The sequence below is a fragment of the Nicotiana tabacum genome, chromosome 24, assembly GCF_000715075.1.
Source record: "Nicotiana tabacum cultivar K326 chromosome 24, ASM71507v2, whole genome shotgun sequence".
Classification (NCBI taxonomy): Eukaryota; Viridiplantae; Streptophyta; class Magnoliopsida; order Solanales; family Solanaceae; genus Nicotiana; species Nicotiana tabacum.
In genome coordinates, this window is record NC_134103.1 from 28,032,504 (window position 1) to 28,104,592 (window position 72,089).

The window sequence follows — 72,089 nt, forward strand, 5'->3', positions numbered from 1 at the left end:
TTCAAACGAACCCCGGGAAGTGCTCGCACCAAGAAAAGTTGAAAAACTCGAATTCCGGTGGCTTTGGCTTTCAGCCGGCCAAGGGCCAAAGTAGAGAATGAGAGAATAATAGAGTAATAGCTTTGAGTTTTAGTAAAATCAGTGGTAAAAAAGTCTCTCTGTTAAAGGGGAATGGGGAGGGTTTATATAGCAGTAGAAATCAAGCAAACGAATCAAGAAAACACTGTAAAATCAACCCAAATAAGGAAATAATAACATGCAGAATCAATAAAAAAACGGATTGGGGAAAAATTAGGTAAACCCTAATTGACAGAAATCGAAAATTGGTCAAAGATCTTGGCTAAACGGACCCATATAGCCTAGCCATGATGCACATGGACGAGATATCGTCCAGATTCAAGCGATTAAAGTTGAACGACCAGATTCTGAGAGATAGTACTTGCCATTTTTTGGCAAGTACTAAGTGATACCATAATCTTGCAGGTAATACTGAAATAATATATAAAAGGCAAGAAAATCATGGAAGAACGAGAGGCGGCTAGGGTTTTTCTGGGGGATGGAGGAGTGTTTGAGGGCGGTTTCTGAACAGAGAATGGGGATTAGGGTTTGGGTGAGGGGATATAAGGAAAGTAGGGGGAAATGTTGTGAGCCGTTGATTAAAACAGGTTGGGATTAAAACAGGTTGGGGTTAGTTTTTGGATTGGGTTGGGGAATTGGATCGTTTGGGCTTATGAGGTTATTGGGCCAGGTGTTTATTTGGACCTTAATGGTCCGAAATTAATCCTAATTTTGGGCCAGATTTAAAATAGGGAATTAAGGAGAAATAATTTAATAAAAAATAGTTAAATAAAAATATAAAATGACGAATGCAATAAAATTATAAAATATAGGCTATTATTGCAAGATTGTGCAAATAGCTTAAAAATACTAATGTAATTATATAAAACAAAGTAAAAAAATCTGAACCATGCATTAAGGGAGCAAATAATAATTTTAGGTAACTAAGTCATCACAAAATAATTTGAAGGAGTAATTAATAGATATTCAAGTAATTTAAATGTAAGAAAAGTCAATTTTGAAGCTCTAAAATTATGGAAAATTATAAAAACAATGCTTGTAAACTAAATAATTATGCAAAAAATGATATTTTGAAAGTATATATATTATTTCAAAAAATATGAGGGTAAAATTGGGTATCAACACCGCATGATTTAGAAGTGCGGCCACAGTGGTGATTCTGCGGTCCGCACAATTGAAATGCGATCCACACAATTTTGAGTGCGGCCGCACAATGAAAGCTCAAAAATCATAACTGTCTGAAGACAGAGAATTGCTCGATCTGCGGTCGCACGCTGCGATCGTGGTTCAATTTCTACGGACCGCACAATTTCAAGTGTGGTCCGCACAATCATTTCACACCATATGCCCTAGCCTACTGATCTGCGGACCTCACAATTCAAAAACAATCGGCAGTAAACTTAGGGTTTCTAATTAACGCATAATTTAGACATGGTAGTAGCAATTTAGACATGATACATAGTTTACCCATCCCCCAAATACTAAATAGGAAGTTACCCACACAAATATAAGCTCACATGATGATGAATTTGATATTAGGCCTAAAAATAACTAAACTAATTATAAACAAAATTAGGAAAATTGAAAAATTTAAAGATGAATTGAACATACCAGTAATGTAGTGATGCTAAGGAAGAATCAAAGATGATGAAATGAGTGTTAGATGCGTGAATCAGTTGAGTGCATTGTGTTTGACTTTGTGTTAATTGTTCAGAGTTCGTAAAGTCTCAACAGTAGTGAGAAGGCTACTATTTATACTTGACCGGTTAGGGCAGGAGTTCAAGAGATGAGTGTGGCCACACAATTTCATGTGCGGTCCGCACTCTTTTACCTGTTACACATTTACCCTTTGTTGATCTGCGGTCCGCACATTTTTGAGTGCGGCCGCAGATTTTGGTGCGGACCACTCATTTCCTTGTGCGGACGCACTTTGGCCATTTCTCTGACAGGCAAGCTTCAGAGAGTTTGCAATTTTTTGATCTCCAGTTGTGCGGCCGCAGATCTCTTTCTGTTGTGGCATTCAAAATTGTACGGTCTGCACAATACATGTGCAGTCCGCACTTTTTCCATGCTTAGTCAATTTTTCTGAGCACAGTCCTTGTAAAGCACAATCATTCCTGCAACACACTTCAAAACCAGTTACCACAAAAGAAGACTTATCATAAGAAGAATAAAAAGAACAAGAAAAAGAAACACGGGTTGCCTCCCAAGAAGTGCCTGATTTAACGTCGTGGCACGGCGCAGATTACTGTCACTTCAAATGAATCACTGCCACCACGTGGCCATCATCAGCTTGTCCCAAATAATGCTTTACCCGGTGACCATTGACTCGGAATACCTCATCATTTTTGTTCTTCAAGTCCAATGCACCAAAAGGTGTTATATCCACAATTTCAAAGGGACCACTCCATTTCGATTTCAACTTTCCCGGAAACATCTTCAATCGTGAGTTGAACAAGAAAAGAGGGTCACCCACCTTGAATTCCCTATTTCAGATGTATTTGTCATGGAGGTACTTCATTCTTTCTTTGTACAAGGATGAACTTGCATATGCATGGTACCGGAATTCATTTAATTCATTCAAATGTGCAACCCGCAAGGTGGAAGCTGCATCCCAATAAAGATTTAACTTCTTTAAAGCCCACATGGCCTTGTGCTCAAGTTCCACCGGAAGATGACAAGCTTTATCAAACACCAACAGGTATAGAGACATCCCGATAGGAGTTTTAAAAGCAGTCTAATAAGCCCATAGTGCATCATCAAGCTTCTTTGACCAATCTGTCCGATTAGCATTCACTGTTTTGGACAAAATACTCTTTATCTCTCGGTTGGAGACTTCCACTTGACCGTTTTCTTGAGGGTGATAGGGAGTCGTAACTTTATGAGTGACACCATACTTGCTAAGCAAGGTGTCAAAAGCTTTGTTACAAAAATGCGACCCCCCATCACTTATGATAACCCGCGGAGTACCAAACCTTGTGAAAATGTTCTTCTTCAAAAATGCCACCACACTTCTTGCTTCATTGTTGGGTAGAGCAACGGCCTCAACCCATTTTGACACATAATCAACATCTACCAAGATGTAGGTGTTTCCACAAGAACTCACAAAGGGACCCATGAATTCAATACCCCACACATCGAAAATATCAATCTCCAACATGGTGGTGAGGGGCTTTTTATTTTTCTTTGAGATTCCACCGGCCCTTTGACATTCATTACAACGGTTGACAAGATCACTTGCAACCTTGTAAAGAGTTGTCCAATAGAAACTGCAACTTAACATTTGGCCGTCGTTCTTGCTCCACCATGGTGACCACCATATGGCGAAGAATGACAAGCTCCAAGAATTTCACATTGTTCCTTCTCCGGTACACATCTTCTAATCACTCCACCCGTACAAATCCGAAAAAGGTATGTTTCATCCCAATAATAGTCTTGACAATCCCGTTTGAGCTTCTTCCTTTGGTTTAAAGAGAACTCATCCGGGATGATACCACTCACAAGAAACTTTACTAGATCCACGAACCATGGAACCTCTTTCATTGAAATGGATAAGAGTTTCTCATCGGGGAATGAGTCATTGATTTCAAGTCCATCATGCGGCCTCCCCTCCTCCTCCAAACGAGACAAGTGGTCCGCCACTTGATTTTCACTTCCTTTTTGGACTTGGATGTCTATGTCAAACTCTTGCAACAAAATCACACATCTCATCAAAAGGCTTTGGAATATTTCTTTCTCAAAAGGTAACAAAGTGCCGCATGATCCATGTGGACAATCACGTTTGCACCCATCAAGTATGGACGGAACTTCTCAATAGCAAACACAATGGAAAGGAGCTCTTTTTCGGTCACAATATAATTTACTTGGGCATCATTCATTGTCTTACTAGCATAGTAGACCGGGTGAAAGATCTTGTTGATACGTTGCCCAAAATTGCTCCGACCGCCACATCACTAGCATCACACATGAGTTCAAAAGGAATGCTCTAATTCAGGGAGGTGATAATGGGAGTAGTTGTCAACTTGAACTTGAGCAATTCGAATGCTCTCATGCAATCATCATTGAAGTGAAATTTAGCATCTTTCTCCAAAATCTTGCACAAGAGGTTCACCACCTTGGAAAAATCCTTTATGAAACACCGGTAGAACCCCGCGTGACCCAAGAAACTTCTCACGCCCATCACGGATGTTGGAGGTGGAAGTTTAGAAATCACCTCTATTTTCGCCTTGTCGACCTCTATTCCCTTCTTTGAAATTTTGTGGCCAAGGACAATACCCTCCTCGACCATGAAATGGCATTTCTCTCACTTCAACACCAAGTTCGTTTCTTCACACCTTGCCAAAACCTTATCCAAATTTGCCAAGCAATCATCAAAGGAATCCCCGACTACCGAAAAGTCATCCATGAAGACTTTAAGGTAGTCCTCTACCATATCCGTAAAGATCGCCATCATACAGCGTTGAAAAGTTACCGGTGCATTGCATAAGACAAATGGAATCCGCTTGAAAGCGAAAGTGCCATAGGGACAAGTGAAGGTTATTTTCTCTTGATCTTCCGGGGCAATAAAAATTTAATTGTAGCCTGAATATCCATCTAGAAAGCAATAGAACGCCCGACCGGCCAACCTATCAAGCATTTGGTCAAGAAAGGGTAATGGGAAATGGTCTTTCCTTGTGATGTTGTTTAGCTTCCGATAGTCCATACACACTCTCCACCCGGTCACCGTTCCTGTTGGAATCAACTCATTCTTATCATTGGTGACCATATTTATGCCCCCTTCCTCAGAACGAATTGCACCAGAGAAGTCCACGAACTGTCAGAAATGGGGTAGACAACCCCGGCATCCAACCACTTTATGATCTCCTTTTTGACCACCTCTTGCATTGCTTCATTGAGTCTCCTTTAAAGTTCAATGGAGGGTTTGGCATCTTCCTCCAAATTAATATTGTGCATGCAAAATGCGGGGCTTATTCCCCGAATATCCGCCAAAGTCCATCCAATAGCTTTCTTCTTCTTGTTGAGCACCGCCAATGCAGAGTCAAAATGCACATTAGTCTAACAAGAGGAAAGAACAACCGGTAAAGTAGAATAAGGGCCAAGAAATTCATACCTGAGATATGGAGGCAATGGCTTCAACTCCAAGATATGAGGCTCTTCAATTGAAGGCTTTGTAGGAGGAGTTTTCCTATTTTGGAGATCCAAGGAAAGTTTTTGAGGTGCATAATTGTATGACCCCATCCCTTGCAAAGAATTTACACATTCCATGAAGCCATCCATTTCCCCATCATCAAAATTTAGCAAAACGGCCTCCAACATGTCACCCACATTAATCGTGGCACTTGTATCATCAATAATAACATCGGTCACCAAGTCCACGAACGAACATACCTCATTGTTATTCGGTTGCCTCATAGATTTTCACATGTGGAACACCGCCTTTTCATCACCCACCCGGAAAGTGAGTTCACCGGCTTCCACATCAAGAAGAGCCTTTCCCGTAGCAAGGAAAGGTCTATAAAAAATAATCGGCACCTCATATTTCACTTCACAATCAAGAATAACAAAATCAGCCGGGAGAATGAATTTATCAACACAAACCAACACATTATCAATTATACCCAACGGTCTCTTCATGGTACGATCTGCTATTTGTAATCTCATAGATGTGGGTCTTGGTTGCCCAATTCCCAAAGTCTTGAAAACCGAATAGGGCATCAAATTGATACTTGCCCCAAGATCACAAAGAGCTTTAGCAAAGTCGGCACTTCTAATGGTACAAGGGATTGTGAAAGCGTCGATATCTTCCAATTCATCTACCGCTTCTTTGTCACCAAGTCCTTTATGAACTTTGAATTACCGGTCATTTGCTCCAAAGCCTCAACCAATGGCACAGTAATAGATATATTCTTCATCATGTCAATGAACTTTATGAACTGATTCTCGCCATTTTGCTTGGCAAGCCTTTGAGGATATGGAGGAGGAGGCCTTAGAATTGGTGCCTTAGCCTTTGGCACTACCGGTTCCGGTATGTCAACAATGTGCTCCCTAGACGGGTTCACTTCCTCTTGAGTCTCCTCCACATTGTCATCAATAGCAATTCTTACTTCATTATTTGCTTTTGCACCACATTGTTCGGGATCTCATCTTCTTGTACCACTTGCTCATCATCCACAATTTTCCTTTGACTTGAGGTGGGTGCATCCCCACATTTTCCACTCCTTATAGTAACAGCCATGGCATATCCCGTGTTGTTCCCACCCTTTGGGTTCACCACAGTGTCACTTGGTAGTACCCCCTTAGGATGAGTGTTTAAAGCTTGCGAGATTTGCCCCAATTGAACTTCCAAATTGCGAATTGAAGTGTTGTGAGAGGCTAGTTGGGCATCGGAGTCGGCATTCTTCTCCATCATTTGTTTGAACATGTTCTCAATTCATCCCATCTCATTATTGGAAGAACTTGGACCATGGGAAGGATAAGGAAGCGGGTTTCTCGGTTGTTGATACATCGGGGGCCTTTGAAACCCGACCCTCGATTTCCTTGGTTATTGTTCCATCCCCCTGGTTGTTGCCTACCCAATATCCTTGACTATTTCTACTCCAATTGCCTTGGTTATTTTGACCGTTCCAATTTCCTGGATTGTTTTGATTGTTCCAATTCCCTTGGTTGTTACCACCATTCCAATTACCTTGGTTGCTAGAATTTCAATTCCCTTGATTACCATGAGGTCGCTATTGTTGTTGATTCGGGCCTTGGGAGTTTTTTCTTTGCCCTTGGAAGTTGTTCACATATTGTACTTCCTCCTCTTGTTCATTGTAAGATTCATTTTGATCAAACCCACTATCTTTTTGCACATAATGTTCCGTACATTTTTGCACTCCAGGACCCTTTTGCCTTCTCTTGTTTACCATCATATTAACTCCCTCCATTGCATTGCTTGCTTAGGACCTTGCACTTGTTGAAGTTGAGCCTTGGCTAATTGATTTATTGTGGTGGTCAACTCGGCAATTCCTTGCCCATGATCATGCAATTCTTTATGTAGGTGAATCACGTTTGGATCACCTTGAGGAACATTTGCTCTACTTTGCCATGCCGATGAAGTATCCACCATTTCATCTAAGATCTCACAAGCTTCCGCATATGGCGTTGTCATGAAATTTCTACCGGCAAGTTGGTTGACCACGCATTGATTGGTAGTATTGATCCCCCTGTAGAAAGTTTGTTGAATCATAGCCTCCGTCATGTCATTATTTGGGCACTCTTTCACCATAGTTCGGTACCTCTCCCATATTTCATGCAACAGTTCATTGGGTTATTTGTTTGAATGCTAGAATCTCGTCTCTAAGAGTAGACATATGCCCAGGAGAAAAGAACTTGGAAATAAATTTCTCCGCCAATTCATCCCATGTATAGATTGAATGGTTTGGCAACCTTTCTAACCAATCCAAGGCCTTCACCCATAGAGAGAAAGGAAATAGTGTCAACCTTAAAACATCCTCAGAGACGTTTGTCTATTTACTCCCCAGCAGGTGTCCACAAACCCCTTCAAGTATTTGTACGCATTTTGATTCGGAGCCCCGGTGAAGAATCCCTGTTGCTCTAGCAATGTGAGCATAACATTTGTGATTTGAAAGTTGCCCACCCTAATGCGGGGCGGGACTATGGCACTTGCATACCCTTCATTTGGTAACACCCGGTGGGAGCCGCTCTTGGTGGAGGTGGGGGTGGAACGGGAACGTTGTCTTGAGGCGGTCGGCCTCATCTATTTGCTTGAGGTTCAAGAGGAACCTCTTCAACTTGGTCATCTTTCATGTCCACATCCCCCAAAGGCATGTTTCCGAGAGGATCATTGTTGTTGAGAGCCATTGTTTCACCTACAATTGTTTCATCAAAAAGATTAGTAACACGGAATAAAAAGAAGACAATTCACACAAAAAACCAAATATATAGCTAAATCCGTTTTTAGCTCCCCGGCAACGGCGCCAAAAATTGATCTCGTCCAAGTCATACCTCTATTTGAGGTTATGAAACGGTCGATGCAATAGTAATACCCAACAGAGAGTCGGGGTCGAATTCCACAGGGAGCTATATGAATCAGATTTAGAGGTATATATTGTGGTGAATGAGCTTAAACTATCTTAAATTACACTTCCACAAGGTTTGGTTGATTCTAGGTCTAGTTTAAACAAAGATTGCAAGATAAATAATTAAAACTAAGAAATTGTTTTTGTTGTTGTTTTCAAATAATGTAAAAGGCCTAGGGCTATGACCTTTACCAAGGTGTTTGCCTAATGGGTTGTAAACTGTAAAGCTTGTTTCTTTGGTATTATAGCTATCAATACTCAAGTACACACTCAATACCTCTCGGTAAGAGAGTGATTTTGCCTAATTTGGCTTTCTCAAGTCCAAATGGGTATTGACCAAAACATTTGATAAAATGCTCAAGTCGGGTTTTACTATCTCTAGGTTCAACCCTTTAATTGCGACTATCAATCTCTTGATGTTATCCCAAATTCTTGTTAGCCAAGTTTTCCTAGACTAAGTCTCTCTTTATCAAGAAGAGACCAAGTCAAATGTTTGCAACCATTAGTTCTTCAATTAAAAGCAAGAACAAGGGTAAAATAATAAACACCCAACCATAAAGAAGCCATAAATAAAACACTCATTAGGTTTATACACTAGGGTTGGGTCACAACCCTAGTTAGAAATCTAGCTATTCATAATCGGTATAGAAGAAAAGAAGATAAAACTCATATTGCAAGATTAAAAGATAAAAATCCAATATTAAATCACCAAAGTAAGCTAAAGTTGCCTAAAGAGGCAAATAAAAACGGCTACACGACTTTCAAAATTCCAAACTTAACCTAATTTCGTGAAACTAGTCTATTTATACAAAGTTGGAATTTTCGAATAAAAATGCCCTTTCGGAGGTTTTGCGGCCGCACAATTCCATGTGCGGTCCGCACTTCTCTTCAGTCTTGACAGGAGTTGACTCTGCGTCCGCACAATTCTGGATTGCGGCTGCATCTCTCATATTCTGTGGTCCACACAAATCTTGGTGCGGCCGCACAAGGCTCTTCTACGGACCGCACATTTCTGAGTGCGGCCGCATAGCTGATTTCTGCGGCCACACAATTATTGTGTGGTCCGCATTTCTTTTTGAGCTTGAAATGAGACTCTCTAAACTTTAGCTCTTGCATAGCTTCTGCGGCCGCACAATAATTGTGCAGTCTGCACTTTGCACTTGGACTCCGTTAAATTTCCTTCACATTCTGCGGCCGCAGATGAAAATCTGAGGTCTGCACTTGAGCTTATGTGCCTGATTTTTGTCCTTGAGTTCAGATCACTCCTTCTTGAGTTGGCTTTCATCTTAGTGGCTTATTTTCCAATACTCCTGCATTAAGCATATTTCATCAGTTTTCGGGAATATAATTAAGCACTTTTGGATTACAATGAAAGCTAAAAGGCGTTAATAAGTAGTCAAAATCCCCACTTATCAGGTGGGCATGGCCATCTGCCTTCATTGCCTGGTGACCGAGGAGGACCAGGCAAAGATGAATAAAGTAGGCACGACGAGCCTCTTTAACGAGGCGCAATAAGTACTAAACCGGGTAAGGTGTTTATCCTTTATATCTTTTGTAGATTTTTGCCTAGCATATTCTAATGACCCCATTATTTTCCAGGCTTCGGTGCTTCATCATGAAATCTTTCTCCGGTCTCGCTTGAAAATCAGCCAGCTTGAGTTTGAGCTCAAAGAGTAAATCCAGAAGAAAGAGATGTATATGGCTCTTAGTGAGCAAAAAGACGATGCTCTAAAGGATCTCCCAACTCTTCGAGCCGAGCTGGAAAAAGACTCAGAACAAGGCTTCGTCCGTGAAATATGAGCATGCCGATCTAGTCGAGAAGGTAAGAATCCTTGAGGCTAAAAGCGAAAATCTACTCGTGATGACTAACAACACAACTTCACAGGTCCAAGAGACGATAGGCTTGATCGACCAGCTTCGGGCTGAGATGGATGAGGTCAAGGCCACAGCCGAAGCGTTGAGGGGCAGGATGGACCTGATGGCTTTGGAAAAGGAGGCTACAAAAGAGGAGATGACATCGGTCAAGGACAAGGCCGGCAAGTTGTCTCGGCTAAATGATGATCTCTGGGCGTAGCTGAACTCGACTGTCATGGAACGGGATCCCCTCAGCCAAGAATACACTGTGCTGAGGTCCAAATAGGAGGCAATTTCGATCGATTCCTCCGATGTTGAGGAGATGTTGGCCCAGAAAAAGGCTGATGTGGAGATATCCAAGGACCGCTTGAAGACGAAGACCGAGTTTATGAAGTGGCTATCCCGGAGAGAGACCCTCGAGGAGATTCATGCCCGAGGTTTTGGCTTGTTGGACGAGATCGAATAAGCCAAGAGACTCGATGCCGAGGAAAAGGAACTCTATGACCCTGCGAATCCTGAAGGCTCCAAGGGTTCGGGCGGTTCTGGTGACCAATCGAGCCCCGGTAAAGACCACGCATAGATGCCTTAGTTCTTTTTTAGTTTTCTCTTGTATATTTTCTTTTTGTTTAGTTTGGGGCCGTTTAATCGTGCCTTTGTAAATAGTTTTTGAAATATATAAAATTTCCCCCTTTAGTAATACCGTATCTTTACTTTTCAACATCTATTTGTATTTTTTATTTGCATATCATTTTTAATGCCTTAGCATAAAATCAAATGTAGTCTAGAGCATCCGTTCTTCAGAGTCCCGAATGGGACCCGATTTTGATGGCAACTCCAGATTACTCGTGGCTTCGATCTTCGATAAAACCGAAGGCCTTTAAGATGCTTAAGTGTTTTAGTCATATACGATGATGTTTTGTCCGAAGGTAACTTTTTAATAGGTTTTTATTATACATTAGGGCATTACTTTCTAGGTACGGTCATCGGATACCTCTAAGCCATTTTTAGGGTGGACGAAGCCTTTCGTATTCGGGCACTACCTACGAGGCTTGGTGCCTCGAGGATTCGATAGCCCGGGCGGTTTGAATTTATTATATCGGGCGACAGTCCCCGTGTAGGGGTAGCCCGTGGGCTTTAGGATCTAGGGTCGAAGAAGCAAAATGCATAGTAATAAATTATAAGAGAAGCAAAGATTTCTTTTATTGCTTTATATGTAGGGTACATGATCGGAGGTGCATAAGCCTTGTGTCGTGGCTAGAGTAGGCTACATGGGCACGTTTCGCATGACCGTTTGACCCTTACAATGAATCCTAACCACCAAGCCTTGGTTTTCGATAGAAAAAAAAAATTTCTCTTGCTAAAGATCTTAATCTAGGGATAATGGCCCCCAGTATTTGAGGCCGAACTTTTGAGGGCTCGAATACTGTTGATTTGGTGCAAACTAAGGCAAGTCTCCATAACTAAGGTAGCACGTTATTGTTTCCTAGTTAAAAACCTTGCCGAAAAACCCGATTCGGGACAATACATGCTTTCAGACCTAATAGTCATATTCGACCCTGGCCGAGTACATGCATACATTAGTCTATAATGTAACTAAATTAAAAAGGAATTAACTCTGTACCTGAGCAGTAGTACCTCTTTAAGTGTGCCACGTTCTAGTAGTTTGGTAGTTGCACATCGTTTCCCGATTCGAGTTTATACGAGCCTTTACCGGTTATTCCGACGACTCGATCGGTCATTTCCAATCCCAGTTTCCCTTCGTTTGGGTTGCTGGTGTGTGGGGTTACCTTCCTCAATACCAAATCCCCGACTTGAAAATGTCGGAGGTTAGCTCTTCGGTTGTAGTATCTCCCTACTCTTTGCTTCTGGGTGGCCAACTGGACCAGGGCGGCCTCTCGCCTTTTGCCCAATAATTCTAGGCTCATGGTCATGGCCTCACCATTTGACACTGGAACCTGAGGCTCAGGTTCCCCTACCTCGACTGGTATTAAGGCTTCCGCTCCGTAGAACAGAGAGAACGGGGTTGCCCCGGTACTCGACTTCGAAGTCGTACGGTATGCCCACACGACTTCGAGCAAGATTTCCTTCTAATTTCCTTTCGAACCGGTCAACATCTTTTTCAAGTTTTGGAGTATAGTTTTGTTCGTCAATTCCGCTTACCCGTTCCTTCTAGGGTGGTAATGCGTTGATAATATCCTCTTGATCTTGCGATCTTCGAAAAACTTACTTACCTTACTACCGACGAATTTTTTTCTATTGTCGTAAACGATCTTGGCTGATATCCCAAATCGACATATTATGTGATCCCAGATAAGGTCGATGACCTCTTTCTCTCGGACCTTCTCGAATGCTTGAGCGTCGACCCATTTAGAAAAATAATCGTTCATGAATGGTATGAATTGAACTTTACCGGGTGCCCATAGCAGGGAACCAATGTTGTTCATTCCCCACTTCATAAACGGCCATGGAGACAGGACCGGGTGGAGCATCTCTTCCGGTTGATGAATCATCGAGGCGTGTCTTTCGCATCCTTCTCCATTTCATTCAAGTAGTGGACGACTATGCTTAGCTTCCTAAGTAAGGATTCTGCCCCCTAATGGTTCCCGCAAGTTCCCTCATGAACTTCTCTCATGGCGTATTCGTTCTCTCCCGGTCCTAAGTATCTTGCCAGTGGGCTGAATAAGGATTTCCTGAATAATGCCCCTTCGACTAAGCTAAATCTGGCAGCCTTGGTGCGCAGGGCTCTCGGTTCCTTTGGATCCGAAGGCAATTTTCCTGTCTTCAGGTAGTCTATGTATTTATTTCTCCAATCCCAAGTCAAACTTGTCGAGTTTACTTCGGCGTGACCTTCTTCTATCACCAAGTTCATTAGGTGTACCACTTCCCCCGAGCTTAATTCATCAGAGTCAACGGACGACCCCAAGTTGGCCAGTGCATCGGCCTCATTATTTTGATCTCGGGGTACATGCTGCAGAGTCCATTGCTTGAATTAGTGTAGGGTCACTTGCAATTTGTCCAAGTACCTCCGCATCCATTCTTCTTTTACTTCGAACTTTCTGTTGACTTGATTTACGACGATGCGGGAGTCATATTTGGCTTCGATCACTTCGGCCCCGAGGCTCCTAGCTAGTTCTAGACCTGTAATCATGGCTTCATACTCGGCTTCATTGTTAGTTAATTTTACAGTTCTAATAGACTGTCTAATCACGCTTCCCGCCGGTGGTTTGAAAATGATACCGAGCCCGGACCCCTTCGCGATAGAGGCATCATCCATGAATAGATTCCAGATTCCCAAATTAGCCTCTGAGGTGAGCAGTAATTCCTTTTCGACTTCGGGTATCAAGGCTGGTGTAAAGTCGTCCACGAAGTCTGCCAAAATCTGAGATTTTATGGCAGTTCGGGATTGATACTCGATATGGTACCCGCTAATCTCCACGACCAATTTGGCCTGCCGGCCCGAGAGCTCGGGCTTATGCATGATATTCCTCAATGGGTAAGAGGTTATGACACATATGGAGTGGCATTGAAAGTACGATTTTAGCTTCCTGGAAGTGCTTATCAAAGCGAGCGCTAACTTTTCTAGGTAAGGATACCTCGTTTTGGCATCGTCTAGGGTTCTACTAACAAAGTAAATAGGAAATTGCATACCTTCTTCCTCCCGGACTAAGACACCACTTACCGCCACCTCGAAAACCGCCAAGTAGAGGTACAAATGTTCGTCTTCCTTCGGAGTGTGCAACAAATGGGGGCTCGACAGGTATCGTTTGAGCTCTTCCAAAGCTTGATGGCATTCCGGAGTCCAGAAAAAATTCTTCTTCTTTTTCAACAGTGAGAAGAATTGATGGCTCTTGTCCGATGACTTCGAGATGAACTGGCCCAATGCGGATATATGCCTAGTCAGTCTTTGAACTGCCTTGATGTTGTCCACTACGGTGATCTCCTTTATGGCCTTTATTTTTTCTGGGTTGATCTCTATCCCCCTATTAGATACCATGAACCCGAGGAATTTGCCCAATCCGTCCCCAAATGTGCACATTTCCGGATTTAGCTTCATGTTGTATTTCCATAGTATGTTGAAGGTTTCCTGCAAATGTTTCAAATGGTCCTCTGCTCGTAGGGACTTGACCAACATATTGTCAATATAAACTTTCATTAATTTCCCTATTTTTTTCTTCGAACATCCGGTTTACTAGGCGTTGGTAGGTTGCACCGACATTCTTTAATCCAAACGACAGTACGTTATAGCAGTAGGTGCCGAATTTGGTTATGAAAGAAGTTTTTTCTTGATCATCCTTGTCCATCCGAATTTGGTTTTACCCGGTATAGGCATCAAGAAAACTAAGTATCTTGTGCCCGAACGTCACGTTGATCATTCGATCGATGTTAGGTAAAGGGAAAGAATCCTTTAGGAATGCTTTGTTTAGGTCTTTATAATCCACACACATCCTTAGTTTATTTTATTTTTTAGGTACTACCACTATGTTAGCTAACCAATACGGGTATTAACTTCCCTGATGGATCCTATTTTTAGATGTTTGAATACCTCATCCTTGATGAACGCATGTTTGATCTCAAACTATGGTTTCCTCTTCTGCTTAACCGGATGGAACTTCGGGTCCAAACTCGGTTTAATAGTGGTAAGCTCCGGTGGAATCCCTGTCATGTCAAGATGGGACCAAGCAAAACAATCGGCGTTAGCTTTAAGAAAATAAATAAGTTTTTTCCTGAGCTCGGGGGTTAACCCCGTGCCCAGGTATACCTTTTGATCCAGTAGATACTCGATTAATATGACTTGTTCCAACTCTCCAAATGTTGATTTGGTGGCGTCGGTGTCATCGAGAGCTATGAATGATCTCGGGATGCCGTAGTCTTCCTCATCGTCCACTTCTTGTTCTTCCAGTTTCTCTGGTTCGGCTGAGACCGGTATCGGTGATTGCTATTTAATCTCTTCTTTTTTGGTAGGTTATGTGCTCCTTGATATTGAAACCACGGGCTCCTCGATATTTAATCTCTTTCGCCCGACTGTTCTCCGTAGACCATTTTGACTCCCCCCCCGGTATGGGACATTTTAGCGCCTGGTGAAAGGTCGAAGGTACCGACCTCATGTTATGGACCTATGGCCTTCCGAATAGAGAGTTGTACCTTATATACCCTTCGATCACGTAGAATTTCATGTCTTGGATTGTCTCGACAGTGTTTACCGACAAAGTTATCTCTCCTTTCATGGTCTCACACGCCATGTTGAATCCATTCAATACTTGGACTGCTGGTACGATTTGATCCTGTAACCCCAATTTCTCTCGACCCTTGATCTGATGATGTTGGCCGAGCTACTTGCATCAATCAGCACACGTTAACTCGAGATTTATTGATAAGTACGGATATTACCAGTGCATCATTATGAGGTTGTACGATGCCCTCGACATGTTCGTCGCTGAACGAAATGACTCCATCCGAAACATAATTTCGAGTGCGTTTTTCCCTCGTAATAGACACTTTAGTGCATTTTATCATTGGCCCTTGGGGGGCTTCGACTCCCCCAATGATTATGTTGATTACGTGTTGAGGCTCCTCTTGTTCGACCTATTTGTTGGCGTCCCTATTTCTAAAGTAGTTTTTGGCTCGTTCACTTAGGAATTCCCGGAGGTGCCAATTGTTGAATAATCGAGCAACTTCTTCTCTTAGCTGTCAGCAATCTTCGGTCCTATGACTGTGAGTGCCGTGATACTTACACATCAAGTTAAGATATCTCTGGGTTGGGTCAGACTGCAACGGTCAGGTCCACTTGGTCTCTTTGATGCGATGCTTGTAGTATCTACGTTGAAGTTATATTCCGATAACCTTGGTGCCTTCCTACTTCCGAGCGACTTTTCGAATCCATTCTTGCTCATGAGGCCCTGATCACTAGGCCCTCAATCTCTTCTCTTCTCATTCCTTGTTGGGTGACACCCGGATCAATTTCCCCTTCGATCCGTGCTATATGGTTGATATCGATCTCGGACCAGTCTTGGATCTTGATCAATGGCTCTCTTATATCTATCATCGGCCCTGATGGGGTAAACAGATCCAGAAGGGGGCCCGAGTGGATCGTCCTCGACCCTAATCTTCAACTGGTACATGTTGTGGACATCGGCCCAGGTTACCGCCGGGTACTCCACCAAATTTTGTTTTAGTTATTGAGAGGCCAAGGAACTTTGGGGGTTGAGCCCCTGAGTGAATGGTTGAACGGCCCAATCATCTACAACCGGTGGTAGGTCCATCCGTTCTATTTGGAATCTTGACACGAACTACCTGAGCATCTAGTTATCCCTTTGTTTGATCTTGAAAACATTAGACTTTCTGGTCTCGATCTTGATGGCCCCGGCATGGGCCTTTACGAAAGCATATGCAAGCATATCAAACGAGTCAATGGAATTTGGGGGCAAGTTGTGATACCATATCATCGCTCCCTTGGACAAAGTTTCCCCGAATATTTTCAGCAACATCGACTCAATCTCATCGTTTTCCAAATCATTCCCTTTTATTGCGCATGTATAAGAGGTCACATGCTCATTTAGATCCGTGGTCCCATTATATTTGCGGATGTCGGGCATACGAAACCTTTTTGGGATCGGCTTTGGAGCCGAGCTAGGAAGAAAGAGCTTCTGGATAAATTTTTTGGAGTCCAGCCAATTCAATATCGGGGGTGCTCCCGGGATCTGATCGACCCTGGAGTTGTATGTTTCCACCCTCTAGTAATTAGCCTCAATCTTTTACTCACCTAACTCCACCTATTTTGTCAACGCTTCGAGCATCTTCGTTACCTCGGAATTTACCCCGGGCTCAGTTTCACCTGGTCTCTCTGTAATTTATTCGTCTGTTTGAGTGCTATCCCGGGATTATTCGGGATCGACCGTGTTGGGGGCGTGGCTTTGATTCTGCAGCTGTGCTATTGCCGCTTGCTGAGCCTGCAGCATTTTGAAAATCATCCATAGGCTCACCCCATCACCTTCACCTTCGGGCGTTTCTCGAGTTGTTGGTCGATGTCCCCTACGAACATTGTTTTTTGGATCAATTGGCAAATTGATATTGATGGCTACCTACGAGTTAGCATCGACCGAGTCGGCGACAAGGACACCGTTGGGATCGGCAGGAAGCACATCGTTACTGGGCTCTAAATTATTATTTTCGTTGTGATCGCCTCACTCAGCGTCAACGATCAAGTGAGCAAACTGAGAGTTTGATATTTTTAGGTTGACCTAAAATTAAGATTTCGAAGAACAAGCGTAAAACAGGGTGTGTTATGGAGATTCATACCAAATCACCACTATTATCCTTAGCCCCACGGTGGACACCAAACTGTTTACCCCAAAATTAGGTAACAATTAGATTTGTACGTGGTTTAAAGGATACGAGATTTAATATAACACGAATAATTAAGAGTAACAGATAAATGAATTAAAGATGAAATAAATGATCAAACCAATTGCAGTGTTATGACCAAGCATGATATTATATTGATTAGTGACCTCGTCCTCGATTGGACCCTCGGTTCAAACCCAGTTATGAATGAAGAGCAGAAGAAGTGAGCAATGTCTTTAGTAGTAGCTAAAAAGTAGAAATAAACTTTTATTGCTTTGAATTGCGTGTTACAATGTGTCAGATCAAAGAAAAACTTCCCATTTATATAGTAGGAGAATTTCAGTCCTAATATAAGTCTAAAAGAGGTAAAAATCTTCTTCTCCAGGTAATTGTTGATCCATAATCGATTTTGAACGAGATTCGCACCATAATATCCGATTGAGGGTGATTATTACGGGCCCCTATCCGTCGTGCATAACCATGCACTGTGTCTACCGAGGTCTAGAATTTATACTTGGTTTGGGGTGCGTCGCTTCATCATGTTCGATGTCAGATATATCGTCCACTCTTCCTGGGTCTTGATAAGAAGGGTTTCTGGCCTCGATTACATTCTCGCAGATCCGTGCTCCACCTTCGTCTCTCATCGGGGAATCGGGATAAACATTGCCCCCGATTTACCCGTGCACAATGATATATAAAGTTGTATCGATGAAGTTTCGACATAGTAGAAATTCAACTTAGTGGTATAATTAGTTGATCATTATGTAGGTTCTATTTGGGCTGATGTTGAGGCTTGAGGGATAAAGACCTGGCCATTGGAGGTTCTACGTATAATCAGTAGCGGACCCCAGATTTTGAATAAGAGGGGTTCAATTTACGACGATAATAACAAGTAGTATAGGCGATTTCGAGTATGACAAGCATGATTTGGTAGTTGTTTTCTTTTCTTTTTGTTCATAACGCGATCTCGAAATAAAGTCATTTTAAAGTTGGTGATCAATTATTTTAAAAAAGTTGGGCATATATGAAAAACATATAAAAGCCTATTCATTTCTTTTTTAACGTTTTATCAATTTAACTTAACACATTTAACAAATTTCCAAACTTTAACAAAAAAAAAATCAATTTATCCACTTTAAAAACTTATTAGTTCTAATATATTTAAGAAATTATAGAACTTTTTTGCATTTTATAATAAAAAGTAGTTATTTTCAAACAGACGACAATAAAAAAAGATATACAAAATTGCAAATAGATACCAATAATTAAAGAAATAGAGCTAAACATTAAAACTAAAAAATCAATATAAAATAAATAATTTCAACATAAACTAACAAGTCAAAAATAATTCCAATAAATGTACTTGCATGTGTTATTCATATATAACAAACTGATAAACAAAATAAATTTGCTGAAAGGTTTAATTTTTTGAAATAGAATAACTTTAGAATGATTTTGTAACGACCCAACCGGTCGTTTTGAGCATTTGCACTTCGCTCGGTAGTTTATGGGCATAAGTAGCTCCGTATGATGTATGATAACTTATGTGAATCGTCGGTTTTGATTTTCAGGTTATTCGAAATCGAATTGAAAGAATGGATTTCATTGTTGAACCTTTAAATTGGGAGAGTTAACCAAATTTGACTTTTAGTGAATTTGAACCCAGAACGGAGTTTTAATGATTGCGGTAGGTCTTTTGGGTGATTTTGGACTTAGGAGCGTCTGAATTATGATTTGGAGGTCCGTAGTGGAATTTGGCTTGAAATGGCGGAAGTTGGATTTTTGAAAAGTTTGACCGGGAGTGGACTTTTTGATATCGGATTCAAATTGTGATTCTGGGAATTGGCATAGCTTCGTTTTGTCAAATGTGACTTGTGTACAAAATTTGAGGTCAATCGGACGTGATTTGATAGGTTTCGGCATCAGTTATGGAAGTTTGAAGTTTCAAAATTCATTGATTTCGAGTTAAGGTGTGATTCATCGTTTCGATGTTGCTATGTGTGTTTTAAGGCCTCAAGTAGGTCTGTGTTATGTTATGGTACTTGTTGGTATGTTAGGACGGGGTCCCGAGGGGCTCGGACGTGTTTCAGATTGATTTCAGATCATTTTTCCTTCGTGTTTTCATTGTTGTGTTCTGCTGGTTTCTGGTGTCTTAGTCCTTCATCGTGTTTGCGTGGCAATTGTCGCGAACGCGTAGTGTATTCCGATGGCAGCAGCAAAGTGTTCTTCGCTATCGCGAAGTATGTCCCTCATTCGCGTAGAGTTGGGGCAAGTCTTCGTCGCGGTCGCGTATGGAGAATCGTGTTCGCGTAGTAATGAGGTTGGCAATTGGGAGTTGGAGCATTCCTCTATGCGATCACGGAAGGTGAGTCGCATTCGCGAAGCATTGGCAGAAGTGGTCATCGCGTTCGCGTGGGGTGTATCGCGAGCGTGTAGAGTCTTTTGTGGCAGTGTGAGTTTTATTCATCGCGAACGCGATGAATTTCCTGCGTTCGCGAAAGAGGGGGCTTGGGCAGATTATAAAGTACTCTATTTCGAGGGTTTCAGCCATTTTTACATGAGCTAAGGAGCTCGGATTGAGGCGATTCTTGAAGCCATTTTCACCATATGAATTGGGATAAGTTTTCTCTTCTCTGTTTTGGTCATATTTCATGAATCTATCTTCGTTTTTGGTAATTGGATTGAAAATTTTAAAGAGGAAATTGGGGGTTTTGGCCTAAAGTTTCATTATGAGAATTTTTGAGTTTTGAACATCGATTCAAAGTCGGATTTGAGTGAAACTAGTATGGTTGGACTCGTAACTGAATGGCTTGTCGGATTTTATGAGTTTTGTCAGGTTCCGAGAAACGGGCCCGAGTGTGATTTTTGGCCGGTTTTGGATTTTGATTAAGGATTCGATCTTTATCATTTGGAACTGTTTCCTTTGGCTTTATTTGATGTATTTGAGTTGCTTTTGGGTAGTTTTGAGTCGTTCTGAGGTCGCTACGCGTGTGATGGCATCTTTGGAGCATCGCTTGGCTTACTCGGTATTGGTATTAGCTTGTTCGAGGTAAGTAACTCTTCTAAACTTAGTGTTGAGGGTATGAAACCCCGTAATACGTGTTATGTGATCGGTATGGAGGTGACGCACATGCTAGGTGACGGGCGTATGGGTGTGAACCATGTGAATTGGGACTCTGTTGCTTCTATGGCACTGTATAGTGGTCTTACTTTGTTTATATCCGTGTTTCCACCATGTGATAAAGTAGTTAAGATGTCAATCATGTTTCTTACTGTCATCTTACTAATTTCATTGACATTTCGCACCCGGTCATATCCATGCATTCATACCATATCTCAGTCTCAGTTATTATTTATTAATACATCATATCATTGTTGTCGGGCTAGTTTCATGACATTGTGAGCCCGTGAGTGAGACTGGAGAGATTGATGACTGAGTGAGACTGAGGGCCTAAGTGAGAGTGATATTTTGGGATCAGTTTGCACGCCGCAGCATGTTATATTGATAACATTTTATGGGATCGAGCTGCACGCCGCAACGATATAGCATTTGTGCTGAAGGAGCCCCTCCGGAGTCTGCACACCCCCAGTGAGCGCAATCAACTATATATATGTGGATCGGGTTGCACGCCGCAACGGGCCTTATGGTCATATTTGAATCGGGTTGTACACCGCAGCAGCTACTGTACAACGTTGAGTGAATGAGTGTGCTGAGCATTGAGCATAGTGAGAAAGAATGCGAGACAGTAAGAATGAGTACTCTGGGAGTGTGAGTACATGAGCTCATCATCGAGATGCATTGCATTTGTCATGCGTACTCGAGATATATGCATAGAGATGCATTTCCTTCTGCTACCCAGTTTTGGGGACATTTATGATTTTACTTGTATCTTGACATATGTGCATAGAGACGTAATTTCTTCATGCTATCTAAAAAATAAAACATTTTACTTATCATTGGAAGGAGTTTTGGGAAAAACCACAGTTTTCAAACTTACTCGTATTTTGGCATTTTCGGTAAAAGATTTTGGGTTTTCACTGAGATACTTGAAAAGAAATGCCCATATTTTCTGGAGCTGTGACCAAACTGAGCATTTTATTTCTGAGATACCTCTTTCATTACTTGCTTTATGTTATTATGAAATGTTGTTGGTTATTAGAGCTGGACTCTGACCTTGGTACAAGTTCGTCACTACTTTCAACCTAAGGTTAGGTTTGTTACTTATTGAGTACATGGGGTCGGTTGTACTCATACTACACTTCTGCACCTTGCATGCAGATGTTGGCTGTTGATGTTGCTGTGTTCGTTGGGAGCTAGATCTGAAGATGTACCTGCGTTTCGGTTGTAGCTGCCCCTTTTTCATGGTAGCCTTAGATTCATAAAACTCTGTTTATGTACTTTTCAAACAGATGATGTATTTACTTCATACCAGCTTTGTAAACTCTATTCTTAGAAGCTCATGATTTGTACTACCAATTCTTGGGAAAATGTATTAGTTTCATATATTATTTTTTTAATTAATTGCCATATTAATTTCATTGGAATTGGATAGTTGATAATTGGCTTACCTAACGGGTTGGGTTAGGTGCCATCACGACTAGTTGAATTTTGGGTCGTGACAAGTTGGTATCAGAGCTCTTGGTTCATAGGTTATACAATTCATGAGCAAGTGTCTAGTAGAGTCTTGCCGATCGGTATGATGACGTCCATACCTATCTTCAAGAGGTTACAGGACATACAGGACATACTTTCCATCTTTCTTTCCTTATCGTGCTACATTGATTCAGCCTGAAGCATAACTCTTTGAATTCCTTCCACGCATTCGTATGCGCACATGAGCGCTCGGTATCAACTGTGCATCAACAGCTTGTGATTCCATGGTTGAGGTGCAAGATATGATTTTGGCATGTTGATGATGGTCCAGTCTGGAGGACTTAAGGCCGGGTTTTGACTGTATCTTGAGCACGGAGATTTTGATTGTATGAGCACGTGCTTTTGGGACTTATAGGTCCGTTGGGGTCCCCATTAGTGGAATTTATGATTGGATTACTATGTGGTAAGTATGATGTGACTGCGAGATGTGTTTAGATTGTTCGAATGTGACGAGAAGAGTTTACTTGAGATGTAGCAAGAACTATTAGGTGTTTGATTTCTGTCTTGATTTGGCATATGGTCTAGAGTTATAGGTGTGTTGAGGGATCTCTCATGTTGTTTAGTTGTGGAGTAAAGTAGATTCTCATGTCTTGTTGATGAGTTCAGAAGCGAGAAGATTAAGTGATTGCGTAGTAGTCATAACTGTGGAAGGGTATAGGGAGATGTCAGTTTGAGGCAAAGCAGGTGGGTTGTCTCCTGCGAGGTGTCCTGAGGTTGTGTGATCCCTATGATGTTTTGTAGAGAGTTCTCCTTTACCAGTGAATGATATATGTTGCAATTTGAGTTTGGATCGCTTGTGAAAGTTGGCTTAACTATCACGAGGATGAATGTGAGATTGTAGATGATTTGAGGTACTAGATGGTTTGTGTTGCATGAGCTGATGAAGGATTTCGTTGAATCTCACTGTGGTATTATGGCATTAATAGAGTATGGGCATTGTGAGTTATTATGTGTTTTGATCTATGGCTTTGAGCCAAGTGGGGGAGTCTATTATCGATGAGTTGATTGCACGATTATGTGTTGTATTGGTTTCGGTTTGAGGTATACTGGTGAATCGGTTATGACTACAGGGGTTAAGATTGAGGATGACTCGAGTAAGGGGATTTTTGGATACGGGTTGTAATACACTCTATGGGTATATGGGAATCATGGAATGATTGAGTGGTTATTCATGAAGGATGTAGTGTGCATGGAGTAGGAATTTGCTTGGTCGCGTTAAGGTGGGGTTACTCCTTTGGGTGTCATCATGCCAATAGGGCACCAGTCGTTTGGCCCGTTTGGGGCGGTGCAATTGAGATTGGAGTAGAGTAGATGACTCTTAAGAATGGTTCTAATGGATTCAAGATTTATATGTAGCAATTGGGAATTTTCAGGATTTTTATATGGCTAGAAACTGAGATTTACATTGGATGGTGTCGAGACTTGTGGCATTTCTATATCATTATGGATTCTACATTTCAACATTCAGGAAGGCGAAGGAAACACTTTCAGATTCGCAGAAGATCTCTTCAGAGTGGGTATCTTGTTTGTGGTACTTTTGGGGAGCTGGAGAGAGAATTCAGCGGCTTATGGGCCTTAGGGTGTTGTGTTTTATACTAGGATCTCTTGTGTGATGAGTTTTGGTTGAGGATCATGGTATTATGGCGAGGAGAACTATCAATTTGAAGGTAATTCGGAAAGAACTCGGAGAGTTAGGACAACTTGGTAGTAGGTTGGATTAGCACAATAATGGAAAAAATTGGTTTTTTGGGTACTTATGATGTGGCTAGTTTCTACAGGTGTTTTGTGGCAATGCTCTTGGGTTTTGGCGACTTGCGTGGCTTGGTTGATTAAGAGAGATTTAGTTATGATGGCTTGATTTTGTGCAAATGGACTTCGAAGGGTTCTCAATGGTTTCTGCCACGGTTTGAGGAGTATATTTCCTACTGGCGTGAGGAGCCTATGGTGTATAGTGATTTTCTCCTGGATGAAATCAAATGGAAGGTCCTTGGCTAATTGAGTATGTAGTTGCTTGTGACTCGGAGTGGACTATGAAGTTCTCATATTTTTCATATGATGGCATGGTATATGCGGTGTGTTATGTGGGATTGAGATTTACATGAGTGAGATCACAATTCAGTTTTGAAGGGAAGGTCATAAAATTCTTAGGTAGCATGGACGGTTTCAGATGACTAGGTAAATAATATTACTATTTGGTATGGCTTGATGAGAGTATACATTTCAGAAGGGGCAATGTGTTTTGATTTATGGATACTTCACTAGTACTGTGGCACTATCTTGGTTGATCCACTGCTGATGTTCAAATTTTTCTAGGTGGTACGGAAGAATTTTAGAAGTATTCCTCGTGGGATGATCGTGTATGAGAGATGTGTTAGACATTCAGGCGGTGGAGATGGAATCAGAACTGGTGATTCGTGTGTTCTATGGATTTAGAAACCGAGAGTTTTTAGGAGTAGATTGTTTCGTGGTTGTGGGCTGTGAAGTTGTATCCAAAGCTAGCCAGATGATAGTAAGTGTTATAATTCGGTCATTGTGGACCTTTGGAGGGTTATTTATCTATTTGTGGGTACCCGGAGTTGATTTGGGGGTCCATTGGTAGGCCAAATTAAAATATGTATTCTACACCGAGCCGAATTGGTCGCCTCCATACTGCTATTGTTGAGGGATATTCCATTCGGTTGTTGTTGAGCTTATTCATGTTCTGAAAGGATCTGTGAGTTACTCTTCTATGCTACGAGGAGTTGTGATTCGTTGGCTATAAGCACACCTGGTGCGGTTCTATTTGGGTTTTATAGCAGAATTTGAGCGAGATGAGTAATTGGGTATTGCATGGTTGATGGTGTATGGGTTATGTTCTTTCGAGTTTTGTGTGGCATTGTGTCATCTACTTCTCCCTGGTTATGGTAATGCACTTTGAGTACTTGATGTCAAATTACGCGTGGTTATTGATTTTGAGCATGGTGGTTGAGGTATTCCATATGGATCAGTATTTGGATGGGGTCACGCATTGAAGCGGAGTTATGTTGAGATATGATCCCTTGTGTTAGATTCGTGTGTTTTGGTTCTATAGTGTGTGATAGGTTCTTAGCATAGCGTTGTGGTGGTACATGTTGAGCTTGCGGGACAGTTCTCTCGCCTGAGTCATTTTTTCCATGATTGAGTATATTTGGAATGTTGCTTATTGGTGCACAGATTGCACGGGTTACGGCTTAAGATTGTATGGGTATGTCATGTCACTAGGGTGGTCGTGTTAGATGAGATAAGGTCATTGGACCTAGAATGGATACTATCGGAATAGATTACAGCATGGATGGAAGGATGATATCGAAAATTGGCTTAGAAAATTGCTATAGTTCTTGTCGAAGGAGAGGGAGCTCCATGACTGGTGGATCTGATGAATGGTTACGAGTTTCAGCGTGTTTATTTCATCATCGGTAGTATACGAAGGTTTTAGAATGGAGTCTTGTTTGATATGAGGTTTATTACCAGCATTGGGTTGTTTTAAGCAACTACTGTGATTAAAAAATCATTGTTAGGAGTATCTGTGTTATGTGATATATCATGTAATTGTATCTTGGGTTATGGTTGCGGCTTGGTACGGCTTGTTCAGACTTATACAAGGCTTAGGTTGCGAGATTCAGATCTTATAAGAAATTCCAGATGTTGGAATTTGGATTCTAAGGATTGTGGGCTAGGTTGAATTGAGAAATTTTAGTTATGTTATGTTATCAAACCTGTATGGGATAGGGTGATGTAGGATCACCCCCGGGTATGTGTATGGTAAGGTTACACAGTGGTTTGATGACTTTGAGAACAACTTTGGACACGTTCGAGGACGAACATAGGTTTAAGTGGGGGAGAATGTAACGACCCAACCGGTCATTTTGAGCATTTGTACTTCTCTCGGTAGTTTACAGGCATGAGTAGCTCCGTATGATGTATTATGACTTATGTGAATCGTTGGTTTTGATTTTCAGGTTATTCAGAATCGAATTGGAAAAATGGATTTCATTGTTGAACCTTTAAATTGGGAGAGTTAACCAAGTTTGACTTTTTGTGAATTTGAACCCGAAACGGAGTTTTGATGGTTCTGGTAGGTTCGTTGGGTGATTTTGGACTTAAAAGCGCGTCCGGATTGTGATTTGGAGGTCCGTAGTGGAATTTGGCTTGAAATGGCAGAAGTTGGATTTTTGGAAAGTTTGACCGTGAGTGAACTTTTTTATATCGGATTTGGATTGTGATTTCGGGAATTGGAATAGCTTCGTTTTACCAAATGTGACTTGTGTGCAACATTTGAGGTCAATCGGACGTAATTTGATAGGTTTCGGCATCGGTTGTGAAAGTTTGAAGTTTCAAAGTTCATTGATTTCGAGTTGAGGTGTGATTCGTCGTTTCGATGTTCTTATGTGTGTTTTGAGGCCTCGAGTAGGTCCGTCTTATGTTATGGGACTTGTTGGTATGTTAGGACGGGGTCCCAAGGGGCTCGAGCGTGTTTCGGATTGATTTCGGATCATTTTTCCTTCATATTTTCACTATTGTGTTCTCCTAGTTTCTGGTGTCTCAGTCCTTCATCGCGTTCGCGTGGCAATTATCGCGAACGCGTAGTGTATTCCGATGGCAGCAACAAATTATTCTTCGCGATCGCGAAGTATGTCCCGCGTTCGCGTAGAGTTGGGGCAAGTCTTTGTCGCATTCGCGTATGGAGGATCGCGTTCGCGTAGTGATGAGGTTGGCAGCTGGGAGTTGGATCATTCTTTTATGCAATCGCGGAAGGTGAATCGCGTTCGGGAAGCCTTGGCAGCAGTGGTCATCGCGTTCTCGTGGGGTGTATATCGCGAGCGCGTAGAGTCTTTTGTGGCAGTGTGAGTTTTATTCACCGCGAACGCGATGAATTTCCCGCGTTCGCGAAAGAGGGGGCCTAGGCAGATTATAAAGTACTTTATTTCTAGGGTTTCGGCCATTTTTACATTTTCAGGGCTATGGAGCTCGGATTGAGGCGATTCTTGAAGTAATTTTTACCATATGAATTGGGGTAAGTATTTTTTACTCGATTTTGGTTATATTTCATGAATCTATCTTCGTTTTTGGTAATTGGATTGTGAATTTTAAAGAGGAAATTGGGGGTTATGGCCTAAAGTTTCATAATGTGAATTTTTTAGTTTTGAACATCGATTCTAAGTCGGATTTGAGAGAAACTAGTATGGTTGGACTCGTAATTGAATGAGTTGTCGGATTTTATGAGTTTTGTCGGGTTTCGAGGTACGAGCCCGGGTGTGATTTTTGGCCGGTTTTGGGTTTTGATTAAGGATTCGATCTTTATCATTTGAAATTATTTCCTTGGGCTTTATTTGATGTATTTGAGTTGCTTTTGGCTAGTTTTGAGTCGTTCGGAGGTCGCTACGCGCGTGATGGCATCTTTGGAGCTTCGCTTGGCTTACTCGGTATTGAGGTGAACATGTTAGGTGACGGGCGTGTGGGCGTGCACCATGTGAATTGGGACTTTGTTGCTTCTATGGCACTGTATAGTGGTCCTACTTTATTGATATCCGTGTTTTCACCATGTGACAAAGTAGTTAAGATGTCAATCATGCTAGATATCATGTTTAGGCATTATGCCGATACTGTTTTGACCCATAGTGGTCATTTTTTACTGTCATCTCATTGATTTTATTGACATTTTGTACTCGGTCATAACCATGCATTCATACTATATCTCAGTCTCAATTATTATTTATTGATACATCATATCATTGTTGTCGGGCTAGTTTTATGACACTGTGAGCCCGTGAGTGAGATTGGAGAGATTGATGACTGAGTGAGGCCGAGGGACTGCGTGAGAGTGATATTTTGGGATCGGGCTGCACGCTGCAGCATGCTATATTAATTATATTTTATGGAATTGGGCTGCACGCCGCAACGATATAGCGCTTGGGCTGAAGGAGCCCCTCCGGAGTCTGCACACCCCCAGTGAGCGCAATCGACTATATATATGTGTGGATCGGGTTGCCCGACGCAACGGGCCTTATGGTCATATTTGAATCGGGTTGCACACCGCAGCAAGTACTGTACAGCATTGAGTGAATGAGTGTGCTGAGCATTGAGAATAGTGAGAAAGAATGCGAGACAGTAAGAATGAGTACTCTAGGAGTGTGAGTACATGAGCTCATCATCGAGATGCATTGCATTTGTCATGCGTACTTGAGATATATGCATAGAGATGCATTTCCTTCTGCTACCCAGTTTTGGGGACATTTATGATTTTACTTGTATCTTGACATGTAGGCATAGAGACGTACTTTCCTCATGCTATCTAAAAAACATTTTACTTATCATTGGAAGGAGTTTTGGAAAAAATCACAGTTTTCAAACTTACTCGTATTTTGGCATTTTCAATAAAAGATTTGGGTTTTCACTGAGATACTTGAAAAGAAATGCCCATATTTTCTGGAGCTGTGACCGAACTGAGCATTTTATTTCTGAGATACCTCTTTCATTACTTGCTTTATGTTATTATGAAATGTTGTTGGTTATTGGAGCTGGACTCTGACCTTGGTACAAGTTCGTCACTACTTTCAACCTAAGGTTAGGTTTGTTACTTATTGAGTACATGGGGTCAGTTGTACTCATACTACACTTCTGCACCTTGCATGCAGATGTTGGTTGTTGATGTTGCTGTGTTCGTTGGGAGCTGGATCTGAAGATGTACATGCATTCCGGTTGTAGCTGCCCCTTGTTCATGGTAGCCTTAGATTCATAAAACTCTGTTTATGTACTTTTCAAACAGATGATGTATTTACTTCATACCAGCTTTGTAAACTCTATTCTTAGAAGCTCATGATTTGTACTACCAGTTCTTGGGAAAATGTATTAGTTTCATATATTATTTTTTAATTAATTGCCTTATTAAATTCATTGGAATTGGATAATTGATAATTGACTTACCTAGCGGGCTGGATTAGGTGCCATCACGACTAGTTGAATTTTGGGTCGTGACAGATTATCACCGAATTCAAGTAAAGAAACTTAAAGTGTAATAGGAAATATGACAAATAGAAGAATAATAAATTTAGAAGACGTTGTGGTTGATTTGACATACAAAGCCCAATTTAATTTGGGAAGTTGGTTGCACATCCTCTGTTCCCATGGGAACTGAGCGAAAAATTAAAGTAGGGAGAGGCACTAGTTAGGATTGAACACAAGACCTCACCTAAAATTTGAACCCTCATGACCATCCCAACAGGGAGATGATTCAAATAATTCCTCTATACGAGAATTTTGCTGTTTTTAAATACAATTACCAATATATACCATATAATTTTTTGATGAATCAGGTTTAGTTAAACTCGCTTAATAGCACGTGGGTCCGCCCATTTAAAGAAGACAACGGTGCCACCGCAAGGATAGTGACTCTGTTCTTCAAAGTTTAGGAATATATCTGGAAATTTTTATATAGTTTACAGGCAAATTTGACCCTTTTCTCTTGTAGGAAAGGTTCACATATTTAAAAAAACAAATTTAGCTCATTTTTATAATGGCATAGGTAAATCTAATCTCAAGTCTCAACTATTAAAGAAGGGCAAATCTGACCCATTTCACAAAGTTGAAAAATAAATTTGGCCACTCTCCCTGCAATCTATTATTTAATTGAATCAACCACCAACAAGAATGCCAATTTTAAACTAAGAAGTTTTATTCGGGGTGCTAAGGGTGAGAAAATCTAATTAAGGAGGTTAGTGTACCACATTCATTCAAGGGAAAATGTGAAAGATACATAATGCAACAGCACACAAAATTCACTACTACTACACAAATAGTCAAATAAAAGTCTTGCAATATGATGACCTAATTGAACCACTACCAGTTTTTAGTGAAAATATCAATGTCCAATTGCCCACTGCCTTTCGGATTTTTCGGAGGGAAACATTTATAGTATGAGAAAGTTGATAAAAAATTATTAGCAACCAATGGTAATGCTTTAGTGCCTTCATATTGGACCTTCACTTTCTAAGAGATACATCAATATTCAAAGCCATGTGGGATTGCAACTTGACCGAAAGGAATTCACCACTATGTCACGTACCATTACTTAAACTAAACACATGCGTCCCTTGACAATTTACTCACGATCTTCCGCAACTCGTTCACAATTTTATTATGTCAAGTTAGCCTTACTACACTAAAGATCACTAAGAAAATGTTAGAATACAGAAGAATTGCCAAAGTAAGCTTTTGTATTAGAGAGAACTTGATTATTTTGTTTGATGGGTTACAAATGAATAGCCCTTTTTATATACTAGCCTACTAGGGGCTAGTGAGTAAATAATAATTATTATACAAGGCCTTTATTATTTACAAGTAAGTCCCTTCTCTAAAATATTCTATATAGATAAAATCTTTTAAGGACATTCCTAGTAATTCCATAGGGTTCTAAGATATTCCATGAGAAATCTCCGTATTTCTCTAGAACCTTCCCATATGTGCTAGTCTATTTCATATGTAAGCTTTCCATATGTCAAAAATATATGTCAAGTGGCATCTACATGGCATGATAATATGGCAGGTCATGACACTCCCCCACCTAATTTTGTGTCGCCCTCGGCACAAAGCATCGACATGTACAGGTGTACCTCGCCTTGGCATCACTGGAGATATTTTTCCATTAGCCATGATGCCCTATGAAGCGGTTCTCCTTCTCAAATCACAAGGTACTGATCACCTTTCTTTTTGCCCCGTTTGTACTTTGGATGTCTAGAAATAATGGCCTTAATCCTCCATCCGTTGGATGCGTCTCCTTGCCCTTGGCATGAATCTCTATGTGACTCAACCAAGTCTAGCAGCTTCTCAAGCATCGGGTCCATGCTTCCACCCCCTATTTGGATGTCCTCCGTGGTCCCAGCTTTGCTGGAAAATTTGACCCTTCTGATTGGTATACCGTCTAAGTCTGATAGAGTGCCATCACTTTGTAACTCTCCATCCTCTTCAGTTATGTCTGCCCAACTTTTCTTGCTGCCGTCATGCTCCATTTGGATGGCGCCAAGATAGGCTTTGGAATCCCCTATTTTCGGCTTAGATTCCAATCGGATCCCCCCAATGCAGGTGGTCCCTTCTGTGTCACCCTTGTGTGCCTGAGCAAAGTTCCCGATCATTGTTGCAAGCTTCCCCAACTCTGGCCATTCACTTGCCCGATGTGATCTTTTACAGAATTATCACCCTCCCTTAGGCACGTACTCGCTACCGTTTTTCGACCCCTTGCCGTTTCTCTTGGATCCCTGTCCATTATGGAATCGACCCTTGTTATTGCCCTTATATACCTCGACTATGCATTTCTCGTTGTCATTGTCGTGATCTCCACCACCCCTCTCGGAGTTGCCTTCTTTGGACTTGGAAGGCTCCATCTTGAAGTCAACGAGTGACTCAGCTACCACTATAGTCTCGTCCACGTTGGCTACTTGATGTCTTCTTAACTCCTGTTTTTCCCAATTTTGCAACTCATTCATGAAATAGAATAGAGAGTCTTCCTCGGACAACAACGGGATTTGCAGCATTAAGGTAGTGAACTCGCGCACATACTCCCGAATTGTGGTCGTCTGTTGGAGCTCCCTTAGCTTCCGCCTAGCTTCATATACCACATTCACCGAGTAGAATTGCTTCTTCAACTCCTTCTTGAACTGCTCCCACGTCTCAATCTTACATATTCCCTTCTCCATGTCAGCACACTTTCGATGCCACCATAGCGTGGTAATCTCTGAGAGGTACAACACAACAGTATTGATCTTGGCCTCGTCGTCTCTTACTTTGTTGTGCTTGAAGTAATTCTCCAAGTGCCAAAGGAAATTTTCCACTTCCTGTGGGCTACGAACACCTTTGAACATTGGTGGCTTGGGAGACTCGATCTTAGTCTCCCTCTTCACAACAATATTGTTGGCTGCCTCGGCCACGCTAGCATCAACATGTTCCTCGAGTGACTCTATCTTTGCCTTCATAGCATCGATAGTACTCAAGGCCTCTATGAGTTTGCATTCTAAGGCAGTGATGGTCTGCCTTAGCTCTATCTTAGTCTGTGTACGTCCCTCCAAGTTACTTTGGATACTCCCAATCTCCTCAAAAGTGTGTCCCTCAAGAACGCTAAGGGTGCCTTCCACTTTTCCCCAAGCATTGGCCAAAGATCTTGATGGCGTCCATCCCCGCGCTCACCTTCATCACTCACTCTTTACCGAGCGAGACATCCTCTGGCAGGACCTCCACTTCATCCTCGCTCGCCTCAGTGGCAGATGGTTCTTGGGATGCAAGCCCCTCGTTTGACATAACCTCGAGCGGCACCTCCTGGCTCTTGTTGGTGGCATTCCTCTTTTTGTTACGCTCGTTCTTGCCAGCAGCATCCTGCATGACGTTGGCTTGGGTGTTGGCAGCGTAATTTCTCCGTCGTTCGCCATTCCCTTAGTTGCAACCTTTGCTCTAATACCACGTTGTCACGTCCCTAGACTTAAACTAAGCACACGTGCGATACTTGACAACTTGCTCACGATCTTACGCAACTCGTTTGCGATCTTGTTATGCCAAGTCAGCTTACTACACTAAAAATCGCTAAGGGAATGTTAGAATACAGAAGAATTACCAAAGGAAACTTTTGTATTAGAGAAAACTTAATTGTTTTGCTTGGTGAGTTAGAAATGAATAGCCTCCTTTATATACTAGTCTCATAGGGGCTAGTGAGTAAATAATAATTATTACATAAGGCCCTTATTATTTACAAGTAAGTCTCTTCTTTAGAATATTCTACATAGCTAGAATCTTCTAAGGACTTTCCTAGCAATTCCATAGGGTTCTAAGGTCTTCCATGAGAAATTTTTGTATTTCTCTGGAACCTTCCCACATGTGTTAGTCTATTTCATACGTAAACTTTTCATATGTCAAAAATATATGTCAAGTAGCACTTACGTGGCATGATGATGTGGCGGGTCATCACAACTAGCTATGATTTCTGTCTGGTAACCCGTTAATTTTTGAAAAAGGAAAAAAAACAGAATTTGTGAAAAATTTGCATGATCTTTTTCTACGAAGTACCTATAATGTTTTATTCTTTTATGTGGAGTCCTTAACCTAAGGGATCACTTAAAGTTGACTTGAGGTTTAATAAAATTCCTTTAACATTCCACTTAGTAAAATATATTCCTCAAGATATTTGTAAACTATATAATTTTTTTAACTCTTTTACCACTACAATAGAATTTTCTCTTATATAAAGAAAATTGAACAGTTTATATATAACTAAAAAAATTATTTTGACTCTATTTGCACAGCATAATTTTTGGATGAAGGGAACACAATTGAACCGCTTACCATAAGAATAACAAATGGTTTCTAAGGCTCGAAATGTTCTCTATGTCTATAATAAACTGTTGTAATTAATTTGGAAACATATACGTGAGAAATAAGGAACTGAATGTACTACAAATATGTATAAGAAAATAGGAGCTGTTGTTCGTTAATATCAATGGTGAAAATGAGGAGATTGAAGGAGAATTGTGCAAAATATTTCGAGAACAGAGCCAAATCAAGAATTTTGCGATTGAGAGTAAAACAGAATAATTCACCATTCCTTGTTTACAGGGATTTGATTACCTATTTTCGTTAATAGTGCTTAAGACATGAGTGTGAAAAAAGGAAGCACAGATATTTTCAATGTTACCGTTGTGTTGTTTAGTAAGTAATCCAAATAGCCGTCTAAACTAAAAATCTATGTAATATATAATTTATGTATAATCTATATATATCGGATAGAAAAAAGTAAATATTAAATCTAACCGGTTATTTGTGTAAGGGATGAAAGGTGTTAAAGTGAATATTAAAGAGATATTAAAGTCCATCTCAAATATAAAAATTAAAATTGACGTTTAATATTTGTAAATACTGAAGTTCAATATTTAAAATGTTGGTGGAAGTATGTTAGAAAAGTATTTCAAGTGAAATGGCAATAGTTTTCACTAACTAATCTTTAGTTTTTTTCTTCAATTGACATTTATTCGGAAAATTTGTTTAATTTCAACAAAATATTGTCCAAATGTCTACATATTTTATTTCTTGAGAATTGAATTTAGAATTTTTAACGCCTGACAGGTAAAAGATGAAGGGGTTAATTGACAAATATCATTATTAACTACTAGCCATTTTCTCCAACCTAAAAAAATAAATTGGTGGTTCTGTGTCTCTTTATGAATTTTGATAATTCTTTTTAAAGAGGAAAGTAGATAATAATAAAAGAAACCTTGAGCTGATTAATCTGACAGTGAGAATTAGCCGTGCATAATTTGGTAAATATTGAATTACTGTACCGAAATCGAAATTTTTGGTATTTGGTATTCGATATTTTGGTATTCGGTATGGTATTTGGTTTAAGATTTTAAAAAATATGGTATTAGATATGGTATTTGGTATTTTAAAATGAAATACCGAAATACCGATATCATACCGAAATATATATTATATTACACAAAATACATATTATTAATTATAACATAAATATAAAAAAACTAAAATTTTACTTTCTTTTATTCTCTAAGTTTATCAATTATTTCTAATGATCAAATTTATTCCTTTATGTGCAGTTTTTTCTCTTTAGGTTGATATTTGTTAGTTTTGGACAAAACTTTTTGTCAACAAACGTTTTTAGTTTTTTACTTTTGAGTACTTTAATTAAGAATATTATAGTTTATGACTCTACGCACTTATTAGTATTGAAACCGAATAAATCGAAGTTACCAAACTGAATAAAACAAAATCGAAAAAAAAAATCGAACCATACCGAATTTAATTAGGTACGATATTAATAAACATTTTAAGAAATTGAATAACAAAAAATAGCGAAATATTTAAATAACATACCGTAACAACTCGTGAGAATTGAGTCTGAAAATTTGAGCTGAGTGGAGGGAAAGAGGAAGACTTTCATTGTTTACGAGGTCTTGGCCTCTTTCCCTCATATAGCCTTTCTTTACTGACTTTACTCCCATGCTAAAGCAGATTCACATTGAATTCCTGTGTAGTAAAATAACAAATCTATCACTTTTTTTTTCATTCCTATTTTCGATACTTGGTCCTAGCTTCCCAATAATGTTGTGATTGCGCCTTTTTATTTCACAAGATAATACTAAAATTTGTGCACGCACTATTCTTTTCACTTCACTTGTGTTAATACAAAGGGCTTGTTATTATTGTTGCTGCTCTTGAGCTTCGCAATCTATTAGAGATAAATTGTTTCCCGAAAGTTGAATTCAAATTTTAGAACTAAAGGTGTAAGGATCCTATTTATTTTCCCCGATCCATAATTAATGACGATATTTTTATTTTTATCCAAAATAAGTATTTTTTTATATAATCATTAATAAATTATTTTTATTTTTTCAAAACTTGTCCTTATTTATATAATAATATATAAATTTTAATTAAGAATAATTTAGTTAATACATCTTCTTTTTCTAAAAATTAGTATTTTTTTAAAAAATGTGTCAAAAGCTAAAAGATCGCTTAGCCGGGAGTATCACATTGCAACTCTATGTCAATGACATTTCTTGATTCTTCTCAAAAAAAAAATTGCATACAAAATTTCCTCCAAGATCTCTCTTTTGAAATCCAAGCCCCTTATATGGTTTCCTTTGCTAAATGACCAAACAATTTATCATTTATTTTTCTGCTTTTTGTCTTCTTCCAAATTATCTTCACGTGACCCTCTCTCTTTTCTTTCTTCCTCGAGTCCCCCCACACTCCACTTCTCTACTAACAAAAAAAAGTCCAACATCCTATGCACACTGATAATACTACTAGATAAAGAATCTGAACCCAAATCTAGATCATAGATTCAACACTCTTTCTTTTACCCCCAAGATTCAATCTTTTCTTCTTCTTCTTCTTCTTCTTTGTTATTTTTCATTTGAATGACTTCCAGTACCTAGTACTAGTAGGAGTTCATCATCATAATGCCATTTTTACCATTTTTGTCTATCTTTCTTATCTTGTTTTTTCTGGTTAGCAATAAGACAACAGCAGCTCATATCTGCTCAAAACCATCAACTGAAGCTGAAATCTTATGCCCACCTTTTACTTCTTTTCCTACTTTTCCTTTTTCTTCATCTCCTGGTTGTGGTCACCCTTCTTTTCAAATCCAATGTTCACCTTCACATGCTATTATTTCAATCAATAACTTCACTTTCTCTTTGGTCCATTATGAGCTTAATTCATCAACTCTTCTCCTTTCTCCACAAGAATCTGACTTCAACAACTGTTCTTTTTCAAGATCCATTTCACTCTCTGGTTCTCCATTTAAAGTCTCTGATTCTTCTTGTTCTAGGCTCTCTGCTTTAAAACCTTGTCCACCACCAAATCTCCCAAATTGCAGCCACTGTCCTATGCAATGTAAGCTGATCAAGAACCCACTTTTACTACTACATGAATGTGGTTCAAGACACCATTTTGACTCTGATGAAAGATGCCAAAGTGATATTCTTGGGTTTCTTGATGATTTCTTGAAAATGGGTATTGAAGTAGAATATGATGAGGATCAAGATTCTTACTTTTCTAGCTGCAAAACTTGTAGAGCTAATAATGGTGCTTGTGGATTCAACTCTTCACACCCCAAGAAACCATTTTTATGTTTTCCTTTATCTCAAGTTAGGTACTCACCTCCTTTGATTAGACAAAAAAGTGCTAATCATGTAGTTATGTTATCAATGCTCTTTCTACTTGTGTGTTTTTTAGTTGTTTTCTCAATTGGAACCTTCATTTTTCGCTCAAGACAAAAGGGTTCAGGTTCAGAAGAAGATCCTACAATTATTTACCTTAGAAGGCATAGGTCTGCTAGTTTACTTCCACCAGTTTTCCCTTATGAAGAACTTGAAAACTCAACAAATCACTTTGACCCTAAGAGGAAATTAGGGGATGGTGGATTTGGTTCTGTGTATTTAGGGAATCTTGAAGATGGTAGGCTTGTTGCTGTTAAGCATTTGCATAAGCATTCTCCAGCTGGGGCTAAAGCTTTTTCAACAAAGTCATTCTGTAATGAAATCTTGATTTTGTCATCAATTAACCACCCAAGTTTAGTCAAACTTCATGGCTATTGTAGTGATCCAAGAGGGCTACTTTTGGTTTATGACTATGTTCCAAATGGTACACTTGCTGACCATCTTCATGGAAACAAGAATTTGTATAAAAAGGGTTGTTTAACTTGGAGTTTCAGAGTTGATATTGCACTGCAAATAGCAATGGCAATTGAGTACTTGCATTTCTCTGTTGTTCCACCTATAGTACATAGAGATATTACTTCAACCAACATTTTTGTTGAAAAAGATATGAGGGTAAAAGTTGGTGATTTTGGGCTTTCAAGACTCTTAGTATGTACTGATGCAACAGTTGCTTCTGGTGATTCTACTGGTGAAGTTTGGACAGGTCCACAAGGAACTCCTGGTTATTTGGATCCTGATTATCACAAGTCATTTAGATTGAATGAAAAGAGTGATATATATAGTTTTGGGGTTGTGTTGTTGGAATTAATAACAGGGATGAAAGCTGTGGACCAAAAGAGGGAGAAGAGGGAAATGGCATTGGCTGATATGGTAGTTTCAAGAATCCAAATGGGGTTGTTGCAGCAAGTTGTGGACCCTGTTTTGGTGGTGGATGGAGAAGCAATAGAAGGGGTTGGTGCGGTGGCGGAGCTCGCGTTCCGGTGCGTAGCGGCCGATAAGGATGATCGGCCTGATTCAAGGGATGTGGTGGCAGAGTTGAGACGGATAAGGGGAAGGGCAAGAGGAGTTGGAAGTGGTGGTGGTATATTGAGGACTTCAAATTCTAGTAACATGGTGGTTCCTGATGGGCTAGGTCTAATCGACTAAGTTCATCATGTTACAGAGTTAATCGGTACTTGTGTGTAGTCGATATTTGATAGAATAGTAGCATTCTGCACTATAATTGTACTAGCGGGAGGTAGTGGATATCTAATATAATAGTTAAAGCTGTGCACGATATTTGTATTAATGAGGTACTACCAATTATCTCATTGAAAAATCAGTTGTGCACAAGTTACTTGAAAATAAAAGTGTAAATGTGAATTGCACATGTGGGGTTTTGGGGGGGGGGGGTGCTTTGGACTGAAAAGGTGTCAGGTGAAGTTTTGTTTGATTGTGGTAAAATGGAATGTGAATAGATCCAACTTTCTTTAGTGTTTGTTTCTTACATACACAACCCCTCGTGAATTTACTTTTTGCTGTTTGATTTTACCTTGATGATAATTGAGAAAGTTATTACTCCCAAAGCTCAAACAAGATCTTGTGATAGCCCTTTTTCTCAATAGAGATCGTATCTAAAAATATAAAAAAATTATCCATTAGTGTTGGTTCAAATATACAGAAGGAACTTAGTCTATCACACACTTTGACATGCAACAAAGCTAACTTGGAAACACTTATATTAAACTATGGGATCAAAAAAAAAGTAGCCGAGTGCACCAAGTATCTCGTTTTCGAACAAGGTTCGTAGACAGTGCTGCACTCTAGTCCTTCAAGAATATAATGTAAACAGTCTACCCTAACGCCTTCTACTATAATTATCATTTCTACTCTATAGGAAAAACTATAGTATTTGATGCTCTTTTCATACCAAAACTGCACTATTTTCATGTCCTTTTCACCTAAAATGTGGAGCCATCTAAGTTTTGAATCTTTGGGAAACATCTACACTCATGGATTTGACTTTATCTATTTACAAAAATGAGCAGGTTGGGGGAAAAAGCAAGTTATTCAGGCAAAAAGGAACAAGTAATGTAAGGTCACCTCTTGAGTTAAAAGAATACAAAATTATTGGCCAACATTATTGCACCTCATGGGATACTCTTAAGGATCAGAACTACTATACCATGTGGCACGTTAAGTCTTCGGATTCAATTTATATACACGTATATAATGTTAAAAGAATTCACATTGTCAATAATTTAAACGGATACAACATGTTATTGTTTTGTTTTCCAATTTACAGTACTGTTGATACACAAAACTTAAACTTGTGTCCAATTATTTAAGATTTCAGAGTTTACATCTTTAACCTGCACGAGTGTCTCCAGCCTCCAACGATAAAATTGGCTCAGGGGACACTGCTTTATTCATAAAATACAACAGGGAAAAAATTTACATTTTAGCACTACTCAAATTCTAGAAAAGAGGAATACAAGAAGTGAAAATCACTAATATTGATAGCTATCTTCCTCTGCTGGATTGATTATTCAAAGTATGCCGCTTCCAATGCCCGAGCTTTTTTGCCTGCATCTATTGCTTCCTTCTTTCTTGACATTGAATAACCTTTTTCCTGCACCAAGAAGCAACAATAATACAAGATAATCTAATTTACTGCCTCTGATAATATAGTTCTCAATCTATATAGTATACAAGGCTCTTAAAAATGGTAAGGTACTAAGCCTTCAGGTCTAATTTTTAGACTCTAATATACTGGTAGAGGTCTGTGCCTGATCCTTTGACATCACAAGGTGGAATTTTTATAGAAAAAATTGTCCTCCAAAGGAAATTGCACCTCAGATTCACAATTAAGACTGCAGCTATATCCCCATTTAATTTCATTTGAACCGTGGAAATTTGCAGAAACGTAGGGTAAGGCCGCGTATAATAGACCCTTGTGGTCCGGCCCTTCCCCGGACCTCGCACATAGCGGGAGCTTAGTGCACCGGGCTGCCCTTTTTTTTTTCACTTAGGGGGGGTCAAATGGGCGGGTTAGCTGATTTTGGGATGGTCAAAATTGGCTAAATCAATAAATGGGCGAGTCATTGACCCGCTCAAAAAGTTACTTGGGTTGCGATGAGGTGGGTCAAAATGGGCTAAAACTTGGTTCATTGCTAACCCACTCAGCCCTTACCAAACTTTAATTAATATGTGTTATTTCTTATGAATTGTTTAATTACCAAATAAGCTTTTTTTTCTTTTGTTATGGTCATATATAACATACAAAACAAAACAAAAAAAAATTAAAGATATTTTGGCAAAGTAAATCAGCCCAACTTTAGATGCACTAAATTCAACAAATGGAGAGGTCAATGACCGGCCAACCTTGGAGAGGTCATATTTTTCTACGCCAATTTTGACACCTCTAGATACACTGCAGGACTTCAACTTTTTTCCAATGAGACTAATCATGACTAGTGCTGGACTGCTGGCAAATGGGCGGGTTGGATCAAATATGGGGTAGAAAAAAACCCAAGCCGCCCATCTTTTGTACGTATAAACTCACGGATATCCATATTTTTTACAAGACTAAAATTACTATCTTGCAAAACGAAGTCTACACAGATAATGTCTTGTCACAAGAATTTTATAAGCAAGAGGAACAACTACATGCTTAAATCTAGAATGCCAAATTTTTTTGACCAAACTTAAACTAGGACCAAATACATCCAAATCAGACGAGAGAAAACTGTAAACAATAACAAAACATAGGAACATCTCTTACTGTTTACTTGGGCATATGTATACATTTATAACTAGTTTCACTTGAACCAAAAGGTCCGAAACCAAGGGTATCCAAAATACTAGCAAAGTACAATCACAACTTCATTCGTTTTTAAACAGTCTTACACAACCGAAATAATTATTATTTTCCTAAACTGAATCAACAAATACATAAATGGATTTGCTTTAATTCCTTGATGCAACTTCTGAATAAAAAGTCCTCAAAACTGAGACACATTCCACACAGAATATGTCAACAACGGTGTGCATTCTTGTCATCATCATTCGCATACTTTCTCTCCCCCGGTATATTCACACAGTAATGCAAATAACGAGGTAAAGTAAAGAGATTGTTTTTTAGATAAACAATAGGAAAGCATTTAGACCAGTAAATTAAGTGCCAAAGCGAATGTTCTTAAGTATGAAATATATTTGGACCTAGATCTCAAGCTTGTAATGTACATGGATTCACCTCTTGACAAAGGGGCACGCATATTAGAGATGCCACCAGAAGCCCAAACATGAAAACAGATAATATGACGGCATCCTAAAAATGATTCAAATTAAAATCACCCCTGCAAACAAACAGAAACAAGATCATGATGACTTTAAAGAAAAGTAGAACCAAGGAGGAAAGATTTCATATCACATAGAATACGACAAATAACCTGATAATTCGCAGTAGATGCATCATAAACAAATAGTTTAGGTTAAATAAAGAAAAAAAACAATAAGGATGCACTATCCTACACTCTTCTTTTACCAATTCTAACTTTATCAAACACAAAGGCCAAATCTTTCCAACTTTCAGGTCCAGACATAGAATGAGTACAAAGAATATTAAAATGGGTAAGGCAAAACTTGTAAAACAAATATTATCCGGGAATTCTCTAACAAACAAAACATTAACAAACAATGTGTTTCTTTTAAGCCTTTGAATTGGAAGTGATTTGAACACAGATTCAGTGGAAATAATTGAAGTACAATGTAGAATAACATCAGCAGGCTGCTCACAAGGTCCTGTGGATCTTGAAAAAATGAAACACCTAAAGAATGTGCGATACGTGTTTAATTATTTTTTCAAGATCCACATGACCTGAGCATACCTTGATGTTATTTTACGTTGTACTTCAATTATTTCCACGAAACTTGTGCTCAAATCACTCCCAATTCAAATGCTTAACAGAAATACATTATTTGTTGATGTTTTGTCTGTTAGAGAATTTCCATATAATATTTTTTTTAACAAGTTTTGCCTACCCATTTTGATATTGTTTGTACTCAACCTATGTTTGGACCAGAAAGTGGTAAAAATAATTAGAAAGATTTAGCCTTTGTATTTGATAAAGTTAGAATTGATGCAAGTAGGGTGTAAGATGGTGCATCTTTATTGCTTTTTTTTTCTTTGATATAATATGAACTATTTGTTATGACGTATCTGCTGCGAATAATCAGGTTACTTGTCGTATCTATGTGATTTGTGATCTTTCCTCCTAGGTTCTGCTTAACATTGAAGTTAAACATGGATGATTTTAATTTGAATCATTTTTAGAATGGCGTCATATTATCTGCTTTCATGTTTTATGTTGGGCTTCTGGTGGCATCTCCAATATTTGCGCCCTTTACCAAGAGGTGAATCTATGGACATTGCAACCTTGAGATCTATGTCCAAACATATTTCATACTTGAGAACATTCACTTTGGTACTTTATTTACTCGTCTAAATTCTTTCCTAATGTTTGTCACAAAAATAATCTCTTTACTTAATCTCTTCCTCTGCATTGTTGTGTGAATGTACCGGTGGAGAGAAAGAAGAACAAATGATGATGACTGCAATGCGCATTGTTATTGACGCATCAAACTTTTGTGTCGTTAGAAACTTATCAGGACATTAAATACAGATTATTGACGCATGGGATATTTTTATAGCTGGAATATGTATATGTAGATACTTATAATACATGAAAGAACACTCTTTGTTGGTACATTATTCCATTTACCTTCATATTATTACATAAAATTACCGCAGAATTTGGAGAAACTAAAGTCAAACTAAACCGTAATTCCTCATCGTCAATTTGTCTTGTTGAGGCATGTCAGAAAAGATTAAAGGTTTTATGCGAGGCAATTGATAAAACCTAAGAGATGGCAATGAAAAGTGCAGTTATTCCTGAACAATCTATTCAGCTAAGAAGCCAAAATTATGGAGCAGAGAGCTAAGACATACCAGGAGGCGCCATAAGAACGGGGTTCCTTCCCTCTTCTTTAGCTGCTTCTCTATCGCCTGAATAGCTGTGAGTTCCAAAATCGCAACTTAAGCATAAGTGACTACGACACTTTTAAGTGTATAACAAAAGGTACTAATAAAAAAAAAGGAAAAAAAAAAAAGCAAAAGGTGAGGTTCACTGAAATGGTATACCTTTTGTAGCTTGACCACTGTTTAACAACATAGTGATCCAAACATCATTGAAAACATCAAGCTGTTCGTCTGATGCTCCAATAATCTGTCACAAAGTATTATTTACTTGTCATACATGAAATAAATAGAGATAATGCTAAATAAACAATAGAACCCCCCCCCCCCAAGCTCCAAACTACCTTGTAGTTAATAGCATCAAATGTCTCGTCAAGAAATTCCAACGCCCGTTCATTTTCACCCTTGCCATATTCGAATAGAGCTTCTGCAAGCTAAAATAATATATAAGGAAAGAATTAAAAATTAAAGTGAATGAAACAGTTTCTATCTATCATATATCAATCAAGCAACTAATAGATGCATCAATATTTCAAACTTGTGATAGACCGAGTCATTTTAAAAGGCCGAGTCATAAAACCAGTACTAAAATCAATTGGAAAAACCTTCTGAAAATGAAAAGTCTATGCTATTGAAAGAGAAAAGAAACTGCAAGGTATGAGTATATTTTCTCCAAAAAACTATACAGAAGTTGGTAAATACAAAAAAGAAAAAGAAAAAAGAAAGGGACAAACCAGCATTGCTCGCTGCATATGTTGTCGTTTTTTCTTGGTCATTTTGGAAATTCTACAGGGAAAAAGAACAAACTTTCAAAGTAAGTGGTTGGACAGCCTGGTCTATGAATGAAAAGAATGGCTAAATTCATTCTGACCTGGATTTCAAACCCTCGAGTAACTCTTCTGCCTTAGAAACTTCGCCTGTACAAGATAGGGCCCATACCACCAATACATCCAGGTGCCATTCAAGATACCAGAAAGCCTAATATTGAAGTTTTTCTTCCTTAATTTTATATTTGGTAAGGGGGTAAGAGAGGGATTGTTCAAAAGCATGTAGTGATGCGTAACTTAAACATTAAAGGTCATTGCAGAAAAGCATAAATATATGAAATTTGTTCCTACATTTCTTCATAAAGTCTTTGACTAGTTAAAGGTGCTAGCTTGTTTAGCTGATTTTCCACTTCTAATATAGGAAAGACCTACATAACTCCAACTAAAGTGCATACACATGCAATTATGGTATAACCTAAAAAGAGAAATTAACACGCTTCTGCACCTGAACTCACTTTATTTGTCAGACAATCAGCTAGGATCTTCAAACGATCCCCAAAGACATTAATCCCACCTCGTACATATACCCGGAGTAACAAACCAACAGCATTCAAGTACACCTGCATGTTTCCAAGAACACTGTTAACTCTCATCAAGTATTATTGAAAGATGTTGTTTGACTAGAAACCACTAACTTACTTCGGCTGGAGAGGCATCGCTTCTTTCCAACTCTTTCCAGATGTTCTGGTCATACACATCTCTTACTTTTTCCATGGGAGAATGACCTTCCAAATAACAAAGCGCGACGTGCCACCAATTGTGTGTATACCTGCAAATATCCTAGTGGTTAGCTTTTAAAAATTATAACATAAAGCTGAACTAGTATCGGATTCTGTGCATACATAAAAGATGACAAAGAACTCCAGGTTCTTGAGCACTTCTCCATAAATTGTACAGCTTCTTTAAAACGACACTTGTACTGATAAACATGACAGAGCTGCAAGGAGATTGTCATGAGATACGCAAAAAAATTTATACTAGGATAGCAGTGAATGAATAAATGAATTTCCTCCAGACGCCAATATATTTGCATGTATTTAGACGATTTCTTTAGCCAATCCAACTAATATTAGCAGTTTCACTAGCAGATATCAGCTAGAAAGGACGAGTATCTTACAGCATGGTGTGTCCAGGCATCTTCACTATCAATCTCAAAGCCTTTGTTTGCAGCTTCTTCTGCATCTGTGTATCGACCAAGTTCTAATAGGGAAAAAGCGAGCATGCCATAAATGTAACTTTCTTGTTTATTTACTGATAGGACCTGTAGACCAAATTCAAGAAACCTGAATTCATTTATAAGAAAATGACTACAGTAGTCACTCCTATTAAATCTCTGGATATTATGTCAGGCACAAGTTATTTATTTCTTTTACATTGCCTAGGAAATTAAGGAAGAAGTCAAGGCGATATTCAATAATGAACCTGCTCAACAAGTTTCAGAGACAAATCAGGGCGACCCATGTAGAAACAAAGCACTTGAGCCCTTTTAAGAGAGACCAGATCTCTTGGGAAATCCTTAAGCAGCTGCAAATAGTAATGAATTATCATTATCAATCGAAAGATTTTGCCAAAGATCATAAATGCAAACTCATAAATGATGACACCATCTATTATTCATCCATGTCTGCTTTTTGTACTAGTCCATCTTATTGCATCCTTATGGTTTTAAGTAATATTTCCGCTAATTACACCACAGACCAACCAAATCAGATATGACATGTTATTTTCAGGCTCAGTGAAGATCGAATGTGAATTCAACAGAGCATAACTTTTCAAGATTAAATTGAATTAGGACTTACATAATGAAAAGAATTGTCAAAAGAAAATAAAGAATGGATAGAATAATTTGACACACTATGTTTTATTGAACATACTAGCAAATTGTAACTATTACAACTATCGATAATCAAAAGCTGATAAGACCCCATAAATAAATATCAGCAGAAGTGAATAAAACTTAAAAGTATCAAATCTATGAAAAAAGAAGAACATTTCAAACAAGCAGCAAAAAAGAAAAAAAGGAAGAAAAAAAAAACAACCTTAAAGTGTAGTTCAACAGCCACATCATCATCTCTACTTGGAGAAATCAAACAATTGATTACATCAAAAACCACTTTCTCATACAAGCTAGCTTGTTCCTGAACAAAAACATTAACAAACACATAAGTAAAACTAACTCCCAAAATATAAAAAGACAAAATGAAAATAACCAAAATATGCCAAAAACAAAAGATAATAAAACTGTACAAGATAAGACTTGGCAGCTTGAAGAAGAGGCAAAGCACGTGAAGAATCAGCAGAGGAAAGATAATGAGCAGCTAAAATATTAGCCAAAACACAAGTTGGGTCTTGTTTTGGCGCTTCTAATATCACTGACCTCTCTCTTCCATAACTAAGTACCTGAGCTCAAAACATCAAAGTTCAAATACAGTTAGAATTTGTAAATTTCACACTTACTCAATATCAACAAAAACATCTAATCTTTTTTAATGAAACTGATAAATATTAAGGAGATATGAAAAGGGTATGTACCTGATGATAATAAGAATTAATGGAAGAGATGCAAGAATCAGAATTGGTCTTTACTTCATAACCCCATTTATCTACTTTGAATCCTTCCATTTTCTGAGGTTTTTTTCCTTTCAAACTTGGTCTGCAGCTGGTTCTTGAAAATGGGGTAATTGTTTTTTGCCTTAGGAAGTTGCGAGAAATATATATATATTTTTAAGTGGAAAAAAAAAAAAGTCCCCCCACCAGCATCAATTTCAAATAAATTGGGATGTATATATATTATATTATGGATGTTCATTTAGTACTCCATTGTAAATAAGCTTTCTGAAGAAGTTTATCCATATGAGACTCCGTCATAAATACATTTATCTATTTAGTATTCTATTAGAAATAAGCCTCCTGAAGAAGCTTATCTTTTATATATATATATATATATATATATATATATATATATATATATATATATAGGAAAAAAAAAAAAGTCCCCCCACCAGCATCAATTTCAAATAAATTGGGATGTATATATATATTATATTATGGATGTTCATTTAGTACTCCGTTGTAAATAAACTTTCTGAAGAAGTTTATCCATATGAGACTCCGTCATAAATACATTTATCTATTTAGTACTCTATTAGAAATAAGCCTCCTGAAGAAGCTTATCTTTTCGGTACTCCGTTATGGATAAATATTACCCATGATAGAAGATTATCTATATCTGGCACAACAATTTAGAGCAGCAGCTTACAAGCAGCTTATATAGCAGCTTACAAGCAGCTTGCAGTAGCAGCTTACACAACAGCTTCCTTTCTTCTATAAATAGAGGAGAATTCAGTTCATTATGTACATAAGTTTGAAGTCAGAATAATATATCAGTTTCTCTCTATACTTGTTTTTACTTTACAGTCTTTATTTTATAACACGTTATTATCACGAGACTCTGTCATCTCGAGAAAATACTTTGAAAGTATCAGAGGTACGAACTTTCTTTTTCTAAATAATGTCAAATCTTTCTAAACTTGAGTTTGTAGCCCTGAATATATCGGGCAAAAGTTACATGTCTTGGGTGCTTGATGCCGAAATTCATCTTGATGCGATGGGTCTGGCAGACACCATCAAAGATAAAAATCAGGCATCAAACCAAGACCGTGCTAAAGCAATGATATTCCTACGCCATCACCTTGATGAGGGCCTGAAAATGAAATATCTTACTGTTAAAGATCCAGTCATACTGTGGAGTAATTTGAAAGATAGATATGGCCACCTGAAGATGGTCGTTCTTCCACAGGCACGTTATGATTGGACTCATCTAAGGCTACAAGATTTTAAATCTATCAGTGAGTATAATTCTGCTATGTTCAGAATTATTTTCCAATTGAAACTATGTGGTGATAATATTACTGATCATGATATGTTAGAGGAAAAAGGCACTGGTCACGTACATGCCGTACGTGTTTACATGTGGAGGTACTATCATATCATGGCGCTCCACAAAACAATCTATTGTTGCTACTTCTTCAAATCATGCTGAAATAATAGTCATTCATGAAGCAAGTAGGGAATGCGTATGGTTGAGATCGATAATTCATTTTATTCGAGAAAAATGTGATTTGGAATGTGAAAAAAGACCCACAATTTTATACGAAGACAATGCTGCATGCATAGCCCAATTAAATGGAGGAGTTATAAAAGGAGAAAGAACGAAGCACATTTTACCAAAATTATTCTACACACACGATCTTCAGAAAAATAGTGACATTGATGTGCAACAAATCCGTTCAAGCGACAATCCGGCAGATTTATTCACCAAATCTTTACCAACTTCAACTTTTGAGAAGATGGTATACAAGATTGGAATGCGGAGACTTAAATATTTGAAACAAGGTTTTCATCAAGGGGAGTAAAATACGCGATGTACTCTTTTTTTCTTATTAAGGTTTTTTCCCACAGGGTTTTCCTTATAAAGTTTTTAATGAGGCAGCTAGCAATGCGTATTACTAAATATGTGTACTCTTTTTTCTTCACTAGAATTTTTTTTTACGGAGTTTTTCCTAGTAAGGTTTTAACGAGGCATATTATCTTTTAATGAACATCCAAGGGGGAGTGTTATGAATATATTATATTATGGATGTTCATTTATTACTCTGTTGTAAATAAGCTTTCTGAAGAAGTTTATCCATATGAGACTCCGCCATAAATACATTTATCTATTTAGTACTCTGTTGGAAATAAGCCTCCTGAAGAAGCTTATCATTTTGGTACTCCGTTATGGATAAATATTACCCATAATAGAAGATTATCTATATCTGGCACAACAATTTAGAGCAGCAGCTTGCAGCAGCAGCTTACACAGCAGCTTGCAGTAGCAGCTTACACAGCAGCTTCCTTTCTTCTATAAATAGAGGAGAATTCAGTTCATTATGTACATAAGTTTGAAGTCAGAATAATATATCAGTTTCTCTTTATACTTGTCTTTACTTTACGGTCTTTATTTTATAACAAGATGGATTATATGAATCTCATTTTCATCCTTTAAGTTCCACTCATATCATAGTCATATCAAAATAAGATAAAAATAAAATAAAAATATCATTCAACTCATATCATAATCATACTAAAATAAAATATTAAAAAATCAAATAATATAAAAGCTTTTTAATCAGTCCCAAAAATACCTTTCCTTATTTAAAAATAATTTATCTTTAATATTTTTACTTTATCTTAATAAATTAATTTATAATTATACAAATATTTATATATTTTTAGACTATAAATTTCAAAAGTATTTTTTTTTAACTCCATGGCCGAGTCAAATATCTACATCGTCACATAATTATTTAAAAATAATTTAATCATAATTTTAGTTTTCTATATTTACTATTTATATCCTCACCAAAAATTATGTAGCTAATTTTTCATCACCAACTTCAACATTAATTTCGTAATATAAATTGTGTATTTCATCACCATATATATAAATTAACAGAATGGGTGGGTAGTAGACGTGGAGGTGGGTTTTGGGAAACAGACGAAATAATAAAATAATAGCGGCCAAACTTTTTTATGGGCTAAAAGTAATTTTTTTTTTTTTATTGTCAAAATTGCTGTTGGCCAAAAATTGAATTGTTTGGCCAAACTTCTAGAAGGAAAAAAAGTATTTTTGAGAAAGAAGAAAAATATAGCTTCTTTCCAAAATCACTTTTCTGATAAGCATTTTTAGAAAAATACACTTAGAATTAGTTTTCAAAAATTTGATCAAACACTAATTATTACTCAAAAATATTTTTTAAATTAATTAGTCAAACACAAATTGATTCCAAAAAAAATATTTTTTTAAAAAATAATCTTAAAAAAGGCGCTTCTCAAAATAATGAGATTTTAGAATCGTTACCAAACAGGCTATAAGTCTTAGGATGGGCCCGAGGAAATATTTGCCGTCACAATGCTGGTTATGTTGACTAGGATAGCAGATAGCTTTTGATCTTTTGTTTGTTGAGTGACAGCTGCATATAACGCCTCTATTCTTTCGATCCAAACATTTATTACTCCGTATTTATCATATGATGAAATATATCTTATCCAAACTAATTTGATAATAAAAAGTAGAGTAGCAATTGTTAGTTGGTAAGGCCTTATCTTTAAGAGAGCGTTCAAAAATGTATACTATTATTTAACTGTTTAAGCATATGTATATTGAGTTCAATTTCAAAACACTGAGTTATATTAAATTATTTATATATATATATATACAAAATTTTATTTATACTGTTTTAAAATAACGTATATTAAGTTCAGATTCTGAGTTCAATTGAATTGGTGAATGCATAATTGAATCCACTACTAAGAAAGGAAGTAACAAAGACTTATTAAACCATGTCATAAAAAATTATAGAAATTCGAACTAGTAGAAAAATTAAATTGAAATTATGACCTCTAACCTCCTGTTTATTGAATTGACATATTAAATCATTTAATTAAACTAGTATTAATATTGTCTCAATGAGTATAAAATTTTAAGAGAATACATATATTTTATACTGAAATTTATATGTGAGCTATAAAATAGAAGCTAAATAAAGAGTATAAATTTTTTTAAAATGACGATCTTTGATTCTATTTAATTAGCTAATTACTTAATAAAGGAAGTTTTCAATAATCTCAATCAATATATTCAACTTAATATTCATTCCAGTTCCATAATTTTATTACTTCAATTTCACAAGTAATCATACTTCTATTTTAGTTTTAACAAGAATATATAATCCTTGAAGATTTAAGAGTTTATTTAAAAAAATTATTTTGAAAAACTATATATTCTTAAATTCATTCTAAAAGATACAAACATGATCAGGTAACATATAAACATGGTCAGATAACTCACATAAGAGGTCTTTTTATTCCTTGCAAGCAAAATGCAAATTGTTTTATTTGTTTAATCTATAAGAATACTATACAACTTGTTTCCGACAAAAAAATTAGAATAATATTATATCCTTTATTTCGTTTTTTGCTATATGGTAAATAGAATAGAAAAGGATATGGGGTTGAGGTGGAAAAAATTTCTTTCATGTAATTCAAAAATTTGAATAGACATCCATACTGTTTTTAAGCACAACCAAAAAAGAAAGAAAAATCAAAGAACTTTTAACCTTTTTTAGAAATTAAATATATCAAGAAATTTTATTCCATGTTCAACGTTATTTTAAAAAAAGAAAAATATGTAATATGAAATATTGGACGTAATAATATGAAATTAAAGAGATAAAATAACTTTCTGCAAATTTCTTTTTTCTTTCTAACTTTTTCTTGTCTACTTTGAATAACCTTAAATAGTTTGTGCGACACAAATGCTTATTCTCGGTGCAATTCTAGAACTTCTACCACTTTATTCCTCGTTAACAAAATAAGTAGAAATAAGATTTTAAATATTAACAATTTAAATAAGAAAATAATTTATATGAAAACTTGTTATTAATTTTAAAATACTAATATTAGGACTTTTTACCCAGTTCAATAAGGAAATATTTAATAATTAAAATTTTAATTAATTTCAAAGTCCTTAATATTAGAAAAATGAATTAATTTATAATTTTGTCCAATATGAAACCTATTTTTAAGGGGTAAAAAAGTCAAACGATATTTCGCTAAGGGATTTCGTGCTTTTAATATTTTACTAGTTTTAGTGTACGTGCGTTTCGCGTGTTCCCCATTGTCACGACCCAAAATCTCACCCGTCGTGATGGCGCCTATCTCAATACTAGACAAGCCGTTAATGTCACTAAACCAATATTTTTTTTAAGTTTGAAAATATGATATTTAAATACAATACATAATCTCCCAAATACAAATACGAACACTCCCCAAAACCTGATATCATTGAGTACATGAGCATCTAATATGAATACAAATCTGGAAAAGTACGGTCTACAATAGTCTAAGACCAAAATACAGTAATACAAAGATAGGGAAGGAGAGACAAGGTCCTGCGAAACACGGCAGCTACCTCTGAATCTCCGGAAAATCAGTTGTACGGAAGAATCAACACCCGCTATGTCCGGGAATACCTGGATCTGCACACAAAGTGCAGGGTGTAGTATAAGTACAACCAACTCAGCAAGTAACAATAATAACTAAGGAACTGAAGAAAAATGACGAGCTACACAGTTATAGTTCACTTTCAGTAATTCCAGCAAAGAATAGACATGCTTTCAAATCCAACAGTTTAAGTCAAATCATTTTTATGCAGTTCAAGTTCATGTAATCCGTATATAAAATCTTTCAGAGATTTCACAACAATGACAGATAGCAACCAAATGCAACAACAAATGCAAAGCAAGTACAGCCTCTCAGGCAACAGTCACTCAACTCATTACTACGGCTCAACCACTCGGCTCTCAGCCCTCAGCCCTCAGCCCTCAGCACTCACACTCAATGGGTACCCGCGCTCACTGGGGGTGTACAGACTCCGGAGGGGCTCCTACAGCCCAAGCGCTATAATCTGCACGGAACTCACATGCTGCACGGATAACTCACGTGCCATAATATAAATATCTGGATCTGCACGGCCAACTCACGTGCTATAGTATAATATAAGGATCCACACGACCAACTCGCGTGTTGCACGTCCAATTCACGCGCTATAGTATAATATAAGGATCTGCACGGCCAACTTACATGCTATAGTATAATAAAAGGATCTGCACGGCCAACTCACGTGCTATAGTATAATAAAAGGATTTGCACGGCCAACTCACGTGCTATAGTATAATAAAAGGATTTGCACGGCCAACTCACATTCTATATTATAATATCTCACAATCAGGCCATCGACCTCAGTCAGTCATAAAGCTCTCCAGTCTCTAGGGCTCTCAACAATCATGAAATCAGCCCAAACAACAATGATATGACACATCAATAATGAACAATAGAGACTGAGACAAAATAATTAAGTAACTATGACTGAGTACAAAACAATAATTTAAGCAAATAATTCAACATGTACACGACCTCTGTGGGTCCCAATAATACCAACATATAGCCTAAACATATTTTTTTAACATGACTTATAGTCAAATTTCCACAACACATAGAGAACACATATTATCAATAAGTTATTCAACTTTACAGTTTATACGGGACGGACCAAGTCATAATCCCCTTGGTGCACGCCCACACGCCCGTCACCTAGCATGTGCGTCACCTCCAAAATAATCACATGATACAAAAATTCGGGGTCAGGACCAGATTTAAAACTGTTACTTACCTCAAACCGTATAATTCTTTATTCTGCTATGCCCTTTCCATGAGAATTGATCTCCGAAAGCCTCGTATCTAGCCACAATTAATTTGATTCAGTCAATACCAATTATTGTAATTAATTCCATAAGGAGATACTAATTTTTTCAATAAAATCCGAAATTAACTCAAAAATCGCCCGTGGGGGCCATACATCGGAACCCGATAAAAGTTACAGAATATGAACGCTCATCCAACCACGAGTCCAACCATACAAATTTTACCAAAATCCGACACCAACTCGACCCTCAAATCTTCAATTAAAGCCTATGAAGATTTCTACCATTTTCAACCCAATCCTTACCCATTTGAACTTAACAATCTTTCCACAACCTTATTGGTATGTATACATAATACTCTTACACCCAAGAATCATACTATAAATCACCCATTTTTACTCCAAACCCGAAATTGAAGAATTGAGGAAAGAAATTCTTACCTCTTTGAAACCCTAGCAAGATCCTTGAGAAATCTTCAAACCTTGAACAAGAATTGATGGATAAATGACTAAGTCTTCACTTTATCTCTCTAAAATGCTCTCATCTCTCTCTAAAATATCAGATTTTGGTTCAAAAATGAGTTTCAAGGGCTATAAATTGAAGTTGGGTCGAGTCAAAAATTAGAAAGAATGGAAGCTCCGACGCAATTATGTGGTCGCATATGCGATCGCATAACAGGTATGCGGTCCACATACCGGCCGCATAATTTGGCCTCCAAAGCTGAGCATTACTGATCCGGTCTGCGGTCATTATGCGGTGCGCATACTTGTTCTGCGGTCGCATAATACACCGTAAAACAGGTCTGCGGTCGCATAGTGCACCACAGATTTTCCTCAAATCTTGCCCCTCTCCTGGTCCACTTTGCGACCATTATGCGGTCTGCAGAGTGATTCTACGACCGCATAGTGGTCGCAGAAATGATCATTTTCCGACAAAATTTTTCTTTATACATCGATGCATTGTTCAACCTAAAAAGTCCGAGTTGCGGCTCGCAAGCTCACCGCGAGAAATTTTCTATAATCTTTGTACTAATTGATCTACTTCGGCACCACCAAACCTTAATTTTCTTAGCAAAATTTCTCCGGGGTCGTTTTACACATAAGTCAACATCCGGTCAACCTTTTCAACTTAAATTCTAAACCTTGGAACCGGACTCAAACCAATTACCCCGGCAAGCCAAATAATAACTGTAATTCACAATTTGAGCAGTAAATGGGGAAACAAGATTATAATACTCAAAACGACCAGTCGGGTCGTTACACCCATCTCATGAATAAGTGATGTTTTTATAAATAAATTACATATATTTTTTAAAAATTGTATTTGAGTTATAAAATAAAGTTTAAGCTAATAAAATTGATGAACACTGATCATAAACTCAATAAAGGAAAAACTTTGTTCCCAAAAGTCCTATGTCATTCACCTTAAATGATGTCCCATTTATAATTTTATTAGTTCAATTTCACAAGTTCTTGTACTTTTTTTTTGTTTCTTAAAAAACACATAAGCCTTAAAGATTTTAGATTTTTTTGAAATTTTCTTCAACAGATATTCTCAAGTTCATTCGAAAAGACATAATAAGGTATAGACTTTTATTACGATTCTTTACAGATTCGTCAAATAACATAAATTAAAATTTTGAGTCTTATGTTTTCTCAATTTATCTCCCTTCAAAGGTTTTAATATTATTCATTTAATGAGGTTTTAGCTGTTGAAATAAAAAGTTTTTTTTTATAATTTCATAACTTTGTCGAAATGTGCATCAGCAAAGAAATCATTACTAAAACATGAAAATTAAATAGGACGTACATGAAAAACCATTGAATTTTTTGAGTGTGTGCGTACATATTAAGTTAGACATTTTTGATATATTATTCATTTTAAAGTTTTAAATATTTGGACTTTTTACATAGTTCAAAAAAGAAATAATTTAGTAAATAAAATTTTAATTATTTTTAAAATTCTAAATATTAGTAAAATATTTATATTATATTTTTATTCAATATAAAATTTACTTTTCAAGGTAAAAAATTCAATCAATATTTCGTACAGAGATTTCGTGCTTTTATAACATTGATTTAGGCTTGTATGATTTTGTATGATTAAATATGGTATCAAAATAATTTTTTTGGGTGCTTAATCGAATTGGATTAATTATGTTGTATGACTGAAAAGAGAATTTTACAAATAAATATTTAATTATTTTGCATTTGAAATAATTTTAATTTAGATGTTATTGTATTAAATATTTTTAATTTAATATGCGATTTTGTGTCCCCATATTACAATTTTATTAGAAATCATTGAAGCCGCCGTAGTAGTTCTTATCTTGATTCTAGAAGACTGCACAAAGAAGTTATTTTAGATTAGTACAAATTACAAAAGGTAAAAGATTTATTAATTTTAAATTTCTAAATACTAGTAATTCTTACCTAGTTTGATAAGGAAAGATTTAATATGTAAAATTTTCATTGATTTTAAAGCCTTAAATATTAGGAAAATAATTTAAATTACAAGCTTGTCCGTTGTAAAGGCTGATATTAAAGAATAAAAAAAACAAATAATATTTCACTAAAGAACTCCGTATTTTAATATAGTAATAGATAAATTAAATTTGGGATGACTCAAAAAGTGGATATAAATAATTCCTGTTCCATCTAAAATGACTGGTAGTTGTACTTACTGCATTTGTATATGCCAGGATGCACGTACTCAACATTTCAAAAAGCTAAGGGCCCATTTGGTCATTAAAAGAGACTTCTTTTTGAGCAAACTTAATTTATGGTTATCCGTCAGAAACTAATATCAGCCGCTAGCCACAAATTATAATATGTATTTTATAACCCAAAATCAATTATAACAGCTAGTCCATTTAATATCGATTATGACCAAGCTACCAGCCCAATTCCAAGCCCAAACGATCAAAGACCAAACCTGCAATCCCAAATATCTCACCCTAGAGACAAAAATCAGATTTTTAATCTCCTTCTCTTCCTACCACCCCCTTATCAACTCTTCCCTCTCCAATTTTGAGTAAGTTTTTTGTCTCTCTAGATTTTCCCTTCAAAACCCATGACTTTTTCTTCTCTCTCGTCTACAACGAAATTTAGTCAACACAATAAGCCAAATAATTCTGATATTTTCTGAAGCAGATCACGTGAAGCGCCCTCTCTAATCTTTTTCTAGAGATATGCGTATACAAATGACCAATTTCTCCGCTGTATTTTAAAACGATTATTTGATCGTTTGGAATTTGAAATCCCCCTCTATCTATAAATACCAGCGTTTAAGAGTTTTGGGAAGCGATTTTTATCTCCATAGAAGCTCATTGCTTCTTTTCTGATCATTGCTATTTACTCTTTGTAATATGTTTGAGAGGGTTGGCTCCCATTTGCCCCCCAAGTATTACTCTCTCTATCCTCTGTTGCAACTCGTGCATATCAAACATGAATATTTTATCAACTCTTTTTTGGACTTACTTTTTCATTAAAAAATGTATATGAGGCTAATATTTAAAAGTCATTTTAGATTATGTATTAGACCGGAGATCATTTCTTTTTAGTATTGGTATATTACAAAATATATATATACAAAATAGACTGTCATTATACAAAACTTATACAAAATAGACTGTCATTATACAACTTATATACAATAGACTGTCACTATATAAAATATATACAAAAATAGACTGTCATTATACAAAAAATATACTAAATAGACCGTCACCATACAAAATATATACAAAATAGACTGTCACTATACAAAAATATACTAAATAGACTGACACTATACAATTTATATACGACTGTCACTATACAAAATATATATATATACAAAATAGACTGTCATTATACAAAATATATTCTAAATAGATTGTCGCTATACAAAAAATATACAAAATAGACTGTCACTATACAACAAATATATAAAATAGACTGTCACTATACAAAAAATATACAAAATAGATATTTCGGGCTATTAGATGTAATATGTTTGGGCTGGAGGGCCATTTTATGTCAATGGGCAAAAATATGGGCTATTAATATTTTGAGAGGATATAGATGGTAGTTTTCTCCTTCTTTTTTCGATTTTTTTTTCACTTTTTTTTTTGTGAAATTAGTATTTGGCTATGAAATTTTTGATTTTCACTTGAAGATAAATTTCGAATTTTTTCGAAAATTTGGGAACTCCAAAAAGCTATTTTTCAAAATTTTCACTTCAGATCACTCACAAAAGTTCAAAAAGAACCCAAAATTATATTCATGTCCAAACGAACTCTAATTTTCAAATAACATTTTCAATTGAAAAAAAATTTCATTTTTCTTTGAAATTTTACAATTCTCATGTCCAAACGCCAACTAAATCTTTGTGTCACATAATCTTAACTATAGCATGATATGATCTTCCTTTTTCTTTAACAAGTTAGGATAATAAATATCTCACTTCCATCAGAAATTGATGAGGTGGAACAACTTTGTCTAGGGATGGTAATGAGGCAGTGCGGCTGCGGTACGATACAAATTTGAACTTACGCGGTGCGGCATGAGTTTGGGCCTTTGTGGGTGCGGGGCTAAGTGGGGCGGGTTCAAACAAAACTTTTAATAATCTAAAGCGGGACGGAGCGAGTTGTGGGTTTGAAATAATTTGCTGAAATTTTACTGTTGATGGAGGGAATTTTGCTGCTGACTTGTTTGGGCTCTCGAACGACCCATTTGATTAAATTCTTACATTTGAGAAAAAAAAGTTTTAAACATTACATTACAGTTTTTAAATTATATATTTTTAGCTAATTTAAAAATTATTATAAGTCAACAATCATAATTGAAGTATGGTTTTAAAATCTCAAACCAAATTCAGACATATTGATGGATTCAGCAAACCACTTTTGCTCGTAGAGTTTCCTCCCTATTTTTAGTTAAGAAAATAACACAAAATTGATATCTTACCACAAGTTTCCTCATTAGTTAATAATTTGAATTTTCAACTCTTCTCTATTTTTCACAATGATTCAAATTAATGCACTTATGACAGAATGAAGGGAGCAAAGAATATTCGAATTATCTTCTTCTCTGATGTTGATCATATTTTTTAAAATTTTATCATTAAATGGCATAAATAAAAGGGATAAGGTCCAAAATTGCCCCTCTACTGTGGTATATTATTTACTTCTGCCACCCGTTATACTTTTTGTCCAATCTAGCTCTTACTGTTAATCAAGTTTTAAAAATTACCCCTAACCCTAACGTTTTGACGCTGTGGCAGCTGACCCACTCAATTTCATCCATGTCAGCTGCCATGTCATCGACCCCACCAAATTAAAACCCCACAGACCCATTACATTCCCGTCTCCAAAGAATTAGGGCTCACACGACCCCAATCCTATTTTCCTCAGCCTTCAATGTCGCAAGGAAGTTGTTCTTTCCAAAAAAGGTGTCGTTGTGGCATCATTGCAAACCACTTCACTTCAACGACTCCATTAAACCCTGGAAGGCGATTTTATAAATATCCGAAGCCTAAGATTAGTGATTCTTTAACAAAAGCTCTAAATTATTATCAGTTTGCTCTAAATTATAGTATAATAATAAAGATCTTAGTTTCTTCTCTAATTTTTTTGTCTTAGACATAATCGTTCTTGTGGTTATTTTGAATGGGAAGATGAAATCTCGTTGAACAGTAATTTAGTTACAACTAAAGATCTAACATCGTCTTGGGAAGCGATTAAAATGATAGGGATAAATTGAAAGAAGAATTAATTGCCATGGAGGCTCTACACCAAGTGAAGCTGCAAAAGTAATGAAATTGGAAGAGAAGGTTTTGAAGACGAGGATGATGCTTATGATTTCATGGGCACATTTTGTTGGATTTGTTGCGACGTCGATGATAAAGTGAATGTTGGTGAATCTTGTTGATGTCTATTGTTGTGATTTTTTAGTGAATATGTTTTGTTTTCAGTTTTCTTCTCGTTTGAAATTGGAAGAGAAGGTGTTATGTATATTGTTTTGAACTTTTTACATTAGTTAATGTAATCTTAGTTAATGTAATTCCAATATTTATGTATTTTGTGTATGTATTCGAGGGCACCAATTGTGATGAACCTGCTATATTATTAGTTGATGTTATGGGCTCATGAACATAGCAATTACAAAAACACACAAATTGTATGTGTTAAAGGCATTATCTCTGTCAAAATCTGGGCAGTTTTTAATGGTGATGAACCTGCAGATTCCTAAATCTTGGACAATGAAGGGGTTGGACAACATCTATAACAATGAAACGAACACTTAAACCATTCATAAACGAACACTTAAACCATTCATAAACTAATAGTTGAACAATGAATAACAATAAAACGAACACTTAAATTCATAAACTAATAGTTTTTTCATCACAAGGGGATGTCACATTAACACCCCAAAACAATATCACAACCAAGTAACAACATGATATCTAAGTTTCCCCAACTAAACAGTCAAACTACATTAAACCCCAAACAAGGAGATGTCACATTATCACCCCAAAAACTTACACAACCAAGTGATAACATAACATCCGAGTGAACAGGTCACTAACTAAATAGTCGCACAATCAAAAATAACAAGTTTACTTGGCTAACAGTAATTACATCACAACCAAAAATATACAATCGTAATGGAGTTCAATAGCTCCACATTCCAGAACACCAGATTGCATTAAGTCTGCTTCTTTCCATTACCCTTTTTTGCTTTCAACTTGGCCAATTTTTGTTTGTTAAGATGGTTACCAGTAATAGTATTTTTTCCCTTCCATTGCAGCTTCTTTGGTGAGAATGGAAGGTTTGATGGCCCACTCACATCACTAGCATCACCAACAAATCTAATTGCCTTTGTTCCAATTGTTGTACTTTGTAGTTGCCTCAATTGTAGCCTAATCTTTGCCTCAGAGATGCTTCTTGGACTTATAGCTATTTCAGGCTTTGTATCAAGGTCTGGGTAGTCGAAGTCTGGGAAGGCACTGCAACTTGGTTCTTGTAACGACCCGACCGGTCATTTTGAATAGTTGTACTTCGCTCGGTTTTTTGAGGGCATGCGTAGCTCAATAAGATATACTTTGACTTGTGTGAATCATCAGTTTTGGTTTGTAGGTATTTCGGAACCGAATTGGAAGAAAGAATTTCATTGTTGAAGCTTTAAATTGGGAGAGCTGACCAAATTTAACTTTTTAGCATTTGAACTCGGATTGAAATTTTGATGATTCCATTAGCTTCGTTAGGTGATTTTGGACTTAGAAGTGCGTCCGAAATATGATTTGGAGGTCCGGAGTGCAATTAGGCTTGAATTGGCGAAATTAAAAATTTGATGATTTTTGGTCGGCAGTGGAAACAAATTTGATATCAGGGTCAGAATGGAATTCCGGAAGTTGGAGTAGGTTCGTAGTATCATTTTTGACGTGTGTGCAAAATATGAGGTCATTCAGATGTGATTTGGTTGGTTTCGGCATCGGTTGTCGAATTTGAAAGTTTTAGAAGTTCTTAGGCTTGAATCCGAGGGTAATTTGGTGTTTCGATGTTGTTTTGAGTGATTCGAAGGTTCGACTAAGTTTGTATGTTGATATATGACTTGTTGGTATTTTTGGTTGAGGTCCCGAGGGTCTCGGGGTGATTCCGGGTGGTTAGCAAATTTGTCGAAGTTGGAAAATGCAGCTGAAGCTGCTGCTTCTGCTATTTCCGCACCTGCGGAATGAAGAGCTGCATGTGCAAGGTCCCTGGTGCATTTGGGGAAGCCGCATATGTGGAAATGAAAGGCCAAGGCTGGGAACGTAGGTGCAGAGAATTGGCCGCATCTGCGAGCCCGCAGGTGCGAGGCCTTGAGCGTAGATACGGAAAAGAAGAGTTGGGCCGGTTCCGCAGAAGCGGAAGTGTCCCGCAGGTGCGCGCCCGCAGGTGCAGAACCTGGGGTCGCAGGTGCGGAATTGAGGGCTTAAGTGGTTCTCGCAGGTGTGAGGATTCGACCGCAGGTGCGGTTCCGCAGGAGCGGACATATGGCCGCATGTGCGATTGTGCTGGGCAGAAAAGCCCCAGCTCGTGTGTTTTGCCTTCATTTTTCCATTTTTGGATTTGAGAAGCTCGGGAGGGAGGCGATTTTTCGAAGGTCTTCGAGGAGCAGCGTTGGGGTAAGTGATTCTAACCCATAATGGTATAAATTTCGTGAATCTATGGCCTTGTTCATCATTAATTAGTAGGATTTTGGAGTGAAAGTAGGGGGTTAGGGCTTGGGATTTTTAAGAGTTTAATTAAGGATTTGAGGGACCAAATGATGTCATATTTGGATAAATTTTGTATGTACGAACTCGTGAGTGAATGGACTTTCTAGTTTTGTAAATTTTGTTAGATTTCGAGACGTTGGCCCAATGGCCGGGTTTGAGCTAATTTCGGGTTTTGGGCTAATTTGATAGTTTTCTTGTGGAATTCATTCCATTAGCGTATATTGATGGTGTTGTACTAATTGTGAATAGATTTGGAGAATTTGGAGGCCGCGTCGAGAGGCAAAAGCATTGCGGGGTAGAGATTTGACCGGTTTGAGTTAAGTAACGATTGTAAATCTAGTCTCGAGGGTATGAAACCCCGGATTTTGTATCATTCTACTATTTTTAAGTGACGTACATGCTAGGTGACAGGCGTGTGGCATGCACTGTTAGGGATTGTGACTTGGTCCATCCCGTAGCAACTGTAAAGTTGTATATTTGGTTGAAACTATATGATACTTATGTGTTTTAGAAAGAGATTCTGTAAATTGGGCTGAATGCCATGTTTGGGCCTTGTGCCAGTGCTGTTTGGACCCATAGGGGCCTTTTCTTACTATCCTCTCATTTTTTTCGATTGAAAATCTATACTCAGTCATGATTATACCTATTTACTTCATAACTCAGTTTTCATTACTCGATTTTGATGCACATAAATGTTGTTTTGGGTTGAGCACCCTGGTTTTATTGAAATGCCTAAGTGACTTGAGAGGTTTATGACTCAGTGAGTCCGGGGGCCTGATTTGTGTGGATATTTATGGGATTGTGCTGCATGCCTCAACATGTTTGATATAGGTCGAGGGCCTGAGCGATTTATGCCATAATTTGGCTTGATATAGCGCTTGGGATGAAGGAGCCCCTCCGGAGTCTGTACACACCCCCAGTGAGCGCAAGTACCTACTGAGTGCGAGTATCGAGTGCCGAGTGCTGAGTGACTGGGAGGCATGAGTGATTGTGAGGTATGCCCGAGTGGCAAGAGTGATTGTGAGGTATTCCCGAGTGGCAAGAGTGATTGTGAGGTATGCCCGAGTGGCACGAGTGACTGTGAGGTTTCCCCGAGGGGCTGTTTATGATATCATCTTTTTTGCTTATCTTTGCATTTTTCCTCTGTTTGAAAACTGTTGAAAAATATCTTTAAATGATTTTACTGGAACTGGGTTTAAACGAGATGTTTTGATTCAAATCCTAATTTCAAAAGCATGTGGTATTTTACTGAGATTTCCTGATATGGACGTTATATGCTTTATTGCCCGTCACTACTGCTCAGTCTTTATTTATTGTGGTTACTTACTGAGTTGGCGTACTCACGTTACTCCCTGCACCTTATGTGCAGATCCAGGTGTAGCTGGGCACGGTAGTGGTTGTTGATTATTCTAGTTGCAGATTTTCTCGGGGATAGCAAGGTAGCTGCTTGGCGATCGCAGCCCCTGCTCTTCTTCCTCTTATCTTCTTTTTAGGTATATGTAGCTACTTTCCAGGCTGAGTTAGCCTCGATATTGTTAGACAAATTGTAGTAGATGCTCATGAGTAGTGACACCCCGATGTCGGGCTTTTCTTTTCCACACTTTTGTTTTGATTTGAACTCCCGATTTGTTTTGGAATGAGTCGGCTTGCCTAGTACCACGATAGGCGCCATCACGACATGTTAGGTTTTTGGGGCATGACAGATTGGTATCAGAGCCTAGGTTACATAGGTCTCAGGAGTCATGAGCGGGTTTATTAGAGTCTTGCGGATCGGTACAGAGACTTCTATACTTATCTTCGAGAGGCTGCAGAACCCTTAGGAAAAATTTCACTTTCTTGTATTCTATCGTGCAGAATTGATTCAGCTTGGAACATAACTCCTTGAATTCCTTCCACGCATTCGTATGTGCACATGAGCGCTCGGTATCGGTTGTGCATCGTCGGCTTGTGATTCTATGAACAAGGTTGATATATGTATTATGTGTTTGTGGTGGTGGGCCGGTCTGGAGGATTTGAGGCTATGGTTAGACCGCAACTTAGGCTCGGTAGTTTCAGTTGTAACCTATACATTTGGACTCATATGTCCGATAATGTCTCTACGAGTGGAATTTATGGCTCGATGAGCTATGGAATGACTTTGTGGTGAGTATGACGTAATTGTGGGAGGTGTTAAGACGATGTGAATGTTTTGAAGGATATTTCACGTTGTTAAATTTTGGGGCAAATTAAATTCTCATGCCTGTCAATGAGTTGGACTCAAGAAAAGTAAGTGGTTGGGTAGTAATGGTGGTTGCGAATGGGTATTTTGATGTTGATGGCTCGAGAAAGATAATCTTCGAAGAGACTTAGAGTCGGTAGCATTCTATTGGTTTTGGAATGACAGAGATGCATTTCGAGTTGATGCAGCAATTGGGCAGCAAGGAATGAGGGAAGACATGACGGAAAGCGTTTCGCGGTGGTTGAAGTACTAGCGGGTCAAGTAGGAGAAGTATAGGTTGAGAAGTTTCTTAAAGGAGATGATTTAACCAAAGTAAGAGTGGCATATTAGCATATGAATTCACTGGTAGGGTAGTCGTGTGCCTTGAGGAAGTGTAGAATGGTTTGGAATCGTGTTAGTATATGATTTGGCCTGTAGACTCTAATTGGAGTGATGGTTATTGTACAAAGGAAGATTGAATAGGGCAGAAAGGAGTGTGTTTGAAATGAAGAGAGGCGTGAAGATCTGATTATCATGTCAGGTGCAATATGATTTGAGTTCGGAAGGTATTGTTGGACATACAATTGATGTCAATAGGGAAAGTGCAGACTTATACAAATGGTGGGCGAGCATGAACTCAGGAGAATTTATGGATTTCGGCGTGTATGATTGTGGCTGGCGATTCAGAATATTTATGAGAAACTTAACAAAAGACTTCGAGAAGTCTGACGGGTTAACAGTGCGAGATCTTGGCAATTGAGAAGGAGAAATCCTTGTGGGTTCTAATTTTATATAATTACAGCTTGAGGCTAAGTGGGGTATTCTGCTATCGACGGGTTGATTGCACAGTTATGTATAGTATTAGTTTCGGTTTAGGTTATACTGGTGAATCAGTTATGACTTGCAGAGGTCGAGATCGAGGATGACTCGGGTAAAGGAATTTCTGGACACAAGTTGTATTACACTCTATGGTTATAAGAGGACCATAAAATAATTGAGCGGTTATTCACGAAGAATGTAGTGTACATGGAGAGGGAATTTGCTCGAATGAGTAGGAGTGTGGGATACTCTTTATTTCCCGTGGGTGTTGGTGTGCTAATGGGGCACAGTTCATTTCGGTCCGTTTGGTTGGTTAATTCGAGATTTAAGTAGAGTGGATGACTCTCAAAAATGGTTCTAATGGATTCAAGATTTATATGTAGCGATTTAGAATTTTCAAGATTTATATATATGGCTAGAATGGTTCTAATGGATTCAAGATTTATATGTAGCGATTTGAAATTTTCAAGATTTATATATATGGTTAGAAAACTGGGAGTTGCATTGAACAGTGTCGAGACCCGTGGCATTTTATATAATTTTGAATTATGCATTTCAGTATTAAGAAGGTAAAGAAAACAGTTTTAGGTTCACATAAAGTCTCTTCGGAGTAAGCATTTTTGGTTGTGGTACCTATGGGATACATAAAAAGGGAATTCAGCGGCTTATAAGCCTTAGGGCGGTGTGATTCTATGCTAGAGTTCGTGGGGCAAGTTTTAGTTAAGGATAGTAGTGTTCTAACAAGGAAAAAGTAGCAATTTGAAGGAAATTTGGAAAGGACTTGGAGAAATAGGACAACTCGGTAGTAGGTTGGTTAGCACCGTGATGGGTATGATCGGTTCTTTGGGTACTTATGACGTGGCTAGTATCTACAGGTGTTTCGTGGCAATGTTCTCGGATTGGCAACCTGTGTGGCTTGGTGGAGTTAGATGAATTCAGTTCAGATAGCTTGGTTATGTACAAATGGATTTCAAAGTGTTCATGATGGTTTCTACCATGTTTTGAACCGGATATTTGCTATCGGTGTACGGAACGTGCAGTGTGTTTTGATTTATGGGTACTTCGCTGGTATTGCGACACTCTCCCGGTTGATCGACTGTTGATATTCAAATTTTATCCAGGTGGCACGAAAGATTTTTTTAAAATATTTCTCGTGGGATGATTATGTATGAGAGAGGTGTTAGGCATTCGAGCGGTGGAGGTGGAATCAAATATGGTGATTCATGTGTTCTATGGAATTGGAGATTGGGAGTTCTCAGGAGCAGATTGTTTCATGGTTGTGGACTGTGAAGTTGTGGCCGGAGCTAGCCAGATGATAGAATGTGTTATGATTCAGTCATTATGGATTTTCAGAGGTTATTTATCTATTGGTGGCTGACCATAGTTGATTTGGGGTTTGGGGCCCATTGGTAGGCCCAATTAGGATGTGTATTCTACACCGAGCAGGATTGATTGGCTCCATACTGCTATTGTTGAAGGATGTGCCATTCGGTTGATGTGAAGCTTATTCGTGTTCTGAAATGATTTGTGAGTTACTCTTCTATGCTACGAGGAGTTGTGATTTGTTGGTTATATGCACATATGGTGCGGTTCTATTGTGGACTTATAGCGGAATTTAAACGAGAATAGTATTGGATATTGCTTGGTTGATGGCGTATTGGTCATGTTCTTTTGGGTTTTGTGTGGCATGGTGTCGTTTGCCTCTCCGTGGTTATGGTAATGCACTTTGGGTACTTGAGGTCGAATTGCGCATGGTTATTGATTTTAGCAGGGTGGCTTGAGGTGTTTCATATGGACCAGTATTTGGATAGGGTCGCGTATTGCAACAGAGTTATGTGGAAATATGATCCTTTGTGTAAGATTTGCGTGTTATGGTTCTGCAGTGTGTGATGGGTTCCTAACATTGCGTCGGGGTGGTACCCGTCGAGCTTGCATAATGGTTCTCCTGTTTGGGTCATTGTTACGATTGAGTACTTTTGGAATGTTTCTATCTGGTGCACGGATTGTACGGGTTGTGGCTTTAGCTTGTATTGATGTGTCATGTCACTAGAGTGGTCGTGTTGGATGAGACGAGGTCATTGGGCCTAGAATGGATGCTATCAAATTTGATTGTGGTATAATTGGGAGGATAATATCGGAAGTCGGCTTTGAAATTGGCTATAGTTCTTGCAGAAGGAACGTGAGCTCCATGACCTGTTGGTCTAATATCTGGTGCACGGATTGTACGGGTTGTGGCTTTAGCTTGTATTGATGTGTCATGTCACTAGAGTGGTCGTGTTGGATGAGACGAGGTCATTGGGCCTAGAATGGATGCTATCAAATTTGATTGTGGTATAATTGGGAGGATAATATCGGAAGTCGGCTTTGAAATTGGCTATAGTTCTTGCAGAAGGAACGTGAGCTCCATGACCTGTTGGTCTAATAAGTGGTTATGAATTCAGTATGTTTCTTTCATCATCGGCAGTGTACGAAGGTTTTAGAACGAGGTTTTGTCTTATATGAGGTTTATTACAGGCACTGGGTTGATTTGGGTCGATACTGTGATTAGAAATCATTGCTTCGAGCATTCGAGCTATGCGGTATTTGAATTTGAGTATTTCAGTTATGGTTACATCTTTTGGTACAACTTGTTCAGACTTGTATGGTATGTAGATGCGAACTTCTAATCTTATATGAAATTTCGGATGTCGGAAATTTGATTCGAAAGCTTGTGGGCTAGGTTGAATTGAGAAATTTCAGTTATGCTGTGCTATCAGACTTGTATGGGATAGGGTGATGTGGGATCACCCCCGGGTATGTGCATGGGAAAGTTACATAGCGATTTGATGGCTTTTGGAACAACTCTCGACACGTTCGAGGACGAACGTATATTTAAGTGGGGGAGGATATAACGACCTGATAGGTCATTTTGAACAGTTGCACTTCGCTCGGTTATTTGAGGGCATGAGTAGCTCCGTATGATGTACTTTGACTTGTGTGAATCGTCGGTTTTGGTTTGCAGGTATTTCGAAACCGAATTGGAAGAAAGAATTTCATTGTTAAAGCTTTAAATTGGGAGAGTTGACCAAATTTGACTTTTTAGCATTTGACCCCGGATTGGAATTCTGATGGTTCCATTAGCTTTGTTAGGTGATTTTGGACTTAGCAGCACATTCGGAATGTGATTTGGAGGTCCGGAGTGGAATTAGGGTTGAATTGGCGAAATTGAAAATTTGGCGATTTTTTGTCGGCAGTGGAAAATAATTTTATATTAGGGTCAGAATGGAATTCCGGAAGTTGGAGTAGGTTCATAGTGTCATTTGTGACGTGTGTGCAAAATTTGAGGTCATTCAGATGTGGTTTGGTTAGTTTCGGCATCAGTTGTCGAATTTGGAAGTTTTAGAAGTTCTTAGGATTGAATCCGAGGGTAATTTGGTGTTTCGATATTGTTTTGAGTGATTCGAAGATTCGACTAAGTTTGTATGTTGATATATGACTTGTTGGTATTTTTGGTTGAGGTCCCGAGGGTCTCGGGGTGATTCCGGGTGGTTAGCGAATTTGTCGAAGTTGGAAAATGCAGCTGAAGCTGCTGCTTCTGCTATTTCCGCACCTGCGAAAGGAAGAGCCGCAGGTGCGAGGTCGCTGGTGTGTTTGGGGAAGCCGCAGATGCAGAAATGGAAGGCCAAGGCTAGGAACGCAGGTGCGGAGAATTGGCCGCATATGTGAGCTCGCAGGTGCGAGGCCTTGAGCGCAAATGCGGAAAGGAAGAGTTGGGCCGGTTTCGCAGAAGCGAAAGTGTTACGCAGGTGCGCGCCCGTAGGTGTGGAACCTGGGGTCGCAGGTGCAGAATTGAGGGCTTAAGTGGTTCTCGCAGGTGCGAGGATTCGACCGTAGGAGCGGACATAGGTGCGATTGTGCTGGCCGCATGTGCGATTGTGCAGGGCAGAAAAGCCCCAGCTCGTGTGTTTTGCCTTCATTTTTCCATTTTTGGATTTGAGAAACTCGGGAGGGAGGCAATTTTTCGAAGGTCTTCGAGGAGCAGCGTTGGGTTAAGTGATTCTAACCCATAATGGTATAAATTTCGTGAATCTATGGCCTTGTTCATCATTAATTAGTAGGATTTTGGAGTGAAAGTAGGGGGTTAGGGATTGAGATTTTTAAGAGTTTAATTTAAGGATTTGAGGGACCAAATGATGTCGGATTTGGATAAATTTTATATGTACAAACTCGTGAGTGAATGGACTTTCTAGTTTTGTAAATTTTGTCGGATTTCGAGATGTGGGCCCGGTGGCCGGGTTTGAGCCAATTTTGGGTTTTGGGCTAATTTGATAGTTTTTCTTGTGGAATTCATTCCATTAGCGTATATTGATGGCATTGTACTAATTGTGAATAGATTCGGAGCATTTGGAGGCCGCGTCGAGAGGAAAGAGCATTGCGGGGTAGAGATTTGACCAGTTTGAGGTAAATAATGATTGTAAATCTAGTCCCGAGGGTATGAAACTCTAGATTTTGTATCATTCTACTATTTTTAAGTGACGCACATGCTAGATGACAGGCGTGTGGGCATGCACTATTGGGGATTGTGACTTGGTCCATCCCGTAGCAAGTGTAAAGTTGTATATTTGGTTGAAACTATATAATACTTATGTGTTTTAGAAAGAGATTCTGTAAATTGGGTTGAATGCCATGTTTGGGCCTTGTGCCAGTGCTGTTTGGACCCTTAGGGGCCTTTTCTTACTATCCTCTCACTGTTTTCGATTGAAAATCTATACTCAGTCATGATTATACCTGTTTACTGCATAACTCAGTTTTTATTACTCGATTTTGATGCACATAAATGTTGTTTTGGGCTGAGCACCCTGTTTTTACTGAAATGCCCGAGTGGCTTGAGAGGTTTATGACTGAGTGAGGCCGGGGGCCTGATTTGTATGGATATTTATGGGATCGGGCTGCACGTCACAACATGTTTGATATAGGACGAGGGCCTGAGTGATTTATGCCATAATTTGGCTTGATATAGCGCTTGGGATGAAGGAGCCCTCCGGAGTCTGTACACACCCCAGTGAGCGCAGGTACCTACTGAGTGCGAGTGCCGAGTGCTGAGTGACTGGGAGGCATGAGTGATTGTGAGGTATGCCCGAGTGGTAAGAGTGATTGTGAGGTATTCCCGAGTGGCAAGAGTGATTGTGAGATATGCCCGAGTGGCAAGAGTAATTGTGAGGTATGCCCGGGTGGCACGAGTGACTGTGACGTTTTCCCGAGGGGCTGTTTATGATTTTATCATTTTTGCTCACCTTTGCATTTTTCCTCTGTTTGAAAACTGTTGAAAAATATCTTTAATTGATTTTACTGAAACTGGGTTTAAACGAGATGTTTTGATTTAAATCCTGATTTTAAAAGCATGTGGTATTTTACTGAGGTTTCCTGATATGAACGTTATATGCTTTATTGCTCGTCACTACTGCTCAGTCTTTATTTATTGTTGTTACTTACTGAGTTGGCGTACTCACGTTACTCCCTGCACCTTGTGTGCAGATCCAGGTGTAGCTGGGCATGGTAGTGGTTGTTGATTATTCTGGTTGTAGATTTTCTCGGGGATAGCAAGGTAGTTGCTTGGCGATCGCAGCCCCTGCTCTTCTCCCTCTTATCTTCCTTTAGTTGTATTTAGCTACTTTCCAAGCCAAGTTAGCCTTAATATTGTTAGACAGATTATAGTAGATGCTCATGACTAGTGACACCCCGATGTCGGGCTTTACTTTTCCGTACTTTTATTTTGATTTGAACTCTCGGTTTGTTTTGGAATGAGTCGGCTTGCCTAGTACCACGATCAGCGCCATCACGACATGTTAGGTTTTTGGGTCGTGACAGTTCTTTCCTCTGCACTGAAGGGGTTGGCATAAATAACAAGTTGTTGGATTGACTTGTTTGAGTAGGCTGACTTGGCTGAGAGGCTGGCAAAGGAATTTCCTCATCAATGGCTTCTTGTGGCACTGATGCAGGAGAGGGAGATCTGGGCTGTTCATCATCAGTAGCTTCATCAAGTAAAGTTCTCTTCCTTTTTGTCTGCTTTCCCTTCTTCTTGCCTCCAATGGGCTATTTTCCTTTAGAATACTGTTAGTAAGAAAGAAAGCTTTTATTAGATGTTGAAAGAAAAAGAATGATAGAAAAAGTTATAGTATTGATTACCTTTGCACATCCTCTAGCATTGTGTCCAGGTTCACCACAGTTGTTACATGTCATTACCCTTCCTTTCTTTGACTAAGACCATTGCCCTTGCCTATTAATTTTCTCATTTTTTCTCTTGTTCTCTTAACCTTTGGTCTCCCAGCCATATTTACCAAAGGAGGTGGAGCCATGTATTATGAAGGGTCAATTTTTCAGAACTTTTCTCCTTTTATTGGTTGTAACTTATGTGAATAAGTTAGGAGATAAGCCTCTTTGGTAAGGTACCAATGAATATGACTTAGAGGGTCCACTTTCTTGTACAATAATGCACAGATTGCATGAGGACATGGAATGCCACCAAGATCCCATGCCCTACAGGTACATTTCTTTAAACTCAGATTCACAATGTGCCTGCCACTACTTTTAGTCACCTCATATCCATTGTCTGCACTGCCATTAATATGACCTCATATCCCAAGCCAATGAATAAAAATGATTGGCAGAATCTTTACTAACATCCACCAAGAGCTGACCTTTAGCTTTCCCTTTCAAAAATGTTCCATCCAATCCAATGAAAGGTCTCAAACCACTCTTAAACCCAGACTTCATTGCTTTAAAACAAATATACATCCTTAAGAGCATCTTTTGATAAGTTAATTATCACATCACTCCCAGGATTGCTAAGTTTCAGTTCATTGGCATAGGCAACAAGCTTATTATATTCATCTGAAAAACTACCTTCAAGTTTCTCCAAAATTATTTTCTTTGCCCTTTTGCACTTAGATTCACTAACATTTACATTAAATGCAGCTTTCAAGCTTTCCCTCATCTCTTTAACCTTAATTTTGGGATTATCTTGCAAGCCCTTTTAAAAGTAAGCAGCTATTGTATTTGCATCAACTCTTTGATTTTCAAATGCAGGTTCACATGTGTGCTCAGGCTCTAAAGTCTTGAATTTAACCCCACCCCCTGAAGAATCGTTAGATATATGACAAACAAAGGGACAGTCACCAACACAGATGTACCTAAGCCTTGCTGAGTCAGTTTTAACTTGCTGCAAGTCATATCCCTTTGCAAGAGAATACATGTTGATCATTTTCCTAGCTTCAGGTATATATTTAAATGTCATTGACCTATCTAACTCTTTATAGCCAGTTAACTTATCATTGATGTCCCTCTTCTTTTGTAAAAAAGTTGCTCCAATCCATCAGTAGAATCAGAATCATTTTTCTCACTTTTATTATCACTACAATCAGTAGCAGCTTCAACTTCTACTGTGTATGACTCACTGTGAGTGACTATATTAGGTACATCAATTGCTGGTTCACACTCTTCTACAACAAACAAATTAATAACATTACACTATTCACTAACAAAGTCCAATAAAGTCCTAATCCCTACATCCCCATCTATTTCATAGTATTTACCAGCAGGACCCTTTACTATTAGTTGTTGCACCCCTATATACCCAAACTGGCTATCATATTCATCAACTAAATCAGCATAAGAGAGCAAGTCTGAGTCATAATATTTATTGATGTGCACATACTTCTCTTTATACAACAGACATGGCTTACTAGTCCATTCCCCACCATGATGAAAAACTAAGTCAACTAGCACCATCTATAAAAGGCTGCATAGTAACCATGAATAAAGTTATTACATCCTACCATAGTAAATGCATAAAGAAGTAACAAAGACAAGAGGTACAGAAATAATAAATAAACATATAAGGGAAAGCCTGAATAAACAAAAGAAGGGATAAATAAAGGAAATAAGGAAAAGGTACAGAGG

The 72,089-nt window shown here is 38.3% G+C and overlaps 2 protein-coding genes across 9 annotated transcripts; one reads left to right on the forward strand and one right to left on the reverse strand.

Annotated features, from left to right (window-relative positions):
• Positions 1–35,623: 35,623 nt before the first annotated feature.
• On the forward strand, positions 35,624–38,215 carry LOC107809287 (LEAF RUST 10 DISEASE-RESISTANCE LOCUS RECEPTOR-LIKE PROTEIN KINASE-like 1.5). The gene has a single exon (XM_016633894.2). It carries the CDS (start codon positions 35,982–35,984, stop codon positions 37,887–37,889), a length of 1,908 nt encoding a protein of 635 aa, XP_016489380.2. The 5' UTR covers positions 35,624–35,981; the 3' UTR covers positions 37,890–38,215.
• Positions 38,216–38,979: 764 nt separating this feature from the next.
• On the reverse strand, positions 38,980–46,282 carry LOC107764562 (uncharacterized). 8 transcript variants are annotated; one of them, XR_012706628.1, is made up of 15 exons: positions 46,119–46,282; positions 45,834–45,986; positions 45,626–45,724; positions 45,009–45,110; positions 44,704–44,847; positions 44,429–44,523; positions 44,226–44,355; positions 44,042–44,146; positions 43,631–43,737; positions 43,494–43,545; positions 43,104–43,193; positions 42,925–43,009; positions 42,733–42,797; positions 40,978–41,080; positions 39,217–39,354 (listed from the first exon to the last, which is right to left on the reverse strand). XR_012706628.1 is itself a non-coding variant. In XM_075248068.1 (14 exons), the coding sequence occupies exons 1-14, from the start codon at positions 46,206–46,208 to the stop codon at positions 39,268–39,270; spliced, it is 1,404 nt and encodes a 467-aa protein (XP_075104169.1). In that variant the 5' UTR covers positions 46,209–46,282; the 3' UTR covers positions 38,980–39,267. The 8 variants fall into 8 exon arrangements, 4 of the variants coding, with proteins under 4 accessions (XP_075104169.1, XP_075104171.1, XP_075104170.1 ...); XR_012706629.1 differs by lacking the exon at positions 40,978–41,080 and having other exon boundaries at positions 38,980–39,354; positions 43,104–43,186; XM_075248068.1 differs by lacking the exon at positions 40,978–41,080 and having other exon boundaries at positions 38,980–39,354.
• Positions 46,283–72,089: the final 25,807 nt, after the last annotated feature.

What these genes read in the sequence shown, in the direction of transcription:
- LOC107809287 (XM_016633894.2), top strand. Translation starts at nt 35,982, where the DNA reads ATGCCATTTTTACCATTTTTGTCTATCTTTCTTATCTTGTTTTTTCTG.
- LOC107764562 (XM_075248068.1), bottom strand. Translation starts at nt 46,208, where the DNA reads ATGGAAGGATTCAAAGTAGATAAATGGGGTTATGAAGTAAAGACCAAT. An exon ending in ATATGCAGCGAGCAATGCTG is followed by an intron (nt 43,194 to 43,493) that starts GTTTGTCCCTTT and finishes ATATTATTTTAG; the next exon opens with CTTGCAGAAGCTCTATTCGA. An exon ending in CGTTCTTATGGCGCCTCCTG is followed by an intron (nt 39,355 to 42,732) that starts GTATGTCTTAGC and finishes TTCTTGGTGCAG; the next exon opens with GAAAAAGGTTATTCAATGTC.